The 62,240-nt window shown below is 38.6% G+C and overlaps 3 protein-coding genes and 1 pseudogene across 4 annotated transcripts; 3 read left to right on the plus strand and 1 right to left on the minus strand.

Annotated features, from left to right (window-relative positions):
* Positions 1 to 3,455: 3,455 nt before the first annotated feature.
* Positions 3,456 to 5,608, plus strand: LOC137134602 (probable endochitinase). Its single transcript, XM_067519544.1, has 4 exons — positions 3,456 to 3,487; positions 3,762 to 3,793; positions 4,679 to 4,705; positions 4,837 to 5,608. Exons 2-4 carry the CDS (start codon positions 3,769 to 3,771, stop codon positions 5,205 to 5,207), a joined length of 423 nt encoding a protein of 140 aa, XP_067375645.1. The 5' UTR covers positions 3,456 to 3,487; positions 3,762 to 3,768; the 3' UTR covers positions 5,208 to 5,608.
* A 16,540-nt stretch (positions 5,609 to 22,148) lies between these two features.
* Positions 22,149 to 24,463, plus strand: LOC137134348 (probable endochitinase). Of its 2 annotated transcripts, none has more exons than XM_067519080.1 (4): positions 22,149 to 22,335; positions 22,618 to 22,649; positions 23,540 to 23,566; positions 23,698 to 24,463. In XM_067519080.1, the coding sequence occupies exons 1-4, from the start codon at positions 22,160 to 22,162 to the stop codon at positions 24,066 to 24,068; spliced, it is 606 nt and encodes a 201-aa protein (XP_067375181.1). In that variant the 5' UTR covers positions 22,149 to 22,159; the 3' UTR covers positions 24,069 to 24,463. The 2 variants fall into 2 exon arrangements, with proteins under 2 accessions (XP_067375181.1, XP_067375182.1); XM_067519081.1 differs by lacking the exon at positions 22,149 to 22,335 and adding an exon at positions 22,439 to 22,462.
* A 3,270-nt stretch (positions 24,464 to 27,733) lies between these two features.
* On the minus strand, positions 27,734 to 28,451 carry LOC137134529 (uncharacterized; annotated as a pseudogene).
* A 23,693-nt stretch (positions 28,452 to 52,144) lies between these two features.
* LOC137134174 (chondroitin proteoglycan-2-like) lies at positions 52,145 to 55,107 on the plus strand. Its single transcript, XM_067518737.1, has 4 exons — positions 52,145 to 52,182; positions 52,478 to 52,509; positions 53,843 to 53,869; positions 54,021 to 55,107. Exons 2-4 carry the CDS (start codon positions 52,485 to 52,487, stop codon positions 54,680 to 54,682), a joined length of 714 nt encoding a protein of 237 aa, XP_067374838.1. The 5' UTR covers positions 52,145 to 52,182; positions 52,478 to 52,484; the 3' UTR covers positions 54,683 to 55,107.
* The last annotated feature ends 7,133 nt before the right edge of the window (positions 55,108 to 62,240 follow it).

Below are 62,240 nucleotides of genomic sequence, written 5' to 3' on the forward strand. Positions count from 1 at the left end.
TCCTCTATTAATGATGAATAATATGCTGTTCTGGCATCACGGACAACTGTTTTTTCAGGCTAAATGAGATTCTTCTAAATTTCTGGAACGCCACTTCGTTTGTGAACTATATCATGGAGATCGCCTCTTCTGTTTTACTACATTGCTTGTCAGAAGGGAAACACTATCAAGTATTTTACCTCCATTGTATTCACATATGGATTAAATGAAGCAAATGAAGAAAGAATTGTTTCTTTGAACTTGTTTACAGCACTTGCACTTGACTGCTAACTTTCTAACTGATTATTGTAAATTCAAATGTTATTTATTTCGTAGTTATAAATGGTCAGACAAAAAAGAATTGTACGGAAACACCTTTAAATTATCAGTTTCAATACAATATGTAACGACAAGGTCTAGGTTCTGACTAAAATAGTGAGTGGGTTTATTTACATTTTGGGAAAAACCAATGAAATGCAGTCTTGAGGGAATTACTGTCAGCATCTACATGAATATTAAAGTCACCTACTATCATGACTTTATCTGTACTAAACACTACATCGGATAGGAAATCTGAAAATTCATTCAAAAACTGAATAAGGGGCTTGAGGAGCATAATAACAAACAGAAGTGTTTTTGAGTTTTCCCGTTTGGTGTGAAAGGCTAAGAGTAAGGCTCTCAAATGAGTTATAACTATGTTTAGGTCAAGTGTTTATTGGTGAGCTTGAGTGGAAGATTGCAGATACCCTTCCACCTCAGCCTGTGCTTCTGGGGACATGATAATATGACTTTGGGGTGGCTGCCTCATTTAGACTGACACATTCTTCCTGCTGCAACCAAGTTTCAGTAAGAAAGAATATATCGAATAGATGATTGTTTAAGTCATTCACTAACGGAGATTTAGACGAGAGAGATCTGATATTTAACAATCCATATTTAATTGTTTTGGGGTTTTGTTCTGTGAGAGGAGTAGTCTTAACTTTTATCAAAGTAAACCTTTTTGGTTTGGAATCGTCAATCGTGGAATGAATCGTCACCCAGCCGGTCTGGCATCGTGGCTGCTCGGGAACTGCCAGGGGACAGCTAACAGGGGCTATGATAGGTTGTCCCGCACCAGCTAAAGGAAGCAGAGGAAAATCTGAACATGAGACACACTGAGCAAGTGAGAGAAGGAGAGACAGAGGGAGAAAGGGAAGCCATTGCTAACAGATGACTGCTAAGCTAGCAGAGCTAAGATAGATAAAATTTGGAAATAGTTAATGATAGCTAGTTATATTTTAGAAGAGCGGGTGCTTGAGTAATACAAGCATATGTCAAGTCTCAAGTAGTAATTCTTGTGTAAATAAACTTATTTAAGTAAGTATTTTACTTTATTTAAGTAAAATAGGAGGTACAATTACTCAGTGAACAGTCCTTTGGCAGAAACCAAAGAGTGTGCAGTAACAGAAAGTGTCACGATACGTTTACCTCAGGAGGAAGTGAGGATCCAACTTTAGTCGCCTTTTTTTTTTCACTTTCATTGAAAAAACAGACTCAGTAGTGTGTGACCCAATAACAAGATGACATTACATGAATAAAACTGAATAGAAAAGGAAAATCTTCTAATTTATACCTTTATACAAGATATGATCCTTCGCCCACATCACGGTCAACCATGATTCACTGCTGTAAAAAAAACAAGAGAGAAACTTCAAAAAGGGGTTAAGTGAGGAATGTGAAAGTCTCATGATTAGAATCTTGATGTTAACTAACACTCATGTCATTTTTTGCTGCATATTTCATCAGCCTTAACCTGGTAAACACTTTTAGGTCAAGCACAGTGAGGACAGCAAAAAAATCATATAGCTCTGTAAAACTATGCTATCTGCAGAAGCATGCAACTCAGAATTCAACTTAAATAAACAATAACTTCACTTCCTATTGGAACTCACCAGTGTATGAACAGTGAGGAATGAGGAAGGTACATGAATAGTCTTGCAAAACAATGCTCGAAAACAATATCCAGTGAGTTTAAGGACCTTTTTCCTCATAACATTTGCTAATTTACACCTGTGCTGAACATTTGACACACGTTTAGTTCAAAGACAGTGAGTGAGAAAGAAATGAAAGAGATTACAGGCAGAACTACCACTTCCCAAAAACTATAGAATAAAATTACAGTAAACATCCACAAAATCCACACTATCTGTGACTGGGCCATAACAAATCCCTGATGGGTCTCTGCTGGTAATGCAAATGATGTAGAAGCCTATTACAATACTGTATGTATGCACCAGGTGAAGCATGCGATTAGTCTTAGTTTACTGCAGAGGCAGAGTCATAATCATTCAGTCAAAGTCTCAAAGACCCAGTTGACCTCACACAGTAAATACAAACTGACCCATGTAAACGGTCTGACAGCATTGTCTGATCAGTTTCTGTTTAATAATCTCTCATTTTCTACATAACAAACTAAAATTATTTTTTATATAAATATGTCATTGTCTTTTCATAAGCTTTAGAATATTTAACACATATATACATACAAACACAGATTTGCATAGGTGCCATATTTTATTTTTTGCTTTTAACACATTTTGATAGTTTGGACAGGACACTAATTCACCTGTGACGGGTCCTTTCACATAAAGGTGTATTTATATCCTTATATTATTTATATTAATCCTTTGAACACATTCACTGCACTTTCTGGGTGTGACTTTTTTTTGCAGTGTATTAAACAGTGTCAAGACCAAGAATATTTGTGTCCCGCACTAACTACCAGCCAGTCCCTTCTGTATAGACATCCCACCTCCCCTGGAAGCTTGGCTTCTCCACATATTGATTGCAAAAAACGATCCCACAAATCTGATATTTCCTCTTCTGCCTATCGCTTATGTATCGGCAGAAGATGTACATGATTTTTTTCTTAGGACAGTATCACTGTGTCTTTATAGAAGGTCTAGCATTTGTCACCTGCTGCTCTGCTGTGACATATTTAATAACATTTCTAGATATGAAACTTAACCTACTTTTTCCTCAACCCAGAAACCACTACAGGAACTTTATAACCACAGTAAAAAATGACAAACATGTTTTTAGTAATTAGTTTATGTTATGAAACTACACGATGATTGAAAAAAAATAATCCCTTTTTTGTAGTTAACAAAAAATATATTTAAGGTTTAAAAATTAATAGCTTTAGGAGGGTTCTGGCTCTATGCAATATTAAGTTGCATATTAAGCGATTTTTCCACCTTAGCCACAGTTAAAGCTTTTTTTAACGTTTTCATTTTTTTCTTTGTAGCGTTTACACTGATATGTGTTTAGCCTTCAGATGGCAACATCGTCCAATGTCAAAACCGAAAGCTCCTGGTATGAGATAATTTCCCTCTTCTGTTGGACATTCCAGAATTATCCCCACCCAGTGCCTCACCCTGTCAGCGGCACTAATATTAAGGCCAGACATTCTGTCAGTTATCCATCAGACGCAGGAGAGACACAATCTGCTTTTTGCACCTTTCTCTTTGTAAGTATCTGATTTCACAGACATTATACTTGTTTTGCTGTATACTGCTGTACCTACTCTAACTGTCAAACCTTTTAAAAAATATTTTAGGTCTGGCTGAACCAACAGGTACTGTACAGGTTTTTGTTTCTTTGTGTGTGTGTGTTGTATCTGATGTCATCATGATGATCATTGTGTGTTATAGAAACATGTTGTGATACTTGTCAAGTTTAAAGCTGTTGTCTGCTTGGCACTGTTAATGTATTGATCAAATCTTTTCTGTTTTTACACATAGTAACAACATGTGCAGGCTAATTCTGACTGCAGGTAAGACACACTGAACAACCTAAAGAGTTGGTTCATCCAAATCCCTCTACTCCCTCTAAACTATCTCTAATAATCTTAGATTAACTAATTTAGGTTTGGTTTCTGAAATTTCTCTCCCCTCATCAATACAATGATGAATGGAATTTTGTTCACTTTTAAACTGAAGTAACAAGAAGTGAACTTAAATTTCACTACACAAAAAAGTAGATGATTTGTTTGAATTCAAGTTTAAAGCTAATTTAAAATGTGATAATTCCATTGCAAAATCTAAAATGTATTATATTGTATTTGTTAATAAACACGTAATGCAATACATTCTATTAAAATTTTACCTAAAATAACATCAGCACAACAGTACATTAACACCTTCTGTAGTTTGGTACATCAAGATCCAACCACTTCCAACAAAAAGGTAGTAACCTTTATACTGTGCAGGAGCAACCAACCAAAAGGACTAATGCTCAGAGTTCAGGAGAGTCAGTTATTTTGCTGGAATAAAGAGTTTCACAATGACATTTCATTTCTAAACAATGAGTGATGACCAGAAGGCAGCAACAGCTGTGCACAGATTTGACCTAAGTTGGCCCAGAGAAGACTTCATTGGGCTAGACAGGAGGAACGCAGCCATAAGTACAGTATATATACAAGAGAGCTTTCCAATATGACCCCTGCTTTTTATGGCGTTAGGCGTACATCTTTAAAGTTGTTCTTATCAATAATTTCATGGATTGTGAGAGTAAGAAGGAAAAGATAATCTGTGGCCATTATTTCTGCATGGACACACTACTGTCGCTGAATGTATAACATGTTACACTAAAATTTCATTTAGTTATTCTAGTAATTTGTGTTCAATTTAATACTAACCAAGTCTGTCTGACTTTAAAGGTCTGTGTTTGATCATCGCCACCTTGGGTAAGTTTATAACCATCTAACCAGCAAGTATATAGTGTCTTTACATCAGTGTCAGCAGTAATTAGTATAGGGAATCTGACAAAATACAAAAGCTAATTAAAGCTGTTGAAAACTGGGTTTCTATGTTCCAGCTTCTGGTGCCAGCCAGTTCTGTATCGGAAAGAGTAATGGGGATTACGCCAACGTAAACAACCCAAACTCTTATTACACCTGCTCAGGTGGGCTGACCTACGTCAGATCCTGCCCATCTGGTCTGATCTTCAGACAAAGCTGTAACTGCTGTGACTGGCCCACAACTCCATCTCCCACTACCACAACCAAAGCACCTACTAAAACCACATCTGCTGGACCCATTGATCAGTTCTGTAAAGGAAGGCTTGACGGGGACTATGCCAACCCAAAGAACCCCAGCACTTTTTACAGCTGTTCCAATGGGTTTACCTACCTCATGAAGTGCCAAACAGGTTTGGTCTTCAGCCAAAGTTGTGACTGCTGCCAATGACTCACAACTGCATCTGGCAGCGTCTGAAGTGATGGGCCAAGAGTGTGACCTCAGCTACCACAACTAAATGTAGTTGACCTAGTCTCCTACTACAACAGCTATGACCCTTCCTATCACAAAGACAACTCACAACGTAAAACAGAACATCAACTTGTCTAATCTCCTGTTAGCCACTCTTTACTTGACATGCCTTACTCAATCTTTAACTGTTTGTTAATTGTTAATTGTTGCATAAACACTGCATGTCATTGGATTGTTCTTCTCTAACAATTCGACTTCTGTTGCCATTGTAAACTGCTCATACAAACATATATTGCAAAGCTTTCTGTAATCAACACTCACGCATGGTACTCAATTTTAAAAAATGAATCAATAATAAAATGATTGACAAAATACCACAATCATTCCTGTATAGTTCATTTTTCTTTATAGTTTGCTTATTTTATGGTTTCTTGTTTCCTGATGGACAACAGGAAACAAGCTGACTAAACTAGAGCTAGAGGCAGGCCAGATAGCAAAACATTGATGGAGCTATAAATTATGAGCTTTTACAGGACAACTTTTCAGTTTTGTGGAAATAAACAGAATTTTTGTCAAGATAGTCTTTGCAGGGCCTTTTTAGAAAGTATAAAATACGAAAGTACTAAGAAGGAAATATGAGTTATAGCACACTAGTTGCTTGAGAGTGCTAAGCAAAATGAACAAAGAACTACCAGTACCACGTATTTAGCAGAATTAAGTCCCTTTCCCTTACTATGACCTTTCTTTGCCATCTCCACAGTCAGAGCTGCACATCTTACAAGTCCTCCCCTCTATGTTCAATGGTGTCCATCCCTGCATATATCTGTCTCTGTGGACATTAATCAGAGTGCTAAGGAATACATAGGAATATATGAAGAATATATAACCTTTAACACACTATTAAAAGTAAAAATTTCTACAACACTCAAAACCTAATAACGTCCAGCTGACTAGGGCAACAACTATAATGCTAAAAGAAAACCAAATAAAAAAACATTAAAATACTACTAAATACAAATAATAATAGGGAATAATTTGGGGCCTCCCTGCAGCACAGTTCAGTCTAGTAATCCTGTGTAAATCCCAGGGTTTCTGCAGCTGACCATAAGCAATGTTTCCATAGGGACTTATAATTGATTGGGATTGTATTGTCCACAAAGTAAGATCTCCTAAAGAAGTGTGCAGAGCGTGGTAGAGCATAAAGATTGAAGAAAAGCTGTATGAAAGCAGGGGGAGGAAGAGCTGGGCAGAGCAGAAGTTGAGTTAAGTTGGATATTGTAGCTTTAAATGGCCTCTTTAAAAGATACCAGGGAAAAAAATAAGTGAAATAAATGACACTGGGTGTGGTGTGACATATCTGGTAGATACTGTATATGTAGATCTATAAAACTCTTTAGTATGACACAGTGACTGAACAGCAAAGACTAGACAGAGATGATTAGATTCTTGCAGAGCTGTGGTTCTCTGTTACATAGAGACTAAAACACGAGCTGATAAAGGTGGAGCTGATGTGAACCATGTACTGACAGCTGCTTATTTTAAAATTAGCATTAATTAATTGGTTATATTTTTGTTAAGAATCAGCATCTGCAAAAGCGAAATAGTGGCTAAAGTTTTGTCAAACCTAAAAGTACAATATTTTATTCCGTAACATATTGAAAATTGTACTTTAGTTTACTGCATTAGTAAATCTACGTGGCAACCTACAACGTCTGGCTGTAGTGGACCTGATGTCAAACAATTAATGAGGGTTTCATCAGTCAGACTCTAAACATGAGAATTGTCCAGCAACCTACTTGGTAATAGGATCATGATTGAAATTCTTTTTCTTTTCTTTTTTTATTGTATATGTATCTGAAGTATGAGGAAGAGATTTGATCACTGAGGGAGGAAGAGGTGAGTGATTCTGCAGTTTTCTGGGTCAAACTGCCACCTAAGTTATAACGAGAAATACCTGTCCATACACAACATAGTTCATTTTGTGATTATTTTATATCCCCTATTGTAATAAATGTATCCTGCTAGGACTAATGCAATTCTACAATTGATCCTTTTCATTAATGTGTCAAATTTGCTGTGTAGAAAAAGATACAGTTGAGTTTACGGTCAATACTTTCAAGAACGGAAAGATGACTTTTTGGTTGTTGTTTTTCTAACAGCATGGGTTAAATCAGCATAACCAACAATGTGTCTTGATTGCAAATAAACATCTGAGAATTTGAGCAGCTACAGGATCTGACTTTCCTGAAAAGTAAGCAACAGGTCTGACTTCCACAACGGTCCTGTAACAAAAATAAATGTCATGAATCCATTTCGTTTGTCAACGCTTTGTGTAAATGATCTGGATGGATGAGCCAGTTCCCAAGTAGTTGGATGTAGTTTGCAATGCTTTTTTTGAACCCTTAAAAGCCTGTTTAGCTTCTGGGGTCCACACAACCTGGTCAAGTGACTGCAGTACTTTGTCATGCATAATGGAGCTCAGTGTGGCAATAAGATCACATTCCCAAAATTGAGTGCACTTGTTTCTTGGTGATAGATTTAGTGATATTTTAAATAGCCTCAGTGTGTTTGGGTGAGAGGGATTTGACCTCAGCTGTGATCACATGACTATATAAACTACTTTTTCTTTAAGTGGGTGCACTGTATTTATTTGATACTTTTTCAGACAGATCAAAAAATCATGCATTTACTGAAGCAGGGCTGATCCTGCTTACGTATTTAATGGCTTAAGATTTCAGTTGATGGAAAACACATGAACCCCATTCTAGGGGATTAGGGGTTTTACCATTGTAATCATTACATTTTGATGACTCCACCCTGTTCTCACCTCCCCTATTATCCACCTAATGAGCCTATTTAGGCCAAGTGTGGAACAAAGTCTACTCTGGAGGATATAACTGGGTCCCCTAGCAAACTTTCCCTCAGACTGACGAAGCTGCTCAAGGATAAGTAGCGAAACATTTCTAACTAAGTACAGTTGACATGATTCCATCTTCGGATAACGAAACCTAGATGACTGAGAATCTTCATGTTTTATACACATTCATTCATGGCCTAAAACACAGATGAAAAACAAGTTTTTACCAATAAGTAAATGTGGAAATCAAATTGTGGGATTGCTGCCTTTGAGTCTGTCTGTTTGCCCAGCTTAACCAGGTGTGGTATTTTGGGCACAGCCATATTTCCTAACCAGTGTTAACCAGACATTCCCTTACCTGGTTTTCCTCTGTCCAGTGAATGCATCACTCCCAGCACTCCCCTGCTCTGTTCAAGGTCACCACAGGCATCACTTCATTGTGATTGTGTGTCTTACATTCTGCCCCTCTTTACACTCTTGCAACAAGCTGACTGGTTTCTTAATAGCTGATTTCACAATTCTATGGACATTTGCCTACTTTCCATGTTAAAATCATTCAGCACATACATAGGTGCATGGAGCATTCAATGAACTGTTAAATATACACTTATGATCAATGACATGTTAATTGAAAGCAGCATAATCAACTGCAGCTTTTTCATCTGACACCAGCTTTTATCCTCTAAATGTATTTACTTCCTATTGGCTGAAAGAACTGCAGGTTGGATTTTATGACTTCAGAGTCACACATGCATTTCTGATGCAGCACCACCATTAGAGTATCACAAATACCATTGAAAAACCACAGCGCTTTACATTTGTATAAATGCTCATCATAGCATTTCTAAAATCACAACTCTAATGGTTGCCAAAGACTTTTGCACAGTACTGTAAATAGCTTTTTTATGCTAGCAGCAACTGTCGCTGGAGTTATTATGTTTTCAGGTTGTTTTTCCTTCCAGGTGAGTAAGTTGACCAATATATCTCACTTATTTTCCCATCTCTTTGTTCCAGAACTTTTGTGGATTATGGCTGTATTTTTTTGTAAACTCCAACTTGGGTTTTTGATTCTTACTGCTGATACGGGTTTTGCATCTTGTGGTAGGATTTCTGTGTTTTCTTCAACAAATGGAATGTTATATACCTTTACCCCTTTTCCCCCTGCTGTGCAGAGGCTGTTGGTGAAGTCAGTGTGTTGTTTTGAAGGTTGTTTTTCCATTAGCCGTCATTAGCCATACTTGTATTTTATCAGTCTCAAGGTTGTATTTAAAATCATTTTATCTCGTTTACAATAATTGTTGCAGAAAAAGAGATTGGCATAACTGCATGCATGTAATCAAGGTATAAATAATGTCAACACTTTGTAATAACGATCAACTGTCATTTATTTATAAGCCATTAGATAATAATAAACCAATCATTAAAAGACACTTATAAATGTTTGTAAATCATTCAAAAATGTTGTGTAAATTTTTTACATAGGATTTTGAAGACTTTTGTAAATACTTTACTGAATCTTGCAATGATCATTAACAAATCATTAGTAGATGTACAACAAATAATTTGTTCATATTCTCTCATTCATCTGTAAGTAATTGGAAAGATGTTTTCACAGCTTTTGTAGGTGGAACACATCAAACACAGGTGAGATGACAAGGAATGGCATCCTTGTCATTTCACTACTGATTGGTTGGTCCGCACAGGAGTGGGATCATGAGAATAAAATGAGGATGCATGCTCCTTGCATGCAAGTGAGGAGGTTGGTGACTATGTATTACAGAAGATAGCTGGATAAAAAAAAAAAGATGATTCTAGCACTTTTGTACATGAAGATCTATCTGTAATATTTGGGAGGAGGATCTGGTGAATTCTTCTCTAATAACTATAATTTTATTCATAAAGAAAGTCATGAAGTTAAGGGAAAACTAGGGTCAACAGAACTATGGTTCTTAGTCAGCCTGGCTATAGTGCTGAAAACAAACCGGGGGTTGTTCTTGTTTTCCTCTATTACTGATGAATAATATGCTGTTCTGGCATCAAGGAGAACCAGGCTAAATTAGATCCTTCTAAATTTCTGGAACGCCACTTCGTTTCTAACTTTCATGTTGCCTTTTTTAAGTTTGTGAACTATACGCCACTTCTGTTTTACTAATTCAAGTCAATTCAACTTTATAGAGCCAATTCACAACAAAGTCATCTCAGGGCACTTTACAGAATAAAGTCAAGATTATAAAGATGTATAAAGAGAACCCAACAATTCCCCCTGGAGCAAGCCAAGGCAACAGTGGAGAGGAAAAACTCCCTTAAACGGAAAAAACCTCCAGCAGAACCAGGCTCAGGGTGGACGGCCATCTGCCTCGACCGGTTGGGTTGAGTGGAAAGTGAAGAGATAAAAGAAAAGAGCAACAAAAAGCAACAACAAAACATCGGGCAGATTGGTAGGACCAGTTGCTGCACGCTGGAAGACACACAGCTTCAAAGCCAGGGGACACCTGGGTATCATCAGCATAACAGTGGAAATTTATGGAGTCTTTTCTAATTATGTTGCCTAAAGGAGACATATATAAAGTAAAATAATTTGATGGTCATTAAATAAAACGTCAAAGAAAAGTTGTTAATTGACATTGAGAACTTCTTTAAAATAAAAGTTGTAAAGATGTCTTTGCCTTTTGTGTCTATGTTCAGGTTTGGTAGAAAAGTCAAATATCTATATTTTGACATAATTTTAATTTGAGTATTATCACTAACAGTTGCTAAATAAAATTATTGCTACAATTTATTTTTTAAACATGTAAATTACATTCAATGCTGCCTTGATAACAACAGCACTGAAGGAGCTTCAGCTATCGTTAGCCTCCGAGCTGAACCCCCGCAACAATAGTGGAGAATAGTGAACAGACAAGCATATGACCAGCTAAACAAAAGGTCCACAAGATCTACAGTGATACCTGACTCAAATAGATCATAATAGAGACACAATAGAGACACAAACACCTGTGAGTTGCAGGGGACAGAGGGTTTATGTGCAACCACAGGCTGACAACTAACCACTCCTCTTTATCTTATCTGTCTCTTACAGTATGTAACAAGATGAGCAAATTTAATTGATCAGATTTCAAGTGTGAGCACGAAAACAGTCTATGAAGAACGGAAAAGTCTTTCTGAAGTCACACTAGTGGCAAGAATACTGGAGGACCTTCTGTGTCAGTGTTGCCAACATTTGAAAAATACTTTCTTTTATCTTTCTATCAACAGGAATACTGGACGTGGATGTGTATGTAGACGTTTGGACTGCTGTTTGTTTCAGCTTGTGTGCTCAATGTTTCTTCTGTGTGTTAAAATGTCCAGCACATGTGTAATATAACAGGAAAAATTTGATCAAAGATGCAGCAAAGGATGAGTAATTAGGGTCATTTGGGTCACTGGCTGTAATTTATATCACACCCTTGCAGAGATATTAATTAAGCCATTGATTTTTTAAAATAAAATTTACTGACTTAATTAACTTCCCTACGTTGGACTGCAGTCCGAGTACAGTGTTGTTATGCATTTGCTCGTCCTGTGTTTTTTTTTTTTTGAGGTAGAATACTTTATGTAATACTGTATACGATGAAGTATACAATGGAAATAACAAATGGTCTGCACTCACTTTTACAAACAAAGTGTCAGGATATCACGGCTGGAGTCTGAGCAAGTATAAAATGCCAGATGTGCCAGCAGCATTTGTACCCAAAGTGCTTCATGATGCTTCTCATTTACACTCACAATCACACAATGATGAGAGCTGCCATTCATCTAACCTGACCCACCAGAAGAAACTTTTTGTTCAGTGTCTTTATCAAAGATACTTGAAATAAAACATACGATGACAGAATAAGCAAAAACAGAACCACCGAGCCTGCAATTGGTGGACAACTGTTGTAGTCACATTTGCCAGAAAAGAAAGTGGAACAATTTCACTCAGTTGCACATCATGACATTTTATCCAAAGGATCATGTGGCCACGAGTGACTAGGTATTGAAGCACCACCGCTAGGATTCACAGGTGACTGTGCTACCAACTGGTCACGGTCACACTCATAATTATCCTCTTTACATTTACATTGAATGACAAACTGGACAGGTGTTTACAGCCTGTGACATTTCCGTCTGCCTTTCCCATACCCAAAGGCTTCTTTATTGATTACACTTGATGTGACTGTAACCAGAGGTTGTCGAATTTGCCACAACACCTCTTCCAATATGTTCCTTTAATGTGGGGACCCTAGTCTCATATCTCTTTGTACTTCATCACAGGTTTGCCTCCATCCAAAGTTAACACTACAACTTTTCCTGGAATAATTTTTGAATTGAATAATATATTTTGAATTCATGGCTTACATGTTGAAATTGTCTAAGACAGTGGACCCCAGTTCACAGCTTAATTCTGAAAGTAGTTATGCCAGGTGCTGGAGGCCTAACAGCTAACAAACAGACTGAGGGCAACCCGGAGTCCGAGAAGTCTCTGCACTGTGTGTGCTCTCATAACCCTCCACTTTTCTAAAAAGGCTACTCTGGGTGGAGTATGCCTCTAAGACCTTGTCCACCTTAACCACATGCTTCACCCAGTTTCAAGGGGGCTATAGATACCACCCACCACTCTTCCCAGCTTAAGAAAGATAAGTGAAGATACCATCAGTCCAAGTCTTTATCTGTCACTGTAGGAGAATCTGGCTAATTGTTTGCAACATGTTGTTGAAGTAATATAGCCAACAAGTGTCAAAGCCTTGCATGACAATATGCTACTGCACAATAAATGTCCTTCCACCTTCGTCGTCTGTATAACTCAAGCTTGACTTGAGTTATACAGACAAAAATTGCCTCTATGTGGGTCCTGCACCAGAATAGGTGGAAAAGTAAGAGGACATCATTCAGCCATGCAGTGAGTGCAGCATTGCCTCATATAGCACTTATCCAATATGTGTCCAGTTGGTAGAGAATGTAGCTTGGAGAGGATGCAGTGTTGAACCAGCCACAGAGAGGCTGGATAGGTCGAGGACCTCATTTGAGTCCAAGTATGAGGGAGGGACAGGTGCCAAGAGTGAGCAAGGACCAATGGAGTCAGCAAAGGGAAGACATATTTTGCTGCCACATTCTATGTTTTGCATGCTAAAAATTTGGTTGGTGAGTGTGAGGCTAATTCTGAAAGCTGTTATGTTCAAAATAAAAATGGCAAGGCAGTGATAGTGAAAGAGAAGGTGCTGAGCCATTTGGATTTTAGGAGGCTGCTAACCCCAAACATCATAAAAGCTAATTGTTGTTGTTAAGGATACATTGATTACCATTGAGGCATGTTAAAAATCTAAAAATTGTTCTTGAATAGCAAGTTACATGATAAAGTAAATATTACTAATCTAAAGGAACTGGTCATCATTTCTTTTTACTATGGAAAGTCACATTAACCCCAACTCTGAGAGAACATGGGGGCCAGCATTCTTTTAGTTGATTGGTCCAACTTACATAAGTTGTGAATGTGGTGGTACAAGGATTTACATTTACATGTATTCATTTAGCAGACGATTTATCCAAAGCGACTTACAAGTGAGGTACAAGGCAGCAAGAATCTAAGTCAAGGAGAAATTATCAAAGCAAAGTCCTATCAGATAAGTGTTTCACGAGATGCAAGTGCGAGAAAGAGCAGATAGATTTAAGTGCATAGGAAGATCCGGAAGAGTTCTGTTTTCAGCAGTTTTTGGTATATTGGGAGTGAGTTTGCTGAGCGTGCAGAGTTTGGTAGCTCGTTCCAACATGGTGGGATCATTGCGGTGAAGAGTTTTGCCTGGTGTCTTCTGTGCGCTGAGGTGAAGAGACATCTTCACATCGGCCTCTCCAAGCCCAAAGTCTCTCATCCGGACAGAGATGTCTGAGAGACGGGCAGAAATGTTTGATGAGAGTCTCCCGGTGAAAAGGACAGGAAGAGCTGTGTGTCATCAGCATAGAGGTGATAGGAAAGACCATGTGAGTGAATGATAGAACCCAGGGATCCAGTATAGACAGAAAAAAGAAGAGGACCAAGCACTGAACCATGCAGCACGCCAGTAGAGAGGCTATAAGAATGAGAAACATGCCACTGCCAGGATATATGGACAGTTTGAGGCATGTTGGGATCATCTGTGTGTTTTTGTGGACAACTATTGTAATTTAATTTACTTTTTGGAAAAATGCAGGTTCAGTCTGCTTTCACTTTCATTTCTTTCTGACTCTGTGACCTTGACCAAAAATGAGTTGGATGTTCAACATGTGTTGAATTTACCAAGATAAAGCAGATCAATGATGCAGCAAAGGATGATATGAAGAAAAGCCTCTAAATATTAAGGCACTTAAGGTCACTGGGTGTTTATCCCCCAGGGGTAAAAACCGACTAATTACTGATTCTATTCAAGATCTTTTCATATAACATCTTTCTCATTAGATCACACACCGATTACACACAGTTGCACTAGTTTTGTCAATATGTTCACCTGAAAATTCAAGATGATTAAATTAATTATAGTTTTTACTGTACATTCGAGACGATTGGCAGCACCACCTGTAAAGCCATGACGATAATCACAGCTTTGCCATTGGTTGGCCTGAACTGTGGCAGGTAAAGTACATTATTGGTGTGATTACCCTCTAATATAATTTGGAAACAAAAAACTTTGGCTGTAACATTAATTGAAAACAAGCTATGAAAGATAATTTTAAAAAACAACCTGACATTGGACAGGACATTGTATTTCCATAATGTTGCACTGTAAATTCATTTTAGTTTATTATACATAAACTAGTAATGTTTTTACACCCTAGATTTAGTTTGCTACCTGTGTGGTCACTACCTCAGCATGAAACCTGTTCCCACTGTTCTTGCTTTTGTCTAAATCCAAAATAAGTCTATACAGCTGATGTAGTGTTTCACTTTGAAACAAGTGTCTTTATCTTGGCCTGCAGAGATGACACTCTGAGAAGGAGGTGAGCCAATTGGATTTTAGGAGGTTATATTCAGCTCCACTTCCTGAAAGCTATTTGTTGTTGTTAAGGATACATTGATCACAAAAAAATACAAAAAAATGTTAGATAGTTTGGAGGTTTAGAGTCAGCACGGTTGGATAACGATAAGCAATCAGAACAAGAAGGCTTCAAACAGCTCTCTCAACCTGTGTCATCTCTGCAGCTCCAAAGCTATGGTCTTTTAGTCTTTGACAGAATGATCATGACTCTGCCTCAGCAGTAAACTAAGGCTAATAACTTGCTCCACCTGGTGTATAAATACAGCATTGTAATAAGCTTGTACATCATTTACAGTACTCACAGACTATTAAAGTTATGAAAGGGATTGTAGCATGTTTTTTTTTAGCAAATGGTCATGATTTACAGAAATATATATTTGGACATTTTCATTAATACAGGCATCATTTGTCTGTTTATTTGTTTGTTTTTCTTTAGCATATTTAGCTTCTTCCTACTATATCTTTCATTTCTTTCTCACACAGTTTGGCACATGTTTGAATTACAAGGAAAAAGCAGAAAAGGTGCAGCAAAGGAGGAAATGAAGGAAAACTTTTAAAGAATTAAGGGCCTTAATCTCACTGGGTGTGAAATGTTTTATTCCAGATCTCTTCATGTGACTTCCTTGTCATTATCAGACACTGTTGATACATAGTCATGACAGATAATTGGCAGCACCAACTGTATCACTATGACAATAAATACAACCTTGCCATTGATTGTCATGAACCTTGGTACTTAAGTAGTTTACTGGTGTTACTTAGCCTCTAATATAAATGTATTGAGTGTTGAATAGGGAGCAGTGTAAAGCACTTTGAGTTCCAATAGGTAGAAAAGTGCTATATAAGTGCAGATCATTTGCCATTTGGTTCCAGCAGATGTGGTTATGATATCTGTTTTGGTTCTGTCAATGGGAGCTGCAGTTGTTTACCAATCACAGCAGTCGAGGCTTTTTCTGAAGATCAAACCCGATAGGCAGTTGTAATAAGTATAGGGGTTGTTTGGGTTGGCATAGTCCCCTATCAGAACTTTGTATGAGGACCCAAGAGGCAACACTGCGGGAGGGACGTGGGAATTTAATAATTTTATTAGTAAAGAAAAAAGGGACAAATAACAAATCTAAACAGAGACTAGGCCAAATAACAGAGAAAGTACCAACAAACTAAGCACAAGAATCAAGGAACTTGACTAGCAACTAAAATTCCACAATCTGAAACGCAACTTATAACAGAGAGCCAGGGCTAAAAATGGCTGAATGATGTCACTCCAATTCTCTGCAATTGCAGTAAAATAAATAAAATACAATATACAATAAAATAAATACAAAAGTGAAATCTGGCTAATGACATTAAAGGAGGGCTAACAAGCAAGAGCAAAACATAACCAAACCTCAGACCAAAACAGATAACAGAAGTCCATATGAGCATAAGTCAGGAGTCCAAAAACCATGAGGCAAAGAAAACTCGAAAACAGAATGTGGCATGAATTACAAAGATGAACCGAGACGTTGAACCTTGTAGACGGTGTGTTGCATAGGTAACAAAGACGAAGCGCTGACAGGAATCAAGGGGAGAGCTGGGTTTTTAAAAGGCAGGGGAACAGGGGAAAACAATTGTGACTGTTGATAACTGGTAAACTGGAGAAATTAACTGGGGACAGGAAGTGGAGAAAAAGAGAGAAAACCGGCAGGAAGTGATTTTGAGGGCCAGATCATAACATCCCCATCACACTTTCCATAACTGAACTCTTGCCTCTTGCCTCCCACCGGAAGCTGGAGCATAAACAAACAAACAATTTCAACGGGTTTGATTAACATTTGAATTTTGTCAGTTTAACTCTTCAAGTCACTGAAAACAATATGTACATGTAGATTTGTTATTGTTATCTCTCTCTCTCTTATAAGGATCCTGTAGCAGTTTCTGGGTTAAACAATGTAACCTACTCATGAAAATATGAATTATAACACACTAGCATCTGCAAAAGCTAAATAGTGGCTAAAGTTTGGAAATTCCTTTAAGTAAAAGTACAATATTTTCCTCCGTAACATATTGAAAATTGTACTTTAGTTTACTACATTAGTCAATCTACTTGGCAAAGTACAACGTCTGGCTGTAGTGGACCCGATGTCAAACGATTAATGAGGGTTTCATCAGTCAGACTCTGAACATGAGAATTGCCCAGCACGTGTTTGCAGATACACAGTCAAAAGATAGTACTGTACTTGGTAATAGATCAGTTAAACCTGAAAGTTTAAAGCATCACGATTGAAATTCTTTTTCTTTATTTTTATTGCATATGTATCTGAAGTATAAGGAAGAGATTTGATCGCTGAGGGAGGAAGAGGTGAGTCATTCTGCAGTTTTCTGGGACTAACTGCCACTCCAGTTATAACGAGAAATACCTGTCCGTACACAACATAGTTTATTTTGTAATTATTTTTTACCCCCTATTGTAATAAACATATCCTGCTAGGACAAATGCAATTCTGCATATTAAACGACAAGATTTTAGCTATTGGAAAACACCTGGACCTATTCTCACCTCCCCTATTATCCACCTAATGAGCCTATTCAGGCCAAGCATGGAACAAAGTCTACTCTGGAGGATATAACTGGGTCACCTAGCCAACTTTCCCTCAGACTCAAGAAGCTGCTGAAGGAGAAGTAGCGAAACATTTCTAACCAAGAAGAAAGAAGTACAGTTGACATGATTCAATCTTCGGATAACCAAACATAAATGACTGAGAATCTTCATGTTTTATACACATTCATTCATGGCCTAAAAACACAGATGGAAAACAAGTTTTTACCAATGAGAAAATCTGGAAATCAAATTGTGGGATTGCTGCCTTTGAGTCTGTCTGTTTGCCAAGCTTAACCAGGCACAGCCGTGTTTCCTCACCAGTGTTAATCAGACATTCCCTTACCTGGTTTTCCTCTGTCCAGTGAATGCATCACTCCCAGCACTCCCCTGCTCTGTTCAAGGTCACTGCAGGCATCACTTCATTGTGATTGTGTGTGTTATATTCTGCCACTCTTTACACTGTTGCAACAAGCTGACTGGTTTCTTAATAGCTGATTTAACAATTCTATGGACATTTGCCTACTTTCTATGTTAAAAACATTCAGCACATACATAGGTGCATGTAGCATTCGATAAACTGTTAAATATACATTTATGATGAATGACATGTTAATTGACAGCAGTAGAAGTATAGTGAACTATAGTATAGTGAAGTATAGTGAGCATTTTCATCTGACACCAGCTTTTATTCTCTAAATGTAATTACTTCCCATTGGCTGAAAGAACTGCAGGTTGGATTTTATGACTTCAGAGTCACACATGCATTCCTGATGCAGCGCCACCATTATTTTGGGTAAAAAGAAGTTTGGGGGGGGGTTGGGCCTTAATGATGATTCTAGCACTGTTGTACAGGAAGATGTATCTGTAATATTTGGGGGGAGGATCTGGTAAAATCTTCTTTTATTATACATAAATAAAGTCATGAAATTAAAGGAATACTAGGCTCAAAAGAACTATGGTTCTTAGTCAGCCTTGCTACAGTGCTGAAAAGAAACTGGGAGTTGTTCTTGTTTTCCTCTATTAATGATGAATAATATGCTGTTCTGGCATCACGGACAACTGTTTTTCCAGGCTAAATGAGATTCTTCTAAATTTCTGGAACGCCACTTCGTTTGTGAACTATGTCATGGAGATCGCCTCTTCTGTTTTACTACATTGCTTGTCAGAAGGGAAACACTATCAAGTATTTTACCTCCATTGTATTCACATATGGAGCAAATGAAGCAAATGAAGAAAGAATTGTTTCTTTGAACTTGTTTACAGCACTTGCACTTGACTGCTAACTTTCTAACTGATTATTGTAAATTCAAATGTTATTTATTTCGTAGTTATAAATGGTCAGACAAAAAAGAATTGTACGGAAACACCTTTAAATTATCAGTTTCAATACAATATGTAACGACAAGGTCTAGGTTCTGACTAAAATAGTGAGTGGGTTTATTTACATTTTGGGAAAAACCAATGAAATGCAGTCTTGAGGGAATTACTGTCAGCATCTACATGAATATTAAAGTCACCTACTATCATGACTTTATCTGTACTAAACACTACATCGGATAGGAAATCTGAAAATTCATTCAAAAACTGAATAAGGGGCTTGAGGAACATAATAACAAACAGAAGTGTTTTTGAGTTTTCCCGTTTGGTGTGAAAGGCTAAGAGTAAGGCTCTCAAATGAGTTATAACTATGTTTAGGTCAAGTGTTTATTGGTGAGCTTGAGTGGAAGATTGCAGATACCCTTCCACCTCAGCCTGTGCTTCTGGGGACATGATAATATGACTTTGGGGTGGCTGCCTCATTTAGACTGACACATTCTTCCTGCTGCAACCAAGTTTCAGTAAGAAAGAATATATCGAATAGATGATTGTTTAAGTCATTCACTAACGGAGATTTAGACGAGAGAGATCTGATATTTAACAATCCATATTTAATTGTTTTGGGGTTTTGTTCTGTGAGAGGAGTAGTCTTAACTTTTATCAAAGTAAACCTTTTTGGTTTGGAATCGTCAATCGTGGAATGAATCGTCACCCAGCCGGTCTGGCATCGTGGCTGCTCGGGAACTGCCAGGGGACAGCTAACAGGGGCTATGATAGGTTGTCCCGCACCAGCTAAAGGAAGCAGAGGAAAATCTGAACATGAGACACACTGAGCAAGTGAGAGAAGGAGAGACAGAGGGAGAAAGGGAAGCCATTGCTAACAGATGACTGCTAAGCTAGCAGAGCTAAGATAGATAAAATTTGGAAATAGTTAATGATAGCTAGTTATATTTTAGAAGAGCGGGTGCTTGAGTAATACAAGCATATGTCAAGTCTCAAGTAGTAATTCTTGTGTAAATAAACTTATTTAAGTAAGTATTTTACTTTATTTAAGTAAAATAGGATTTACTCAGTGAACAGTCCTTTGGCAGAAACCAAAGAGTGTGCAGTAACAGAAAGTGTCACGATACGTTTACCTCAGGAGGAAGTGAGGATCCAACTTTAGTCGCCTTTTTTTTTTCACTTTCATTGAAAAAACAGACTCAGTAGTGTGTGACCCAATAACAAGATGACATTACATGAATAAAACTGAATAGAAAAGGAAAATCTTCTAATTTATACCTTTATACAAGATATGATCCTTCGCCCACACCACGGTCAACCATGATTCACTGCTGTAAAAAAAACAAGAGAGAAACTTCAAAAAGGGGTTAAGTGAGGAATGTGAAAGTCTCATGATTAGAATCTTGATGTTAACTAACACTCATGTCATTTTTTGCTGCATATTTCATCAGCCTTAACCTGGTAAACACTTTTAGGTCAAGCACAGTGAGGACAGCAAAAAAATCATATAGCTCTGTAAAACTATGCTATCTGCAGAAGCATGCAACTCAGAATTCAACTTAAATAAACAATAACTTTACTTCCTATTGGAACTCACCAGTGTATGAACAGTGAGGAATGAGGAAGGTACATGAATAGTCTTGCAAAACAATGCTCGAAAACAATATCCAGTGAGTTTAAGGACCTTTTTCCTCATAACATTTGCTAATTTACACCTGTGCTGAACATTTGACACACGTTTAGTTCAAAGACAGTGAGTGAGAAAGAAATGAAAGAGATTACAGGCAGAACTACCACTTCCCAAAAACTATAGAATAAAATTACAGTAAACATCCACAAAATCCACACTATCTGTGACTGGGCCATAACAAATCCCTGATGGGTCTCTGCTGGTAATGCAAATGATGTAGAAGCCTATTACAATACTGTATGTATGCACCAGGTGAAGCATGCGATTAGTCTTAGTTTACTGCAGAGGCAGAGTCATAATCATTCAGTCAAAGTCTCAAAGACCCAGTTGACCTCACACAGTAAATACAAACTGACCCATGTAAACGGTCTGACAGCATTTTCTTACTGATCAGTTTCTGTTTAATAATCTCTCATTTTCTACATAACAAGCTAAAATTATTTTTTATATAAATGTGTCATTGTCTTTTCATAAGCTTTAGAATATTTAACACATATATACATACAAACACAGATTTGCATATTTTGATAGTTAGGCCAGGACACTAATTCACCTGTGACGGGTCCTTTCACACAAAGGTGTATTTATATCCTTATATTATTTATATTCATCCTTTAAACACATGTACTGCACTTTCTGGGTGTGACTTTTTTTTTGCAACGGCTATGATTTAAATGGGGTGAATCTTTATTCAACTGTTTATAGTTAGTTTTATATTTTTAATTAGATTCCTTTTTTTTGGGATTTGTTTGCACTTTGATGCAAGTCATTTTTGTCAAAAAAGCCCAATTAAATTGACCATGTTCCATGTTTAAAAAAAAAAGATAAAAGACAGTGATACTTTTCTGATCCCACTGTCTATATTAGGATTGGAACAGTGCTGAAGCTGAGCTGTAAACAGTGTCAAGACCAAGAATATTTGTGTCTCGCACAAACCACCAGCCAATCCCTTATATATAGACATTCCACGTCTCTTGGAAGCTTGGATTCTCCACATATTGATCGCAAAAAACGATCCAAGAAATCTGACATGATTGACAGGTTTTTATTTCCGTGTGTTTATAGAAGGTGTAACATTTGTCAACTGCTGCTCTGCTTTGACATATTTAATAACATTTCTAGATATGAAACTTAACCTTTTTGCTCAACCCAGAAACCACTACAGGAACTTTATAATCACAGTAAAAAATGACAAACATGTTTTTAGTACTTAGTTTATTTTATGAAACTACACGATGATTAAAAAAAACAATCCCTTTTTGTAGTTAACAAAAATATATTTAAGGTTTAAAAATTAATAGCTTTAGGAGGGTTCTGGCTCTATGCAATATTAAGTTGCATATTAAGCGATTTTTCCACCTTAGCCACAGGTAAAGCTTTTTTTAACGTTTTCATTTTTTTCTTTGTAGCGTTTACACTGATATGTGTTTAGCCTTCAGATGGCAACATCGTCCGATGTCAAAACCGAAAGGTCCTGGAATGAAATCATTTCCCTGTTCTGTTGGACATTCCAGAATTATCCCCACCCAGTGCCTCACCCTTTCAGCGGCACTAATATTAAGGCCAGACATTCTGTCAGTTATCCATCAGACGCAGGAGAGACACAATCTGCTTTTTGCACCTTTCTCTTTGTAAGTATCGGATTTTACTTTCATCTCATTAAAGTAGACACATTATACTTGTTTTGCTGTACACTGCTGTACCTACTCTAACTGTCAAACCTTTTAAAAAATATTTTAGGTCTGGCTGAACCAACAGGTACTGTACTTTCTTTGTGTGTGTGTTGTATCTGATGTCATCATGATGATCATTGTGTGTTATAGAAACATGCTGTGATACTTGTCAAGTTTAAAGCTGTTGTCTGCTTGGCACTGTTAATGTATTGATCAGATCTTTTCTGTTTTTACACATAGTAACAACATGTGCAGGCTAATTCTGACTGCAGGTAAGACACACTGAACAACCTAAAGAGTTGGTTCGTCCAAATCCCTCTACTCCCTCTAAACTATCTCTAATAATCTTAGATTAACTAATTTAGGTTTGGTTTCTGAAATTTCTCTCCCCTCATCAATACAAAGATGAATGGAATTTTGTTCACTTTTAAACTGAAGTAACAAGAAGTGAGCTTAAATTTCAATACACAAAAAAGTAGATGATTTGTTTGAATTCACATTTTAAGCTAATTTAAAATGTGATAATTCCATTGCAAAATCTAAAATGTATTATATTGTATTTGTTAATAAACACGTAATGCAATACATTCTATTAAAATTGTACCTAAAATAACATCAGCACAACAGTACAATAACACCTTCTGTAGTTTGGTACATCAATATCCAACCACTTCCAACAAAACAGTAGTAACCTTTATACTGTGCAGGAGCAACCAACCAAAAGGACTAATGCTCAGAGTTCAGGAGAGTCAGTTATTTTGCTGGAATAAAGACTCTCACAATGACATTTCATTTCTAAACAATGAGTGATGACCAGAAGGCAGCAACAGCTGTGCACAGATTTGACCTAATTGGGCTAAACAGGAGGAACGCAGCCATAAGTATAGTATATGTGTAACAAGACAGCTTTCCAGTATGACCCCTGCTTTTTATGGGGTTAGGCGTACATCTTTAAAGTTGTTCTTATCAATAATTTCATGGATTGTGAGAGTAAGAAGGAAAAGATAATCTGTGGCCATTATTTCTGCATGGACACACTACTGTCGCTGAATGTATAACATGTTAAACTAAATTATATTAAATATTAAGCTTTTTTTTTCATTAAGTTATTCTTGTAATTTGTGTTCAATTTAATACTAACCAAGTCTGTTTGACTTTAAAGGTCTGTGTTTGATCATCGCCACCTTGGGTAAGTTTATAACCATCTAACCAGCAAGTATATAGTGTCTTTACATCAGTGTCAGCAGTAATTAGTATAGGGAATCTGACAAAATACAAAAGCTAATTAAAGCTGTTGAAACCTGGGTTTCTATGTTCCAGCTTCTGGTGCCAGCCAGTTCTGTATCGGAAAGAGTAATGGGGATTACGCCAACGTAAACAACCCAAACTCTTATTACACCTGCTCAGGTGGGCTGACCTACGTCAGATCCTGCCCATCTGGTCTGATCTTCAGACAAAGCTGTGACTGCTGTGACTGGCCCACAACTCCATCTCCCACTACCACAACCAAAGCACCTACTAAAACCACATCTGCTGGACCCATTGATCAGTTCTGTAAAGGAAGGCTTGACGGGGACTATGCCAACCCAAAGAACCCCAGCACTTTTTACAGCTGTTCCAATGGGTTTACCTACCTCATGAAGTGCCAAACAGGTTTGGTCTTCAGCCAAAGTTGTGACTGCTGCCAATGACTCACAACTGCATCTGGCAGCGTCTGAAGTGATGGGCCAAGAGTGTGACCTCAGCTACCACAACTAAATGTAGTTGACCTAGTCTCCTACTACAACAGCTATGACCCTTCCTATCACAAAGACAACTCACAACGTAAAACAGAACATCAACTTGTCTAATCTCCTGTTAGCCACTCTTTACTTGACATGCCTTACTCAATCGTTAACTGTTTGTTAATTGTTAATCGTTGCATAAACACTGCATGTCATTGGATTGTTCTTCTCTAACAATTCGACTTCTGTTGCCATTGTAAACTGCTCATACATACATATATTGCAAAGCTTTCTGTAATCAACACTCACGCATAGTACTCAATTTTAAAAAATGAATCAATAATAAAATGATTGACAAAATACCACAATCGTTCCTGTATAGTTCATTTTTCTTTATAGTTTGCTTATTTTATGGTTTCTTGTTTCCTGATGGACAACAGGAAACAAGCTGACTAAACTAGAGCTAGAGGCAGGCCAGATAGCAAAACATTGATGGAGCTATAAATTATGAGCTTTTACAGGACAACTTTTCAGTGTTGTGGAAATAAACAGAATTTCTGTCAAGCTAGTATTTGGAGGGCCTTTTTAGAAAGTATAAAATACGAAAGTACTAAGAAGGAAATATGAGTTATAGCACACCAGTTGCATGAGAGTGCTAAGCAAATGAACAAAGAACTACCAGTACCACGTATTTAGCAGAATTAAGTCCCTTTCCCTTACTATGACCTTTCTTTGACATCTCCAGTCAGAGCTGCACATCTTACAAGTCTGCCCCGCTATGTTCAATGGTGTCCATACCTGCATATATCTGTCTCTGTGGACATTAATCAGAGTGCTAAGGAATACATAGGAATATATGAAGAATATATAACCTTTAACACACTATTAAAAGTAAAAATTTCTACAACACTCAAAACCTAATAAAGTCCAGTTGGCTAGGGCAACGACTATAATGCAATAAGAAAACCAAATAAAAAATATCAAAATACTAATAAATACAAATAATAATAGGGAATAGTTTGGGGCCTCCCTGCAGCACAGTTCAGTCCAGCAATCCTGTGTAAATCCCAGGGTTTCTGCAGAGATATAATCACTGAGGGAGGAAGAGGTGAATGATTCTGCAGTTTTCTGGGTCAAACTGCCACTCCAGTTATAAAGAGAAATACCTGTCTGTACACAACATAGTTCATTTTGTAATTATTTTTTACCCCCTATTGTAATAAATATATCCTGCTAGGACTAATGCAATTCTGCAATGGATCCTTTTCATTAATGTGTCAAATTTGCTGTGTAGAAAAAGATACAGTTAATTTTACGGTCAATACTTTCAAGAACTGAAAGATTACTTTTTTGCTGTTGTTGTTCTAAGAGAATGGATTAAACTGCATGGGTTAAATCAAAATAACCAACAATGTGTCTTGATGGCATCACAGTTTTCTCAGCAGCTGCTGCAGCAAATGAACATCTGAGAATTTGAGCAGCTACAGGATCTGACTTTGCTGAAAAGTAAGCAACAGGTCTGACTTCCACCACGATCCTGTAACAAAAATAAATGTCATGAATCCATTTCTTTCGTCAATGCTTTGTGTAAATGATCTGGATGGACGAGCCAGTTCCCAAGTAGTTGGCTGTAGTTTGCAATGCTTTTTTTGAACCCTTAAAAGCCTGTTTAGCTTCTGGGGTCCACACAACCATGTCAAGTGACTGCAGTACTTTGTCATGCATAATGGAGCTCAGTGTGGCTTAGTTTGGAGAAGTTAGAGAGTAGTTAAGTTTGAAGGTCCTGCAATAAGATCACATTCCCAAAATTGAGTGCACTTGTTTCTTGGTGATAGATTTGGTGATATTTTTAATAGCCTTAGTGTGTTTGGATGAGATGGATTTTAACCTCAGGTGTGATCACATGACTGTATAAATTACTTTTCTTTAGTGCTGATCCTGCTTGTATATTTAACGGCTTAAGATTTCAGCTGATGGAAAACACCATTTAAGGGGATTAGGGGGTTAAGCAATATTATTGTTACATCTTGATGACTCCACTCTGTTCTCACCTACCCTGTTAGCCAGCTAATGAGCCTATTCAGGCCAAGCATGGAACAAAGTCTACTCTGGAGGATATAACTGGGTCACCTAGCCAACTTTCCCTCAGACTGGAGAAGCTGCTGAAGGATAAGTAGCGAAACATTTCTAACCAAGAAGAAAGAAGTACAGTTGACATGATTCAATCTTAGGATAACCAAACATAAATGACTGAGAATCTTCATGTTTTATACACATTCATTCATGGCCTAAAAACACAGATGGAAAACAAGTTTTTACCAATGAGAAAATCTGGAAATCAAATTGTGGGATTGCTGCCTTTCAGTCTGTCTGTTTGCCCAGCTTAACCAGGTGTGGTATTTTGGGCACAGCCATGTTTCCTCACCAGTGTTAACCAGACATTCCCTTACCTGGTTTTCCTCTGTCCAGTGAATGCATCACTCCCAGCACTCCCCTGCTCTGTTCAAGGTCACTGCAGGCATCACTTCATTGTGATTGTGTGTCTTACATTCTGCCACTCTTTACACTCTTGCAACAAGCTGATTGGTTTCTTATTAACTGATTTAACAATTCTATGGACATTTGCCTTCTTTCTATGTTAAAATCATTCAGCACATACATAGGTGCATGGAGCATTCAATGAACTGTTAAATATACAATTATGATTAATGACATGTTAATTGACAGCAGTAGAATTATAGTGAACTCCAGCATTTTCATCTGACACCAGCTATTATCTTCTAAATGTAATTACTTAGCGCCAGCATTATTTTGGGTAAAAAGAAGTTTAAGGGGGATTGGGCCCGTAATGATGATTCTAGCACTGTTGTACATGAAGCTTTATCTATAATATTGGGGGGGAGGATCTGGTAAATTCTTCTCTAATAATTCATACCATACAAAACCAATGAAATGCAGTCTTGAGTCATTACTGTCAGCATCTACATGAATGTTAAAGTCACCTACTATCGTGACTTTATCTGTACTAAACACTAAATCGGATAGAAAATCTGTAAATTCATTCAAAAACTGAATAAGGGACTGGAGGATGGTACACAATAAAAAACAGAAGTGGTTTTTAAGTTTTCCAGTTTGGGTGTGAAAGGCTAAGAGTAAGGCTCTCAAATGAGTTAGAACTATGTTTAGGTCAAGTGTTTATTGGTGAGCTTGAGTGGAAGATTGCAGATACCCTTCCACCTCAGCCTGTGCTTCTGGGGACATGATAATATGACTTTGGGGTGGCTGCCTCATGTAGACTGACATATTCTTCCTGCTGCAACCAAATTTCAGTAAGAAAGACTATATCGTATAGATGATTGTTTAAATCATTTGCTAACAGAGATTTGATCTGATATTTAATAATCTATATTTAATAGTTTTGGCGTTTTGTTCTGTAAGAGGAGTAGTCTTAACTAAGGGCATGATAATAAGTCCTTAAACCTTTTTGGTTTATGTCATTTAGTTGGTTGGGGAACAGACAGTCTCTATATTTATTTGGGAGTTGTGGAGGGGTGACAGTTGAAAGGACACTGCAGAGAGGTGTGTAGGACTGGATCTTTGCATCATAGCCTCAACTGTGGATTGTCAGACTTTTAGATGTCTAACGAAATAGCCACATTTCTGGATAAGAGAGCTTCACCATCTAAAGCCGGATGGATGCTGTCTCTCCTAATCACCCTAGGTTTTCCCCAAAAACGTTTCCATTTATCTATTTAGCCCACATCGTTTGCCGGACAACAACTAGACAGCCAGCTTTGAATGACGACATGTACGCCGCACGTCGTCACTGGTCAGATTTGGCAGGGGTCCAGTGAAAATATGGACTTTGTTTTCTATTACATTTTCTACAAAACATTGTTTTGGAAAAGTTACACACCGATTCAACATTTATTTTAGTGACCTCCGATTTGCATAATCTGGCATCACTAACTACTGTGTGAATAATAATTTTACTGTATTTACGTTTTTCTTTAGCCAGGAGTTTCAAATATGATTAAATGTTGCCCGCTCTGGCCCCAGGAAGACATTTGACTAGGGGCCGCTGGAGTCTGTAACGTTTCTGACTATAGAGCTGCCAATTACCACAGTTGGTTTCTCAGCGGGTTTGTCTCGCTGAGAAAATCGATTTGAAATGTGAACTGACTGGTGGTAAACCTTGGGCGTCTGTTTAGCATTAGAGCTCTTACGAATCGTCACCCAACCGGTCTGGCTTCCTGGCTCCTCGGGAACTGCCAGGGGACAGCTAACAGGGGCTATGCTAGGTTGGCCCGCACCAGCTACCGGGCCCTGACTAGCTGGATACTTTACCATGGTGGCGAGCTGCACTATTCTGTGAGCCTCGCTTCCAAAGCTGCAAAAACCTTACACTTACAGATCCTATTATCGCTAAAGGAAGCAGATGAAAAACTGAACACGAGATAGACTGAGCAAGTGAGAGAAGGAGAGACAGAGGGAGACAGAGAAGCCATTACTAACAGATGACTGCTAAGCTAGCAGAGCTAGCTGCAGAAGCATGTAACTCAGAATTTAAATCAAATCAACAATAACTTTACCTTCTATAGGAACTCACCAATATATAGTGAATACATGAATAGTCTTGCAAACGAATGCTCGAAAACAATATCCAGTGAGTTTAAGGACCTTTTTCCTCATAGCATCTGGTAATTTACACCTGTGCTGAACATTTGACACATGTATAGTTCAATGACAGTGAGTGAGAAAGAAATGAAAGAGTCCAAAAAACTTGAATAAAATTATAGTAAACATCCACAAAATCCACACTATCAGTGACTGGGCCATAACAAATCCCTGATGGGTCTCTGCTGGTACTGCAAATAATGTAGAAGCCTATTACAATACTGAGTGTATGCACCAGGTGAAGCATGCGATTAGTCTTAGTTTACTGTAGAGGCAGAGTCATAATGATTCTGTCAAAGTCTGAAAAACCCAGTTGACCTCACACAGTAAATAGAAATTGACTTGCAGAGCAGACAGAGGTGCCCCATGTAAACGGTCTGATAGCATTGTCCTACTGATCAGTTTCTGTTTAATAATCTCTCATTTTCTACATAACAAATTGATTGTCTTTTCTCAAGCTTTAGAATATTTAGCACAGCACAGACATTTAGGGTGGTCGCCCTTCCTAAGTGTGCTTACAATAACTTTGCCTTATAGCTTTTAACTCCTTCAGAAAAGGCACAGGCATCTCGGTGGCCTCCCCTAGTTCCCTTGTTGCATGGTCACTCAGTTTTTGAGGATAGCTTGCTTTAGGCAAATTTACACGTCATATTCTATTTTTTGATAATTTTTTACCTCTACTCCAACAGATATTTAATGACTAGTACATTTAGTAGTCTTTATCCCCTGACTTTTACTTTTCAATACCTTTTGATACTTTGACCAGGATACTAATGCACCTATGACTGGTCCTTTCACGATAATTATATTACAGTGCTTTAAACACATTAACTACACTATAGTGTACACACTAAGCTTGGATTCTCCACACATTGAATGCAAAAAAACTATACCTGAAATCTGATATTTCTTCTGCTAATCTAGAAAGAAGGCTTATCGCTTTTCTATGTACATGGTTTTTATGTTAGGAATGTATCACGGTGTCTCTATAGAAGGTGTAGCATGATGCATCTCCAGTTGGGCAAGAAATTAATGGTATAAGGTAATAGTTTATGGGTTGGACCCAATAGGGTGCTTGACACAACTACTCAGTTTAAAATAAGGTTTATCATAAAATATAATAGTTCGCAAGACAGGATGGAGATGTAGTAAGTCCTCTGACTCACTAGATGGTGCTAAAATCTAGTCTTTGAAAAAGGACAGAAATATTAGTATCTTGACAGTGACTTGTGGGATATGGTGTCTGAACATGAAAACAAAACTTACTACAGTCAGTGGGAAGATGAGCAAAGTCTAGAGGTAAAGCAAGGTTCTTATGGATAAGAGTGGAGTATGGTCCTTGTAGAGTGGATACACGTAAGATGCGCTGAGGTTGAATAACTTGAAGCTAGGGTAGGGAAATGGTGGGAGGAGGGACCACGTGGGAAGATGTAATGGTCTGGATCCAAAATCCCATTGGCGATACAGCGCCCTAGTGCAATAGGCTCATAGCTCTGGATTCCACAATTCTTACATGACACAATAATTGTTCTTAATATTAGTATGAGAATTCTTACAGTGGATATTTACTTTCTTGATACAGGTAACTTGAACACACGATGAATACTCCGCATTATCGTAGTAGATAATCACATGGCTTGGTAAAATCGTAACGTGACATGATCAAAATGTAGACATGACATGGTAAATCTTCTCATCATAATCACATAGTTATAAGGGCTTGTGGAAAACCTGATCCCTCATGGGCAGATAACAGTATTCATAATCCTAGTCATTGATTAAGTTGGCAACAGGGAGTCAATAGGGAGCAGTTACTCGCAACCAAAATAGCAGGCAGAGTCAGGTCAAAAAATGTAGTGTGGTCTGAACCGTAGATAGCAAAGATGATTTGGATGAACACTGGAAAGCTGCAGTGAGAAAGCAGACGATCTGGCAGCTTGGCGAGGGAACTAAGGAGATATATACAGGTGCTGGTCATATAAATAAAATATCTTCTCAAAGTTGATTTATTTCACTAATTCCATTCAAGTGAAACTTGTATAATATATACATTCATTCCACACTGACTGATATATTTCAAGTGTTATTTCTTTTAATTTTGATGATTATAACTGACAGCTAATGAAAACCCCAAATTCAGTATCTCAGAAAATTAGAATATTACTTAAGACCAATACAAAGAAAGGATTTTTTCACACTCTAATCAGCTAAGTAACTCAAAAAATCTGCAAAGGTGTTTAAATGGTCTCAGTCTAGTTCTGTAGGCTACACAATCGTGGGGAAGACTGCTGATTTGACAGTTGTCCAAAAGACGACCATTGACACCTTGCACAAGGAGGGCAAGACACAAAAGGTCATTGCAAAAGAGGCTGGCTGTTCACAGAGCTCTGTGTCCAAGCACACTAATACAGAGACGAAGGGAAGGAAAAGATGAGGTAGAAAAACGTGTACAAGCAATAGGATAACCGCTCCCTGGAGAAAATTGTGAAACGAAACCCGTTCAAAAATATGGGGGAAATTCACAAAGAGTGGACTGCAGCTGGAGTCAGTGCTTCAAGAACTACTACGCACAGACATATGCAAGACATTGGTTTCAGCTGTCACATTCCTTGTGTCAAGCCACTCTTGAACAACAGACAGCATCAGAAGCGTCTCGCCTGGACTAAAGACAAAAAGGACTGGACTGCAGCTGAGTGGTCCAAAGTTTTGTTCTATGATGAAAGTAAATTTTGCATTTCCTTTGGAAATCAGGGTCCCAGAGTCTGGAGGAAGAGAGGGGAGGCACAGAATCCACGTTGCTTGAGGTCCAGTGTAAAGTTTCCACAGTCAGTGATGCTTTGGTGCCATGTCATCTATTGGTATTGCTCCACTGTGTTTTCTGAGGTCCAAGGTCAATGCAGCTGTATACCAGGACGTTTTAGAGCAGTTCATGCTTCCTGCCACTGAACAACTTTATGGAGATGCAGATTTCATTTTCCAACAGGACTTGGCACCTGCAAACAGTGCCAAATCTACCAGTACCTGGTTTAAGGACCATGGTATCCCTGTTCTTGATTGGCCAGTAAACTCGCCTGACCTTAACCCCATCGAAAATCTATGGGGTATTGTGAGGAGAAAGATGTGATATGCCAGACCCAACAATGCAGAAGAGCTGAAGGCCACTATCAGACCAACCTGGGCTCTCATAACACCTGAGCAGTGCCACAGACTGATCGACTCCATGCAACATTGCTGCAGTAATTCAGGCAAAAAGAGCCCCAACTAAGTATTGAGTGCTGTACATGCTCATACATTTCATGTTCACACTTTTCAGTTGGATTCCTTAAAATCCTTTCTTTGTATTGGTCTTAAGTAATATTCAAATTTTCTGAGATACTGAATTTGGGGTTTTTCATTAGTTGTCAGATTTACTCATCAAGATTAAAAGAAATATCACTTGAAATATATCAGTCTGTGTGGAATGAATGTACATCATACAAGTTTCACTTCTTGAATAGAATTAGTGAAATAAATCAACTTTGTGAAGATATTCTAATTATATGACCAGCACCTGTAAGCAGAGTGGTGCGAGCAGGTGAAACTAATTACTGGTGATTATTTAAGCGGGGAACATTTTGATCAGGAACAGGAAGTGGCTGTACAAGTGTTGTTGTTGGCGAGTTGGCGATCGTGACAAATGGCGCACAAAAATTTGATACGTGGGAAAATTTTCTGACAATACAGACATTACCTCACAGTGCGCAGATTTAGTTGGTAAAGGTTAATTAGATCACTGGATATGAATTCTTCAAGAAACCACTGAGATTAGTCAATAAGAAAAAACACTTGTGTAGCAGCTTCTTTACTAAAGTACGAGCAAGGGTGAAGCTCAGCCAAGCTTACCTGTCTGCAGCAGAGACGGACAGACAGCTCAGACAAAGTCAAACTTACTCCTTCACTGACAACATCAGTGCTCATTTGGGTACCAGTGTAAAAACACTCCACAAATTAACGATCTATAAGAGAAAATGATCCAAACACTCGTTAAATGATCATAAATGTGCAGACAAGTGATAATTTCAGCTCTGCCAGCAGTTCCCCTTCCACCGTCATGTGATCACCACAACAAGCTTGTTGGTTAATCGCTAACTGATATGAACACATTAGTTTACATCCACCTAAAGCTGGAAGATAATAAAGGCTGGATGTGCTGCATTTAGCGCACTGTTCAACCTAATGTGCCACAGGATCTGGTGGACACTAAGACAGTCATAATCCCAAACCATGCAGAACCCTGTAGTTGTGAGCTCAGAGACCCTATCAGTGGCAAACAGAGCAGGACAGGGATTTAGATATCATTGAGTCTATGTGGTGACTTTGCTATTGTAGATGGATTTGCTAATGTAGAATGTACAATACTCGATAGTGTTGCCCCTCTGAAAAAGAAGGCAGTAAACCAGAAGAGTTGATCTCCATGGTATAGTTCACAAACACGCAACTTAAAACAGGAAACACGAAAGTTGGAAAGGAAGTGGCGTTCCAGAAAGTTAGAAGAATCTCATTTAGCCTGGAAAAATAGTTTAAAAATGTACAAAAAAGCTCTCAGTGATGCCAGAACAGCATATTATTCATCATTAATAGAAGAAAACAAGAACAACCCCCGGTTTCTGTTCAGCACTGTAGCCAGGTTGACTAAGAGCCATAGTTCTGTTGAGCCTAGTTTTCCCCTTAACTTTGAGCAGCAATGACTTCATGACCTTCTTTATGAATAAAATTGTAGCTATTACAAAAATAATTCACCAGATCCTCCCCTCAAATATTACACATAGATCTTCATGTACAGCAGTGCTAGAGTCATCGATAAGGCCCCAATCCCTGTTAGACTGCTTTTTGCCCATAGATCTCTCTGAGCTAACTTCAATTATTACCTCATCTAAACTAACCACCTGTCTGCTAGACCATATTCCAACTAAGCTGCTCAAGGAAGCTTTACCCTTAACAGATACATTCATATTAGATATCATCAATCTATAGAAACAGACTATGTACCACAGGCCTATAAAGTAGCTGTAATTAAACCATAACTTAAAAAACCCTGTCTTGACCCAGGTGTTTTAGCCAATTACAGACCAATATCTAATCTCCCCTTTATTTCTAAAATAATTGAAAAAGTAGTCGTAAAACAATTATGTGATCACCTTCATAGGAATAATTTGTATGAAGACTTTCAGTCAGGATTTAGAGTTCATCATAGTACAGAAACAGCACTGGTAAAAATCTTCTCATGGCCTCAGATAATGGACTCATCTCTATACTTGTTCTGTTAGATCTTAGTGCTGCATTCGATACCATTGATCATAACATTTTATTACAGAGACTGGAACATGAAATTGGAATTACAGGAACTGCACTAGGTTGGTTTAAATCTTATCTATCTGATAGATTTCAATTTGTTCATGTTACTGATGAATCCTCCATGCACACAAAGGTTAGCTATGGAGTTCCACAAGCCTCTGTGTTAGGACCAATACTTTTTACTGTATATATGTCTCCTTTAGGCAACATTATTAGAAAACACTCCATAAATTTCCAGTTATGCTGATGATACCCAGCTATATTTATCTATGGAACCAGATGAAAATAATCAGTTAATAAAGCTTCAAGCATGCCTACAAGACATAAAGGCCTGGATGTCCCAAATTTTTTTACTTTTAAACTCAAACAAAACTGAAGTCATAGTATTTGGGCCCAAAAATCTCAGTGATATGATGTCCAACCATATTGTTACTCTAGATGGCATAAGTCTGGCCTCCAGTACTACTGCAAGGAACCTTGAAGTTAGTTTTGATCAGGATCTGTCCTTTAACTCACATAACATAACTCCCTAAAGAGCCTGCAATTAATCCAAAATGCTGCAGCAAGAGTGCTGACTGGAACTAGCAAGAGAGATCATATTTCACCTTCACTAGCTTCTCTCCATTGGCTTCCCATTAAATCTAGAATAGAATTTAAAACCCTGCTTCTTACATATAAAGCTCTGAACGATCAGGCTCCATCATATATAGAAGACCTCATAGCATCATATCATCCCAGTAGACCACTTCGCTCTAAGAATGCAGGCCTACTTGTGGTTCTCAGAATTTCCAAAGGTAGAATGGGAGGTAGAGCCTTTAGCTATCAAGCTCCTCTCTTGTGGAACCAGCTCCCAGTTCAGATTCGGGAAGCAGACACCCTCTCTACTTTTAAGTCTAGGCTTAAAACCTTCCTCTTTAATAAAGCATATAGTTAGTTATGGTTATGCTGCTATAGGCTTAGACTGCTGGGGGACCCACCCCCTGATGCACTGAGCTCCTTTCCTCCTCTTGACCATCTCTCCTCTCCTCTCACCCCGCAATTGTCACCACTGTATGTCATTAACTCTGTGTGTTCTCTCCCGTAGTTGTCATGTCCTCCTCTGTCCCCCTCTCTCTGTCCCTTTCTGCAGGTGTCCCCCGGCTTTGAAGCTGTGTGTCTTCCAGTGTGAAGCTACTGGTCCTACCAATCTGCCCGATGTTTTGTTGTTGCTTGTTGTTGCTCTGTTCTTTTCTCTCTCCCCTTGCCACTCACCCCAACCGGTCAAGGCAGATGGCCGTCCACCCTGAGCCTGGTTCTGCTTGAGGTTTCTTCTCTTAAAGGGAGTTTTTCCTCTCCACTGTTGCCTATGGCTTGCTCCAGGGGGAATTGTTGGGTTCTCTTTATACATCTTTATAATCTTGACTTTATTCTGTAAAGTGCCCTGAAATTACTTTGTTGTGAATTGGCGCTAAATAAATAAAGTTGAATTGAATTAAATTGAATGGATTAATAAATTCCTACTCATTTGTAGGTTTATTGGGCTCAAAATAAGACAGTCTGAACCGTCTTGCAGTAAATCCCCCTTCATGAAGGTGATAACGTTCAGTTAGTTTTTCGGACTCAGAGGAGTTCATTCTGTTTAAGAGGCTGAAAGTGGATTATTTTGTCAGCCTGTTGGTTTGGCACTGTTTTTATATCGGATGCCCTTCCTGACACAACCCTTCCTAATTTTTACTGGGTTTGGGACTGGCATTGCACAGGAAGGGCTGTTGCGGAGTCTGTGTCTTCCCCAGCGACACTCTGTCGTGGTTGTGAAGATCAAGGGGCGAACCTCCGAGCCTGTGGTCGGTGGGGGGCCACTCCATGCACTGCGAGCCACTGGCAGTGGCTCAGTTCTGACTATCGTGAGTCACAAAACTATCAGTTTATTATTTTACTATTTAAATGTTTATAAAAGCTTTACTTGATTCCATTTTATTTATTTTACCCATCCATTTTGTTTGTTAAGGTATGTGTTCCGTTTCAGATTCCATTTTAAATGTGCACTGATTAGTCTGACAGTAACCGTGTGCATTTTAGCTGAAATAAAACAATCTTTTTTCTTAGAGCTAATGACAAGTTGGTCCTGTGCATAGAAAGATTGGATGACAGGAACATTACCATGACATAGCATCAGATCAGACTGTGCTAACTTACCGGGGAACACTTAAAGTATGTCTGTGGGACATGTAAGGTGGCAAGGCTGTTATACTTCTACCCAGTCGTCAGGTTGTAAGGACTCAGCAAACTCCCCAAGAAGTTGTATAAACACTGGAAACTGACAAGATGTGGTGTCTGTAAAGACTAAACCAAACCAGTTACAGCACACTGTGGAAAGGATTCCAAGGTCATGAACCAGCAGGAGTGGATGAACAGAGAAAGGCACACATACCTCTGCCACCAGACAATCATTTTGCACAGCTTCCCCTCCCTAATAATACTGTTGTACGATTTTAATACCATTATGTAATGAGTCATACAGGTACAATCATATGTTGTATGACTGCACCTGTTTATTTTTAATTCTTTAAAAGCACCTCTATTAATTTATGTAGATTTCCATTCTATTTACTTTTATTTTTATTATTTACTTTTATTATCTGTTCACATGATTTTCTTCTCCATATTTTAAATATGCACATGTGTGACAAATTATTCTGTAATTTTGAGATAATTCCACCAGTACTCTGAAGAACAACCTCAGTGGCCCTTATCAGATTATTCAGTTCTGAGGAACGAAAATGAACATTACAGAAAACATTCCCTAGTTTGGTTTTTTGATGATTATATTGTAGAGTAGGTGTTTAGCTGAGAGGTAGGTGTAAAATTTTGAAATACTTCTGCTTGTACTACTAGAAGTCAGTGAGAAATATTGCACTTTTTGCTCCACTAAATTTCTTACTCAGTTGTGAATGTATCAGCAACTCTAACGCGATCTAACACAACTACAATAAATCCACCTTTATGAAGTTGATAAGTTGTTAATTCAGTGATTATTTTGGATTTCTTATACTTAGCTTTATTGACACCAATGGACAGGAAAAAAATAAAAGGGATACTGTTACATTGTTAAATCATATGCATACTTTTAACAACAAATTGTTGTTATATGTAGTGATAAAGGTATATGTATAGTTATTTACTGTGTCAATATAACTATCTATTGCTTCAATTTAACTGTATGAGCCTAATATGAGAATATTAAAGTGCTATTTTAACAACATCCCTATACATAAACAAAAGCAGTAGCTCAGTTGACAAAACTGGTCATTGCTTGAAGCCTCCTTCCAACAGACTAGGATCACTGTTGCAAGGTAAATGTAATACAAAAATTTTTGTAAAACAAAGATTTACAGTAAAATACAGGGAGTTGATGTGACATTGACAAACTACACATTTCATTCCTCATGACTAAGTTGGATTCAAATCAAATATGTGGAGAAACCCTTTGTCTTAGTGTTTGTTATGGATAAAGTGACAATTTCTGGTCCTAGATACCTCACGTGTAATTAGTAAAGAAGCTTCAACATCCAAGATGTCTTTTAATAGAGTTTCAGTTCTCTATCCTATGCAGTTCCAAACTTCATACATTCACACACTATTTTAAAACCTTCTGTTGCTGGGCAAACCATCCTCCTCCTCAGGACACTGCCCCCGGTCCTTTCTCCTTTTATGGTAACCATTTTCCTTTCCCGCACTTCGATAAGCACCTGTGAGCATGGAGTAACTATGGGTCAGAGTCAGTGTGGGATGGTCTGCTGTTAGACAATAACTGACCTTGTAGCAGTTCTGCAAACACTTCAAAGACAAAACATATATGTGAGACAAAGTTTGAACAACACACAATCTTTTAAACATTTTCAAAAGTACACTGATTACAAGTTGCTATTATACCTAGGTAAAATGCTGCGGATTAAATTTAATCATCATTTAATAATACTTGATTTTCCATCACAGTGTTACAGAAAACATTCTAGTTTTGTAGAAAAGTGGGCAGGTATGTGAGTTATCACAAGAATCATCTTTAAGTTTTTAAAAGTTGTACAAAACTGTATCATTGTTACATACATTTGATGTCACTGGTGGCGAACCTTCTGTATTGCTGTTTCATCTACATCAGTAGATTTCTCTTAGACGACAATGTAGCCATTGTATCTTGCACATACATAGCCTTTTTTTAAATCAACACTAATGCTTATGGCTAATTTTAATGAATGAATGTTGACAATACCAAAGGAAGGTGGACATACTGTGTGTCCAGGAGACCAGGTGGAAAGGTAGCAAGGCTAGAAGCTTAGGAGCAGGGTTCAAGTTGTTTTACCATGGGTCAGATAGGAAGAGAAATGGAGTAGGAGTAATATTGAAAGAGGATTTTGTGAGGAATGTTCTAGAGGTGAAAAGAGTATCAGACAGGTTGATGAGTCTGAAGCTGGAAGTTGAAGGGGTGATGTTCAATGTTGTGAGTGGTTATGCCCCACAGGTAGGATGTGAGTTAGAAGAGAAGGAGAAATTCTGGAGTGAGTTAGATGAAGTGATGCAGAGCATCCCCAGAGGTGAGAGAGTTGTCATTGGTGCAGATTTCAATGGGCATGTAGGTGAAGGGAACAGAGGTGATGAGACTGTTATGGGCAGGTTTGGTGTTCAGGACAGGAACGCAGAAGGTCAGATGGTGGTTGACTTTGCAAAGAGGATGGAAATGGCTGTAGTAAACACTTTCTTTCAGAAGAGGCAGGAACATAGGGTGACGTACAAGAGCGGAGGGAGAAGCACTCAGGTAGACTACATCTTGTGTAGACGTTGTAATCTGAAAGAGATCAGTGACTGTAAAGCATTGGTAGGGGAGAGTGTAGCCAGACAACACAGGATGGTGGTGTGTACAATGATGTTGGTGGTGAGGAAGATAAGGAGGACTAAGGCAGAGCAGAGGACGAAGTGGTGGAAGTTGAAAAAGGAAGAATGTCGTTTACTTTTCAGGGAGGAGCTGAGACAGACTCTGGGTGGTTTGGAGGTGCTGCCAGATGACTGGACTACTACAGCTAATTTGATCAGGGAGACAGGTAGGAGGGTACTCGGTGTGTCATCTGGAAAGAGGAAAGCGGACAAGGAGACTTGGTGGTGGAACGAAGAAGTTCAGGAGTGTATACAGAGAAAGAGGTTAGCTAAGAAGAAGTGGGACACTGAGAGGACTGAAGAGAGTAGACAGGAGTACAGGGAGATACAGCGTAAGGTGAAGATAGAGGTGGCAAACGCCAAACAAAGAGCATCTGATGACTTGTATGTTAGGTTGGACACTAAAGAGGGAGAGGTGGATTTGTACAGGTTGGCCAGACAAAGAGATAGAGATGGAAATGATGTGCAGCAGGTTAGTGTGATTAAAGATAAGGATGGAAATGTATTGACAGGTGCCAGGAGTGTGATGGGAAGATGGAAGGAGAACTTTGAAGAGTTGATGAATGAGGAAAATGAAAGGGAACGAAGAGTAGAAGAGGTGACTGGTGTGGAGCAGGAAGTAGCAAAGATTAGTAAGAGTGAAGTGAGGAGGACATTGAAGAGGATGAAGAGCGGAAAGGTAGTTGGTCATGATGACATACCGGTGGAGGTATGGAAGTGTCTAGGAGAGGTGGCAGTAGAGTTTTTGACTAGTTTGTTTAACAAGATCTTAGAGAGTGAGAGATGCTGAGGACTGGAGGAAAAGTGTACTGGTACCAATTTTTAAGAACAAGGGAGATGTGCAGAGCTGTGGCAACTACAGAGGAATAAAGCTGATGAGTCACACAATGAAGTTGTGGGAAAGAGTAGTGGAAGCTCGGCTAAGGGCAGAGGTGAACATTTGTGAGCAGCAATATGGTTTCATGCCTAGAAAGAGAACAACAGATGCAGTATTTGCTTTGAGGACGCTGATGGAGAAGTACAGAGAGGGTCATAGGGAGTTGCATTGTGTCTTCGTAGATTTAGAAAAAGCGTATAACAGGGTGCCGAGAGAGGAGCTGTGGTATTGTATGAGGACGTCTGGAGTGGCAGAGAAGTATATTAGAGTGGTGCAGGACATGTATGAGAGCTGTAAGACAGTGGTGAGGTGCTGTAGGTGTGACAGATGAGTTCAAGGTGGAGGTGGGTCTGCATCAAGGATCAGCTCTGAGCCCCTTCTTGTTTGCTCTGGTGATGGACAGACTGACAGATGAGGTTAGACAAGAATCTCCCTGGACTATGATGTTTGCAGATGACATTGTTATTTGTAGTGAGAGCAGGGAGCAGGTGGAGGAAAATCTAGAGAGGTGGAGGTCTGCTCTGGAAAACAGAGGAATGAAGCTTAGCCGCAGCAAGACAGAATACATGTGTGTCAATGAGAGGGACCCAGGTGGAACGGTGAGGTTACAGGGAGCAGAGGTGAAGAAGGTGCAGGACTTTAAGTACTTAGGGTCAACGGTTCAGAGCAACGGTGAGTGTGGAAAAGAGGTGAAGAGGCGAGTGCAGGCAGGTTGGAACGGGTGGAGAAAAGTGTCAGGTGTGTTGTGTGATAAAAGAGTATCAGCGAGAATGAAAGGAAAGGTGTTCAAGACGGTGGGACAGCTCATGTTAGATGTTTTGGAGATAAAGTCAGAGAGGCCAGATTGAGGTGGTTTGGACATGTTCAGAGGAGAAACTGTGAATATATCGGTAGAAGGATGCTGAAGTTGGAGCTGCCAGGCAGGAGGTCTAGATGAAGACCAAAGAGGAGATTTATGGATGTAGTGAGGGAGGACATGAAGTTAGTTGGTGTGAGTGAAGAGGATGCAGAGGATAGAGTTAGATGGAGGCACATGATTCGCTGTGGCGACCCCTGAAAGGGAGCAGCCGAAAGGAAAAGAAGAATGTTGACAATACCAAAAAAAAATAAATAAATAATAAAATGATTAGCAAGATAGCACACAGTTTCCATTTAGTTCATTTTTGTTTATAGTTTGCTTGTCCTTATGGTCGAGTGGTTAGCACGGCCACTTCACAGCTAGAAGGTGTGAATCCCCAGCCAGCTGTGGCCTTCCTGTGTGGAGTTTGCTTAAGTTGTTTTTTCTTCCCACAGTCCAAAGACCTGCATGTTAGGTTAATTAATGTGAATGTAACTGTGAACTGTTGTCTGTGTGTATGTCAGCACCACACAAGAGACACTAAGCAAAACTCTTAACCTTAGTGATTCCACGGTGGCGCAAGCTACTAAACTATTCTGAAAAAACAACTGTTCCGCACCTTCCCCTGCACTTATATCTTAATCTGAATCTTAATCTGATCTCTAAAGAAGGGAGAACTTAGTCTTTATGGTGTTCTGAGTCAACCTGCCAAACATGAGCCATAAATTTCTATAAGTATGAATGATTTTTCTAATTAATCGTGTATAGTGCACCCAAAAAGTATCCCAGCACTTAACTTTTTTTACATTTTGTTACATTGGTCTTATTTCAAAATGAATTAAATTCATTATTTTACTCAAAGTTCTACAAGCAATATCCCATAATGACAAAACGAAAGAAGTTTGTCTGAAATCTTTGCAAATTTTTAAAAAAATTAAAAAGGGAAAAAAAAAGAATCACATGTACATAAATATTTATCTTTAGTAGCTATTACAGCTTAAAGGCTTTTTGAGTATGATGCTACAAGATTGGCACACTTATTTGTGGGCTGTTTCTCCCATTTCTCTCTGGGCTCTGGCTGGGGCACTTAAGGACATTAACAGAGTTGTCACATATCCACTCCTGTTATCTTTTCTGTGTGCTTAGGGTTGTTGTCCTGTTAAAAGATGAACCGTCGCCCCCAGTCTGACATCCAGAGAGCTCTGGAGCAGGTTTTCATCAAGGAGGCCTCTGTACACTGCTGCATTCATCTTTCCCTCGATCCGGAATAGTCTCCCAGTTCCTGCCGCTGAAAAACATCCCCATAGCATGATGCTGCAACCACCATGCTTTATTGTAGGGATGGTATTGGCCAGGTGGTGAACGGTGCCTAGTTTCCTCCAAACATGCCGCTTGGCATTCAGGTCAAATACTTCAATCTTTGTTTCATCAGACCAGAGTTTTGTTTCTCATGGACTGAGAGTGCTTCAGGTGGGCTGTCTGTCATCCTGCCTTTTACTGAGGAGTGGTTTCCGTATGGCCACTCTACCATACACTTGGAGTGCAGCGAAGATGGTTGTTCCTCTGGAAGGTTCTCCTCTCTCTATAGAGAAATGCTGGAGCTCTCAGGTTTTTTGTCACCTCCCCAACTAAGGCCCTTCTCCCTCAATATTTCGGTTTGGCTGGCTGGCCCGCTCTAGGATGACTTCTGGTGGTTCCAAACTTCTTCCATTTACGGATGATGGAGGCCACTGTGCTGATTGGGATCTTCAATGCTGCAGAAATGTTTCTGTACCCTTCCCCAGATCTGTGCCTCCATGCAATCCTGTTTCTGAGGTCTACAGACAATCCCTTTGACTTCATGGCTTGGTTTGTGCTCTGACATGTACTATTAACTGTGGGACGTTATATTTACAAATCATGTCCAATCAACTGAATTTCCCAAAGGTGGACTCCACTCAAGTTGTAATAACATCTCAAGGATGATCAGTTGAAACAGGATGAACCACAGCTAAATCATTTCATGGCATAGGCCATGAACACTTATGTACATGTCATTTTTTTCATTTTTTATTTGCAAATGTTTCAAACCAACCTCCTCCTACATTGTGTTATGACCTGAGTCATTACGTGTGTTAATATTGTTATGTTGTCTTTTTCTCCTCTTCCTCCTCCAAACTGATTGTAGCCACCTCATTGGAAATGATGGAGCGTCTTCCTCCATATACACCAGGATGTCAGCAGCCCCACCCGGTCCTCCTCTGCCACTCCCAACCAACAGAGCATTCTGTCTTCTGGACTCAACTAGAGAGCTCTGTTACTTTTGGTATTTGAGATTTCTGTAGATAATTATAAATATAACTCACTGTACATATTGAGCACAAGGTAGCCACAATAGGAGTGAGAAGCCCTTTTATTTCAGTAATTTTTCTCCTGTTTTGGGTATGGAGTCCAGGTTAGACATCCTGTCATTCAATTCAATTCAATTCAATTTATATAGCGCCATCCCTTTGAGACAGGAAGCTCCTCATTTTGGCAATGGTGGTGGAAGAAGGCTGTTCTAGAGATTTGTTTTATATGTGAGTTAAAGGACAAATCCTGATCAAAAATAAGTCCAAGGTTCATTGCAGTAGTACTGGAGGCCAGTCTTATGTCATCTAGAGTAACGATATGGTTCAACACCATATTTGTGTGCATGGAGGATTCATCATTAACATGAACAAATTGAAAAGTATCAGATAGATGAGATTTAAACCAATATAGTGCAGTAATGCTAATATGTTTTATAAGCAGTCTTTTAATTAAGGCTTAAGGAATAACAGCACCTGGTTTAATAAAGCAATTGATGTGTTGCTTGTGAGTCGTTTTCATAAATAAAATGGACAAAGTGGTTAATTGTGAAAAGTGTAAAGAAACTGGATTATAACATCTAACGCAACAATATAAAAAATGTAGAAAAAAAAGTTAAGTAAAACTCAAAGTAGCCCTAATTGAATATACTTAAGCAAAGTAAAGATATGTAAAAAAATTTACTTAAGTTACTTAAGCCTTCATCAAATCCACAAAAAGGTCCAATAGTTGTAGGTTCAGGACAGACAAGTAAGAAAAGGACAGCAATCAACATTGTCATTCCATATGTTGCTAGATTATTATTATTATTATTATATGTCGCTAGGTGTTAAATAAACAGCAAACCCCTGTACATTTCAAACCCACTAAGACACTGAGGCAAAAACTGGTTGGCCTCAAGCATAAATCACCCTGACATAACCACAGCAATGTAGTATATGCAATTCAATGCAGCGAAAAATACACTGATTTGTACATTGGAGAAACCACACACCTGCGTCACAGAAGAACGACACAACACATCGCCCAAGACTCAGCTCTTCTTATGAGAGGCCCCCTGAGCCATAAATCATACAAGTCACACACACTGCATCATAATCTCACATGTACACTACTAAACTCTTTTACACATACTACTATAGCCTTTTTAATGGACAATCATAGCTATTTGTGTTTACTATCATAGTCTCCTACACAGATTACTATTTTCACTAAAATTAGTAGATAATTTTGTATTTCACACTGAACTGTAGCCAGTGAAAGAGAGATGGATAAGACACATATGATGATTTTCATTGGTAAGAAACAGAATGATAGTTAATGTAAAAAAGAATGACGGGATATGTGAATGCCAATAGTTGTTAGAGTGCAAGAGTTTGATTGAATCAGAAGTTAGTTTGATTGCAAAGGAAATAATATTAAAGTCTCCGCTCCTTATTGGCTGTTTTGTATACTAAGAGAGATTTCATGGCTATGACCCACCTTCTCAGATAATCGTCAGTCATGAACAGAAAATGGTGGACCGACAGCAACTTAATGAAGCCATTGGCCTCTTAAGCAACATTTTAAATTCCCCAACAGCTGTCACAACAATGTCTGAAATGTTGGAGCAAAATCGACAGATATCCATAGGGGCAACATCTGATGTCAAAGCCAAGGAAGAGGTGAGTTAATTAAATTATCACTGGTGAAATTAACTTTTATCTTCATTTCCATCAATAGTGTTTCATTTGTTTAACTGTTTAAAGCTGAAACTATTGCGACTTTTAAGCTAACGTAAAAAAGTTATCGTTATGTAGGATAACGCCATACTGAAAGGTGTAAGAAGCAGTGGAAATATTGGAAAATAACTTGGTAACTTTGTCATGGTAATGGACCACCGTCCATTGTTATCATCATGAACTAACTGAAATCTTGAGGAAAATGCTAACTTTATTTCAAAGTGGCGCATTGACAAATCATTGGCTGCAATGTAACATTACTGTATATTCTTATTCCTTTAACATTAATTTCAACCATTATTTTAAGTTAATTGCCGCTCTAGTTACAACTAAAGGCAGATAGTTATGTCACAGTTCATTAATGCAAAATTAATAGACAAAACTATTTGTTTGCTGAATCAGTTTTATAACCAAATCAGCCCAATACACATAAGCAACCAGTGTCACACATAAATAGCATTGTTTTGGTGCAGCAAAGCATTTTTTTAAATGGAGGCTTCATATTTCAACTTTAGATTCCTGTTTTTCTAACTTTGCTTAAAAATTCTCTGTAAATGAATTCTTTCTTTGTCTTGTGATTTTTAGGTGTCAGAATGTACATCTTTGGATAACCTCTTGCAAACCACAGAACCACTGCAAGATTATCTGGCAAATGCCGGGTGAGAGAGAGATCTGTTGGTTCAAGACATTCTCATGTTTGAGGTGGTCCACAGAGTCTGTGGAGCATTTGAAAGGTTTGTTTATTTGTTTGTTTTTTTCTTTTTGGAAATCCAATTGGTCAAATATTTGTTGTGTGAATTGATGGATAAAATTATAGTCTACCTCTCTTTCTATGCACAACAAAACGTAACATTTTAACCCTCCTGTTGTGTTCAGGGTCAAATTGAACTGTTTTAAAGTTGAACAATCTAAAATACTTAAACATATTTTTTCACTTTGAAACTTCTCCTGCTTGGCTTAATTAGTGTAATCAACATATAAAATAAAAATGGTCCAGTTCACATATTTGTAACCCCCCCTATATGTTTTTATTATTACTTTCTGTTATGAAGGTTTAAAATAAGCTATTTGCATGTAAAGCACATACAAATTAAAAAAATTGAAGCTTCAATAAATTCAATTAAGTATCTACCTGCTTCTTCTAAAATGAGTGAGAGTGAACAAGATTTCAAATTTAGCTAGGAATTTCATTAACAATTCATACATTTATCAAACCTGTTAAATTTGTATGGTTTTATATTTTCTATTCAAGATATGTTTGTCATTTCTGATAGCATGTTGATTTTTTAAAACTTCTTATTTTGCATTTGTGTTGCAAGGCATCCCTGGCCTAATAGTGATTATCAGCCCAATTTGAAAAAGTTTCCAATTTTAAAGATTTAAAGAGGGGCTGAAGACCCTTGGTGTTCTGGATGCTATCCAAATGTATCCAGACAGTTTCAGCCCTTATTTTGCCATAAACCATCTCCACTCACTGCTGAAATTATGGATCAACTTTTCCACATCTGACTGTCTGAAATGGGAAGCAAGAGAAGGGCAGAGGAACTTGTTGTACCATTTTGGAGGGATTACCTGCAGGATGTTGAAGGTAATTACTGCTGTTCGGCATAACATTTTCTCATGTGTTGTTGTCCACCACAAATTCATGCGATTGCTTAGAGAAAAATGTTTTGACAACAATTGTCATGTGTGCATTCAAATTGCATTCAATTGCTTTTATCCTAAACTTTTCCTCAGGCTGATGTCCTCTGGTTGATTTGTTTTGTTTTTAATTTTATGTTATGTTTTTTCACTCAATCATTTTCGTTTTATTACTTTTCTTTCTCTTTCCATTCAATTCTCAATGCTTTTTACTCTTGCATTCTTACTTCCCCCCAATCACTCACTTTCTGTTAATCTCTCCTATTTATGGACAGATTCGTAAAGGACTCTTTGTTTCCTTGTGGTACTGTATATTTTACTTGGTTATGATTGAGCTAAAGTTCTTTGTTTTTTTTCCAAATTTTTAGTTAGAGGAAGAGGGTCCATCAAAGCTGGGTAAAACCTGGAGGCCTTTGCCTCAGGTGCAAGTGTCATCCCTCCAGCTGGCTTTTCACCCCAGCCATCGGTTGAGTTCCTGCATGATCAGCCCTTGAATCCTAAACCCTGTTTGCCTTTGGCAAACACCTGCATCAACTGCCTCAAGTTGCCACTGCTTGACACATATGAGCATTTCCAGAAGACCATGGACTTTGCGTTAGGTAACACACAGGGTTTTGATAGAGAATAACTGGAAAACATGGTTCAAAGTGCCCTGTTTAGGATGACTGTGTTAGACCTCTTTAGCTTTTGTTTTAAAACACTAGCTATATGCAAAAAACAGACTTTAAACTTACAGCTGCTAGTTGAGAAACCTAGTTAAAGTTTTACTGTGATGCATTCTTGGTATTTTACAACTGTTGAATTGTTAGGCTGTTTCAAAGCATTTGGTTTTCAGATTTCAGATTTCTTCCTAATCAACTTAAGGAAAAGTTCCTACTAGTTCTGATTTAGTGGATGAAAAAATATTTTTATTTTGAGCATAAATGCACAGTAGCACAAAGAAAATCCCAATGTTATTATTGTTCAGTCTATTGATAAATAACCAAAAGTGTGCTGGACATTTAGACATTGATCAACTTTGATACTGTTCACTAAGAAAATTCAATAGACCTAAAAATAATTCTATGCCATGGTTACTATCATCACTCAGTGGGTCTACTGTCTCTTGAATCCTGTTCAGAACTGTTTCATTGACATTAAAGTCATTTACTGGAACAATTATATTGTTTGCAGTCTCTAATTGTGGAGGGATGTCTTCATTAACATCAAATGTCTCACTTCCTGTAAAAATATGATCAATTGCTAGGTTACCAGCTCCAGCACTGTTAAGAACACCTCTCTGCCACAGTTGGAGAGGGGTTTGTCCTCCCTGTGTAGATAATCCATGGTTGTACCACTGATTTCGGAAGTCTGCAGCTGCTCTTTGGACACTAGGCAGGTAGATGTAGTGGACAGAAAAAAGATGAAGTTCGTCTGTGGAATGCCCTCATTTTCCATGAATGTAAAGAGATTGCTGAAGTGGAATGATACAACTCGATTCAGCTCTGCCCAAAATCGTTCTATCCTTTGATTGTGGATGCTGCGTCCAGTAATGACACTGCCTCTATTTAATACTCTTCTCTCCAGCATGTAGCGGGCAAGTCCTGTGTCCTCCATACCAAGGTCACAGCGTATTCTTAAGGGAAGTCCAAAGCTTTCTACACCAGGGCAAAACAGTTCCAATACACTCGATGCCCTGTTATTATTGAGGCACTGCAAATATATGATAGTCCAACTAAACACAACTCAACACATCCATGAGAGACCATCCTCCACCTCACAAGTTTATGGTTTCCATCTATATGCCTGTGGGGATAAAATGGTCAATGATACCCACACATGTGCAACCATGATTAATGAACAAGAATGTTTTTTGGTTTTTGAAGGTATTTGAAGTTGAAGGGGTCAATTAAAAAATGTTGAACTTGTGAGTTAGACATGCGAAATCTACCTCCAGTCCAATACAGTGAAAAATGGAATTAATGCTGTATGGCATTAGAAAGTTTTACTTTGATTTTACTGGAAGTTAGGGAGTTTGAATAATTATTTTAGTGGTTCCCTTATGTGTTTCCACTGTAGTCTATTGTTATACACTGCAGCATTAAGATTTTGTAAAGTCGCAGAGTACATTAATACATTAACAGTTTGTGTATTTAAAGAACATAACTTATCAAATAACTTATATTAAAAAAATACTCACCATAATTGATTGGGAGTTTGAACATTGTAAATTCTTCCCCGACTCGCAAGGCGACGGGGGAAAGCCCGTCCAATTGGGTCAAGTTGTTGAAGGCATTGCTTCACACGCCAGCGTTGTATTCTGATGTTGCGTGATCTAAGGCCTCCTAACACATACCTTTCACCTGCATTTAGGGTGGTTTGAAGAATTTCACTAATAATGTTTGTCAAATTTGTATCAGACATTCCAGTATAGGTCAGTGATCCAATTTCAAGTTGCTGTGCCTGTACAGTTTCCTCCTGCTGATTCCAAAGGACACAGCTATTCTTTACCAACTCCTTCCAGGAGACAAACAATGAGTTATTTGATCATGTAGTATGTTGTACTGTGGATGACTGGAATGTCCAGTTCTGAGCGTTGGAGGTACGCTTGGAATATTTATAGCTGTTTGTGTCACTTCCACTGATCTCAAGTTTTCATATGAGTTTATAATAGAAACATCCATATAAGGCCTCCAACATACCCAAATATTGGTTACTCCCTCCTAACTCCTGGCAAATTGAGAGAAAGGAAGAAATTGTCTTTGCGTATCCATTAAGCTCACTGAATAATCTTTCCTAAATCATGCTGTCAGGTCCCATGGTGTCAGATTCCGAGATAATGTGCTGAACACATTGCATTGTATTGGTGAAAAATACATGAATGTCCTCCTCAATAAACTATTAAACTATCTTCCTGTTTAATCAAACTAACTTCCTTTTCACTCATACTCTCACATACACATATCTTAGATACAACAATAGAGTATAGTAGTGTACGTGTGAGATTATGATGCAGTGTGTGTGAGACTTAGTATGATTTATGGCTCAAGTGTCACTCCATTGAAGACAGCAATGTCTGCATTCTTAACAGAGACGACTATTACAGGGAACACTGTGTAAAGCAAGACATTTATGCCAGACTGGCCAGAGGAGGTGGCTTACAACATCACTTATCTAACACTTCATCACATCATCACTTCTCCACTGTTGTTCACAGAACCAAAGCTTGTGTCTCCAACAACACAAATGAAATAGGGGGCAGGACAATAATCCATCATACTGACCATTGAAAAGTCAATGACTTAATGAATATAGAGAAAGGTCTCCCTGGTCAGTTGATTAGAACTGACAAAGCCTTCTGTATGGAAGGTGAAATGTTTTTGCAAACTAAAAGCACATCCAGTTGCCACAAAAAAAAAAAAAAAAAAAAATGTTCTGGGATAACCGTGACCTGAATAACTGTAATTGTTTAAATTGTAGTAAAAATAAGACGGAAACCTCCAAAGGTGGTTAATACTTTCTTTAGACTTCCTTATTCTAAGTAAGGAATAAGGAAGTGTGAAATGCTCTAATTTTTCCCCCTGCAAAAGATATGTCCTTAATTAAAACTCAGAGGTTTTTCCTCATGTCATCCTTTGCTGTTTCATCTGTTTTTTCCTGCTAAACTACACACGTGCTGAAGCTTTATCACAATTTTAGGTGAAAGTCAGTGAGTGAGAAAGAAATGAGACAGTATGGAAGCACCTGCCCTTCTCTAGAACTTAATGACAATTTGAGTAGATATGCATGAAAACCACAAATAACACTAACATTTGTTGTACTGTCTAAATACATAATTCCTGTTAATTATGTAGACCTGCAAAAGCACATGCTAACATTCCAACATTATTTGTTCTTTAGCTAAGACTGCCCCACAGTGATGACATATCCATGCAGCCATCAAAACCTGTTGGCTGGTCTGTGACGAGGTCTTAACCGATCCCTGACTCATACCATTGAACCTATTCTGTTCTTTATTTAATTTGCCATAATGCTTCTCTGTGTCAGCCCTGTGAAAGAATGGGTAAATGGTCTGTACTTATATAGCGCTTTTCCAGCTTATTGCGGCTTATAGCTTATCTGCTTATTGGTACCCAAAGAACTTTACACTGCTTCTCATTCACCCATTCGCACTCACAATAACACATCGATGGGGTAACTGCTATGCAGCTGGCCTCCACTCACCGTGAGCAACTAAGTTGGGCTTCAGTGTCTTGTTCAAGGACACTTAGACATGTAACAGGTGGAGCAGGGGATCCAACAACAGCCTTCCACCATTTCCATGCAAAGTGGTTAAGATAATAGATGGATAGATGTTGGGAATATGACATTTTTGTATCAAGTTTAAATTTATATTACAGAGCATTACGGTCTCCTTATTACTATTCATCTGTCTATTTAGTAAAAATGAGAAGGAAACCTCCAAAGGGGGTTAAAACTTTCTATAGACTTCCTTATTCCAAGGACGAAATAAGGAAGTGTGAACTGCTCTAATTTTTTCCCCTGTAAAAGATATGTCCTAAATCACACCCAGTGAGCTTGAAGACTTTAATTAACACTCAGAGGTTTTTCCTCATGTCATCCTTTGCTGCGGGTTTCATCTGGCTTTTCCTGGTAAACTACACACGTACTGAACCTTTACCATAATTTTAGGTGAAAGACAGTGAGTGAGAAAGACATGAGACAGTAGGGAAGCACCTGCCCTTCTCTAGAACTTAATGACAATTACAGTAGATGTGCATGAAAACCACAAATTACACTAAAATTTGTTGTACTGTTTAAATACATCTGTTAATAAAGTATCTCTGCAAAAGCACATGCTAACATTCCAACATTATTTGTTCTTTCGTTAAGGCTGCTCCACACTGATGACATATCCATGCAGCCATCAAAAACTGTTGGCTTGGTCTGTGACGAGGTCTTAACCGATCCCTGACTCATACCATTGAACCTATTCTGTTCTTGTTTATTTAATTTGCCATAATACCTCTCTGTGTCAGCCCTGTGACAGAATGGGTAAATGGTCTGCACTTATTTAGCGCTTTTCCAGCTTATTGGTACCCAAAGATCTTTACACTGCTTCTCATTAACCCAGTCGCACTCACAATAACACACCGATGGGGAAACTGCTATGCAGCTGGACTCCACTCACCGTGAGAAACTAAGTTGGGCTTCAGTGTCTTGTTCAAGGACACTTAGACATGTAACAGGTGGAGCAGGGGATCCAACAACACCCTTCCACCCTTTCCATGCAAAGTGGTTAAGATAATAGATGCATAGATGTTGGGAATATGACATTTTTCTATTAAGTTTAAATTTATATTACGGAGCATTATGGTCTCCTTGTCACTATTCATCTCTCCATATGAATGTGTCCATAAATGTTTCTTCAGTGGAAAATGTTATTTACATGCTTAAGTCACTTTCCCACCTCATCCATCATTTTTGAACAATTTCTGTTTCTCTCCAACTGTTGTTTACACTAATATTAACTAAAGATGTGCCTAAAAACAGGTGGATGGAAACTGGTCTGTCATTTCTCAAAGGAAACTGTGATTTAAAAACCAAAGGATCCTGGTATTAGATGACTTCCCTGTTTCCATCCACGTGACATTCCAGAATGAACCCCACCCAGTGCTACACCCTTTCAGCTACACCAATATTAAGGCCAGACATTCTGTCAAACAAACCATCAGTTGCAGTAGAGAGACAGTATCTGCTTCTTTCACCTTTGTCTGTGTAAGTATCTGATATCTTCATCTAATTTTCACAGACATTATCCTTGTTTTGCCTTTTTTTGTACCTACTCTAACTGTTCACCCATTTTTAAAATATTTAAGGGTTGGCTGAACCAACAGGTACTGTACAGGTTTTTTTTGTTGTTGTTGTTGTTGTACCTGATGTTGTGATGATGATTATTGTGATGATTGAGTTCTATAGAAGAATGTTGTGTTGCAGGGCACAGTCAATATATTGATCCAACTAGATTAAAATGTATGTTTCTCTTGTAATTGTTTCCACCTTCTCCACATAGTAACAACATGTCCAGGCTAATTCTGACAGCAGGTAAGGCACACTGATCAAGTACATGCTTCCTAAAAGGGTTGTTTCATTTAAAACCACAAAATGTATCTTAGCACAAGTAACCCTAGTAGCCCCAGTTGATTTCTGTTCCTAGTGAGTATCCAGACTAGTTGTCTTTACTTGACATAATCTGAGGGAGTTGATTGCCATGAAAAAGTTTAAGTAAAAGGTAATTTAACTCATTTCAGTAAAATAGACTTAAATTCTGAATAGTTACATTTTAATAAGGCTTTAGGATACATTCTAATTTCAATGCACGAAAACGCACTATGTTTATGTTGCAAAAAACATTTTTCTCTAATTATTATATCATGCAACTAACCTATCAACATTTGACCTAAAATAACAGCACTAAAATCTAGCATCTTTGAAGGTGTAAATGTATTTTGTGAGAACAGTAAAAAAAAAAAAAAAACATAGAAGTTCGATATTGCTATTTAATGTTTGACAGTGGTTTATTTCTGAGAAAGTCATTGAAATGTTTGCATGATGTCACTGGAATATGCAATAGTACAACAGATTTTGGCTGCACACCCCAATTTCAGTCCATGTTAACTAAAACAGTTGCCAGGTGACCTTTAATGACTTGATTGTAAAATAAATGTTCAACAAATAAGTCTAAAATGAAAATCAGGCAAAGTTTCATAAATCAAAGTTTCAAAGTAATTGAATCTAAAGTAATTTCCAAATGAATTTTACATTGATGTTTATTGTCACATGATAAAAAAGAAAAACAGATCCCCCTAACTGCACAGCTGTTGCAGTTAAAAGTGTCTTCAGTTAACTCTACTAAATCACAAACCTTATCCACAAGTGCAGAAAAGATGCATTTGTTGATAGACTCAAGACATGAAAAAAGAGTTAAAGAAACCTTAGTTCTTGGTTATACCAAGACAGTTGGAGTGACTCAGCCAATGAGAAGCTGGCTAACTTTTTGTAGTTATGTTTGTTTAACTCAAAAATGTCAGTAAACGCAGTAATGTCTTGTAACAGTATAATATTTTGACTGAAAAACCTTGACTTTGACTAAAAATGTTTAAATAGAATAAAATCTGGTCAGTGAGTGTGTTTTCTTGAAGCACTGAAAAGTAATTAAAAGGCAATGTCAGACATTTCTATGTGTTTGGAGACAGAAAGTATCTGAAATCTATGCAACACAGTGAAGTCTTTAGATTACGAAGAACAGTTTCTATACTGACACTCTACAAAAAAAAGAAAAATACATAAAACCAGTCAAATTTAGTTTAACATGTCTTACATTAAACAATTGCAATTTGTTTTCAATGTAATACTCACCACGTCTGTCACTTTGAAGGTTTCTGTTTGATCATCGCTATCTCGGGTAAGTTCCTAAGAAGTGTTACGTAATTCTAGTTAATCACTTTAATAGCAAATACATAATATCGTAAAAGTCAGCAATGATTGGGTTCAAGAATCTGATCACTTTTAAAAGCAAAGAATTAGCGAATAAAAACTGCTTTTCTATTTTTCAGCTTCTGCTCTGCCCAGTGACAAAACCACAAAAGCTACCACAACCACATCTGCTGGTCCCATTGACCAGTTCTGTAAAGGAAAGAATGATGGGGACTACAGCAACCCAAAGAACCAGTATACTTTTTACACCTGTTCCAATGGGCTGACCTTCCTCAGAGACTGCCCAGCAGGTTTGATCTTCAGACAATGCCTCGACCGCTGTGACGGGCCCACAACCCCATGTTTCATAACACCCAAACCAACTATCAAAACCATAATTCCTGGTCCCATTGACCAGTTCTGTAAAGGAAAGAATGATGGGGACTACAGCAACCCAAAGAACCAGTATACTTTTTACACCTGTTCCAATGGGCTGACCTACCTCAGAGACTGCCCAGCAGGTTTGATCTTCAGACAATGCCTCGACCGCTGTGACGGGCCCACAACCCCATGTTTCATAACAGCCAAACCAACTATCAAAACTATAATTCCTGGTCCCATTGACCAGTTCTGCAAAGGAAAGAGAGATGGGGACTACACCAACCCAAAGAACCAGTATACATTTTACACCTGTTCCAATGGGCTGACCTACCTCAGAGACTGCCCAGCAGGTTTGATCTTCAGAGAATGCCTCGACATCTGTGACTGGCCCACAACCCCAGAACCAAAGTGTAACCACTAGTAGCACAACTAAATGTAGTTGACCTAGTGACAACCCACTACTACGACCACAAATTCCACTACTACAACTGACTCCTACTAGAACTATGGCCCCTTCTAACACAAAGAGAATTCCCAAAACTTAAAGCAGAAAACCAACTTCTTTAACCAAGACTCTTGTTAAATCTTCATCCATTATTTACTTAACCGTAGCATCATTGCATACATTTTTGAAATCACTGGTGGTGGACCTACTGTATTCGTATTCTCTAATCCATGGGTTTCTCTTAACATTGGCTTAACATAACCATTGTATCTTGCACATACATATGGTCATTGTAGGCCTTTCTTTAATCAACACTAATGCTAATTTTTATAAAATGGAAATTTTAATAAATTAATGTTGAGATAATAAAGTAAATAATAATAAAATGATGACCAAAATAGCACACGGTTTTCATTCCGTTAATTTGTGTTCATAGTTGCTTATTCTTATGGTGGAATGCTGCCTCCCCAGGCAGCTGTGGCCTTCCTGTGTGGAGTTTGCTTGCGTTGGTTTCCTCCCACAGTCCAAACACATGCATGTTAGGTTAATTTATCTGAATGTGAGTATGAAAGGTTGTTCATCTGTGTCAGCACCACACAAAAGACACAAAGCAAAACTCATAACCTTAGTGATCCTATGATGATGGAACGAGCTACTAAACTATGCTGAAAACAGAATTCTGCAATACCTGTGCACTTAAATCTTACTCTGACTCTTAATCTGATCTCTGAGGGATGTGCAGAGTATCCAGAAAGTAAACTTCTTCCACATTTTGTGATGTTATAGCCCTATTTCAAAATGAAATAAATGTATTATTTTCCTTAAAGTTAAATATGCACAGAAGCCACTGTAGCTCTAAAAAACTTCACAAAGCAGTAGAGGACATGTCGTGACCAGTGGTGGATGAAGTACTCCAAAAATTGTACATAAGTAAAAGTACAAATAAACAAACAAAAATTTTAATTTCTAGGAAATTTCTACATTTCTATTAAAGTAAAAGTAAGTTAGTTGATTAATATTTTTGCATGATTTATATTTTACTTCAAATATTCGGTAAAAGTACGTGACTTTTTTTTTGTCTCTCTGTCTCTTTCTGTGGACCAGGGCTGCTTTATGTCTTTTTATTTTGGTGGTGGTAGGGGGGGTTAACATGTTTTTAAAATTTTTATATTTAACTTTTCATTTATTTGTTTAACCAGCTGAGGCTAAGGCTCTAGCAAAGTGCCTGTTAAAATGTTCTTCCATTTTATGTTTGTCTGTAACAACAACGCCATCTGATTCAATTACACAGGGCAGTTGGGGAAGGAAAAGTTTTGTTTTCCATTATTTTATTATTGCTCCAGAGTTTTTGGGGGTCAGAGCCATTGCCAATGAGTTGTTGTTTAAAAAAGCTCTTTATTGCGTATCTGATTGAGCACATTTATTTCTTATTGTCCTGCATGATTGCCAGTCTTTAGTGGTCTAAGCTTCATGACAAAGACGGCATTTCTGTCTAATAACAGGTCGGGATGAAAAACCCGGTTTCTTACTCTGATTTTTTGGAAGGGAGAATGTTCGTTCATGACCAAAATGAAACAAAGTTTTAAAATGTGTCCACGCGTCTTCCACTTCAGGAATAAGACCAAATCTTTTCCAATCAATTTTTGCTAGATCATATAAGAAATGCGTTTTCCTTAAAGTTTTTTAGAAAACGCTTGACAACAATCAGAGGGGAATTATTTTAGATAGTATTCAATTCAAATTCAAAATAATAAAATGATGACCAAAATAGCACACAGTTTTCATTTCGTTAATTTGTGTTCATAGTTGCTTTATTCTTATGGTGGAATGCTGCCTCCCCAGGCAGCTGTGGCCTTCCTGTGTGGAGTTTGCTTGCGTTGGTTTCCTCCCACAGTCCAAACACATGCATGTTAGGTTAATTTATCTGAATGTGAGTATGAAAGGTTGTTCATCTGTGTCAGCACCACACAAAAGACACAAAGCAAAACTCATAACCTTAGTGATCCCATGATGATGGAACAAGCTACTAAACTATGCTGAAAACAGAACTCTTCTGGACCTTACCTGTGTACTTGTATAGATTGAACAATTCCCCCTTAAGCAAGGCCTAGGCAACAGTGAAAAAAAAAGTCCTCTAACGGGAAAAACTCCCTTTAATGGAAGAAACCTTCAGCAGAACAAGCGTCAGGGTGAGTGGCCATCTGTTTTGACTGGTTGGGGTGAGTGAAGAGAGAAAAGATAAGACCAACAAAAGCAACAACAAAACATCGGGCAGGTTGGTAGGACCAGTAGCTGTGCACTGGAAACACCTGCAGAAAGTGACAGAGAGAGGGGGATAGAGAAGGACAAAGACAACTACGGGAGAAAACACACACAGTTAATGTCATACAGTAGTTACAATCAAAGTGGTCTACTGGGATGATATGGTGCTATGAGGTCTTCTATATATGATGGAGCCTGACCATTCAGAGCTTTATATGTAAGAAGCAGGGTTTTAAATTCTATTCTAGATTTAATGGGAAGCCAATGGAGAGAAGCTAGTGAAGGTGAAATATGATTTCTCTTGCTAGTTCCAGTCAGCACTCTTGCTGCAGCATTTTGGATTAATTGCAGGCTCTTTAGGGCAGACATGGGCAAAATAAGGCCCGCGGACCACACACGGCCCGTATTAATCCGGCCCGCCGAACGTGACCAAATTATATTAAAATGGGTACGGGTAAACCTTGTTCAATTTACCTTTCCCCTGCAATGTCCACGTTTCCCCAAAAGATGGCGCACTTCAGCTACATTAACCTTGTTCACATGTATTACTCTCTTCTCCACGTGTATTACTCTACAAAAGAAAAGTTGATAGTGAGCACCGAGTGCTTAATACGGAGTGGAAAACAAAATATTTTTTCACTGAATCCACACACTGAAGTCTGATCAAAGGCTGTAGGCCTAATACGAAACTTGCCAATGTCACGACAGATGGATCACCAAATTTAACTGGAAAAAACGTTGGGCTGCTGAAAAGAATCCAGGAAAAAGTGAAAGAGTAAAACTCTGAGCAAGTTGTTATTTTCCTTCACTGCATCATCCATCAGGAATCATTTTGCAAGTCTATATTGCAGCTTAATCATGTTGTGAATCCAGTCGTAAAACTTGTCAACGTTATACGCGCACGGGGACTTCAGCATCGTCAGTTCATCAAGTTCCTAGAGGAAACTGATGCGCATATTCAAGAGTTGCTGTACCACTCTCGTGTCCGCTGGTTGAGTTTGGGCAAAGTGCTTCAACGAGTGTGGGACCTGAAAGAGGAGATTGGCATATTTTTGGAGTCGGTGGGGAAATCTGACGAATTTCTTGAGCTAAGCAACAAGTTTTGTGATTTTGCGTTTGCTGTGGACATATTTTCACACAGAGGAAAGATCAGTTTGTGCACGACATGTACAAACATGATACTGTGAGGGAAATTTCAAAATCTAAGTAACACTGTTTCACTGTTTTCACACTTTTCACAGACCCACTATCAAACCTGCTTACGCCAGTGCCTTCTCACCTTTTGCTCCCCAGCAAGACATCCTGTCTCTGGCGACACAAAGAAGTATGTTAGGTAGATATCAACTATAAAACTACCTACACCTGAACATTTGCTTCCCAGAAGGGAGCCCACGGGAACCAGCACAAATGATCAATTTCAAGGACTTAAAAGACAATGAAGACAAAAGGACAAAGTAACATGAACTTGTTAATTAAGACTCCTTCACACACCTTCACACACATTGTGTGAAGGTTGATTTGCATTGACTCATCCCTTTGTTCTTTGTGTGAACCCAGCTGTTGAGTTGTATGTATAAAAGGCTGAACAACCTACACATCTTGGTCGATCAGATTGGCCCACTCTAGAGTGTAGCTCTGTTCTGCGCTGCATGTTTCTCCATTTTGCTGATTAAATTCACCATTATCATTCACTTGTAAGTTGCCTTTTGCCTCCTAACTTGCCTTACAGTTTTTGCCACGACAGAATTGGTGTCAGAAATGGGATGGGTCCCGTGGTCTGGACTCTGATGGATGAACAGTAGCAGTGTACACAAGTAACAGTTGATTCCTCCCTATGGTTGAGAACCTCTTGTCCTGAGGAGCCCACCCGCCGATCCAATCCAGGAGCGAGACGGACCATAATACGGCGGTGAAATAGCAACGGACCAGAACTTGGTAAAAGAGCTCTTTAAAACTCACTACTGGTTGAATAGTTGACAAGATGTTGTCTTAGTTGAACCGCTGTGCTATTGACTACTGTTGTATGCAGCGCAGTAAATTCTGAGTCGCACGAGGAAAGGTAGCGCTAGGGAACGGCAACTACAGGAATGGGTTTAGTACTGGGTACTAGAAGAGAAATAAGCGCCTGGCCTGGGCACAGTCTACCAACTGATTTGTCACCATTATGTAAAAAAATGTCCAAAAAAAGTATAAGGGTAGTTATAACCAATGGACTGAATGGTGGGAATTGGGGTTTCCTAAAGAGGGTCTGAGTAGCAGACAGTTAGCCCAGTTAAAAGATTAACTGGAAAGGAAAGAAAGGGAGAGTGCAGAGCATCACAAGTCCTTGTCCAAACAAAGTAAAAGAAAGCCCAAGGTGTTACAACCTGACTGGAAGGTATTTAGCATGTGGAAGGATGAATGTTTGAATAAGTAGAATGTTTAGAAGACAGAATACAAATGAACATAAAAGGCCCAAACAGATAGAACTAGAACATATAGTATTACATCAAAAGATTGTTCTGACACTGAACCTCTGTATCCTGTAATGTCTGAGTTTCACAAGGTGGATCCAGATCTGGAATCTGCTCTTCCATTGCCTCCCCCACCATACCAGAGCCAAGCAGCACAGCAGGGGGAAATCCAAGCCAGCCCTCCCCCATCAGAAAATGATGCAGTCACACAAAGACCACAAAGGGGCGACACCTCTGAGTCATCCCTCCTAGATCCCCGCCCTGGAAGTGTGAAAGGACACTCCATGCAGACCAGTTCAAAACGACAGAACTTTCCCCCCAATCTTGAAGAACAGAAAGGAGATGGCATGCATGTCCTAACTTTTAATATGATTGAGGTGGGAGGAGTTCATGGCCCCGACTTGTTTTCTGCCCCTGGACAGAATTGGACATTAAAGAAGCAATGGAGAAAGTCACTCACCCAAAAAGAAATGCTAACAAGTGGGGAGAGGACTTCCACAATATGGTGCAGGACTACAAACCAACTTTTCAGGAACTGGAACGCCTGTCGAAACCACAGCTGTGATGTGATTTTTACAAGGTACACTTGTACACTTGTTTACTAACTCTAATCTCAGCCTTCGTCTGAAGCAGCAAGACTGGGAACATGAGGATAATATAGGCTTTATACAGAAACGCTATAACACTACTGGTGCAGGGTGTGCAAGCAAAGTTTCCACTTAAGCAAGAAATGAGTGTGATCAGTGCCATACAGCAAGAGCCAAACGAGTCTGTGGGAGCATTTCTCGCACGGTTAACTGAGGCATATGACATACACAGTGGTCATGTTCCACCAGAAGATGGACTGGGAAGGAACCCCATGAGTTCCTATGAGGCCCATCTTAATGATGCATTTCTAAACAGGACGAAACCAGAAATTGGCTGACTGGGTGGGAGAGCAGGGGGAGCAGATGCTGGATCAGGTGACACCCATACAGGAGCAGAAATCAGATCAGGTGACCCGCATCTACACATTCACACACACAAAGACAAAACCCAGATATGATGCATATAAATGGCAACTTGTTGACAACACACCTGTTGCACAGCAGCTTGCAGATTTTGCACACACACACACAAGCAGAAACATTCCAACCTCATAAGTCACTACACTACACTGCACAGCACACGTAAATGTAGGACCAGAAGGTGAATATGAAAGTCAATAGTATGTTGAATATGAAGGTCAATAGTATGTTGAATATGAAGGTCAGTGGTATGTTGAATATGAAAGTCAGTGGTATGTTGAAAATGGGGAATCGGAAGTGATGTGTTTGAGAAATGTGTATTGGACAAGGACTGTTGCTGTTGCCTCTGTCTCACTCTCCTCTAAACAGGAAGTACTATTTAAGGGGGACACTCCACATATCCCATTGGTTAAACCTTCTGACTGGAGTTGCCAAGAATTGGGTCCATGGTTGCAGAGCGGCTGCTCCTCGAGGATTTCCAACCAACAGCATCAGGTCCTAGGACGGAATACAGTAGGAAGGGTGATGTACATCGTACAATATTATCAGTTATACAAGCTCATAGAACAGTTGAGCTCATTGATGGCCATGACACCGCACAGGCTGCAGCCTATACCATCACACAAACTAGTTTACCACCAGAGCTCGAGCAAATTCCAAAATCTCTCTGGGCAGCCCATGAATATGATGTAGGTCTTATGAGAGATGCAGAACCTCTGACAGAACATCCAAAATCAGAGTACAGGCCATGTCAGAAACAATATCCTTTAAAGCAGGAAGCCATCGATGGCATAAGGCCTGTGTTCAATTCTCTGCTAAAAGCAGGTGTAGTAATTCCATGTAACAATATCCCAACACTCCCATATTCCAAGTTTAAAAAAGATCTTCATTTGCCGGCCGGCTCAGTGCTCTTGCAATACGTAGATGATCTGTTGATTTGTAGTCAAACTAAAGACGGATGCAAAATTGATACGCTGCACCTTTTAAAACATTTTGCAGATAATGGTGCAGATAATAAAATAAGTTTTAACAAAATGCAATTTTTTGCAGCAAAAAGTGACATATCTGGGCCATGTGATCACCCCAGAGGGCAAAAGACTGTACCCAAAACAAATTCTTAAAATTCAAAATATTCCTAAGCCTGTTACAAAAAACAAAACAAACAAACCAAAAAAAAAAAAAAAAACAGATTATGAGTTTCCTTAGTATGACATCATTCTGCAGACAGTGGATCCCAAATTACTCTTTGCGCGAAGCTTCCCTGTCTAACTATGGTGCAGGGTAAACAACTTTCAGTACATGATAAAATTAAGTGGACTATTGAAGGAAAAGAAGCATTTAGTGATCTTAAGGGAGCACTCACTGTAGCTCCCACTCTGGCTCTGCCTAATCCTAACCTGCCTGTTACTCAGTTTGTTGATAAAAAAAACAGTTACATGACCTCTGTGTTATGCCAACCTCACAGGGATAAACTGCGGCTGTTGTTTATTTTTTTATCAAAGCTGGATCCAGTAGCAGCAGGTCTTCCCCTCTGTCTGAAAGCAGTTGCTGCAGCAGAAAAAGCTGTTTTGGCGTCACGTGATTTGGTTGGCTATTCTGATTTGATACTTTTGGTTCCGCACGCTGTTACACACATTACACACACAGAAGACTTTACATCTGTCAACTCAGCGTTAGTTGAGATACCACATTGTATTGCTGGAAATGCCTAACATTGCTGTGAAAAAGAAATCTAGTTGAATTTGCTGTTGTCTGCTGAGGCAGCTGAGCTGATAGCCCTTATGGAAGCCTGTAAATTGACTGAAGGAAAAA

The sequence above is a fragment of the Channa argus genome, chromosome 10 (assembly GCF_033026475.1).
Source record: "Channa argus isolate prfri chromosome 10, Channa argus male v1.0, whole genome shotgun sequence".
Lineage (NCBI taxonomy): Eukaryota > Metazoa > Chordata > Actinopteri > Anabantiformes > Channidae > Channa > Channa argus.

Coding starts and splice junctions, on each gene's coding strand:
- LOC137134602 (XM_067519544.1), top strand. CDS start 3,769: ATGTGCAGGCTAATTCTGACTGCAG. Junction 3,794..4,678: donor CAGGCTAATTCTGACTGCAG/GTAAGACACACT, acceptor CTGACTTTAAAG/GTCTGTGTTTGATCATCGCC. Junction 4,706..4,836: donor TTTGATCATCGCCACCTTGG/GTAAGTTTATAA, acceptor TCTATGTTCCAG/CTTCTGGTGCCAGCCAGTTC.
- LOC137134348 (XM_067519080.1), top strand. CDS start 22,160: ATGTCAAAACCGAAAGGTCCTGGAATGAAATCATTTCCCTGTTCTGTT. Junction 22,336..22,617: donor CTTTTTGCACCTTTCTCTTT/GTAAGTATCGGA, acceptor TTTTACACATAG/TAACAACATGTGCAGGCTAA. Junction 22,650..23,539: donor CAGGCTAATTCTGACTGCAG/GTAAGACACACT, acceptor TTGACTTTAAAG/GTCTGTGTTTGATCATCGCC.
- LOC137134174 (XM_067518737.1), top strand. CDS start 52,485: ATGTCCAGGCTAATTCTGACAGCAG. Junction 52,510..53,842: donor CAGGCTAATTCTGACAGCAG/GTAAGGCACACT, acceptor GTCACTTTGAAG/GTTTCTGTTTGATCATCGCT. Junction 53,870..54,020: donor TTTGATCATCGCTATCTCGG/GTAAGTTCCTAA, acceptor TCTATTTTTCAG/CTTCTGCTCTGCCCAGTGAC.